The sequence below is a fragment of the Misgurnus anguillicaudatus genome, chromosome 12 (genome assembly GCF_027580225.2).
Source record: "Misgurnus anguillicaudatus chromosome 12, ASM2758022v2, whole genome shotgun sequence".
NCBI lineage: Eukaryota > Metazoa > Chordata > Actinopteri > Cypriniformes > Cobitidae > Misgurnus > Misgurnus anguillicaudatus.
In genome coordinates this window covers 35883982-35956070 of record NC_073348.2, presented here as the reverse complement: position 1 = coordinate 35956070, position 72089 = coordinate 35883982, and the positions used below count along the sequence as shown (strand labels likewise).

Below are 72089 nucleotides of genomic sequence, written 5' to 3'. Positions count from 1 at the left end.
CATGTCTTGCCAATCATATGAGACATGTTCAGTTAATCAACAGTCAATTATGCACATACAAATAACTCATTATAACTAATTCAATGAATTATTTTTTATAAGGCATTTTTTAGAATGCTATCATTGTGCCAGAGAAGTAAGTGTGCATGTTTGCACTGAAATTGCATTCAACTGTAATGTTGATTCTGATGGATTTAAGACAAAAGGTTTTAAGACAAGGAGTACTTATGTTGTTGTTGTTTTTTAAGTATACGCATTTACACATTTAGTAACCTATTTAGTAACCTATTTACACATTTAGTAACCTACAATTTATATATCTGGCCTGCAGTTTCCATAAACATTTACAAAGTACCTTGTAATGCACTGTAAGTTACATTATACATTATTATCATTATGTGTTTTGCCTTAGTTCAAACTGAGCAGTCCCAGCATTATGGATGTAACCATTTGTAGTCAAAACTTGAAATAATAATTAACAGAGAATGCCTTGATTAACCAAGCATATATTAAAAATTTACCAATTTAAAAGTTATATTTCCTGAAACCCCTGATGATAGAGTTCAGACATCAGAAAAATATCAGTCTATCTAAAGTATAGTTTTTCGGAGACATAATTTATAAAACACAATTCTGTGTAATTTTGTGTAAAAGGAACAAACCAAATGGAACTATACCCAGCAAATGAAGAAGGGATGGATCTTCAAAGAACATTTCACGTTTATTTCATGTTTATAGTTTATTTCAATTTTTGTATGTGCGTTTATGACAAAGAAGCAATGTTATGAATGTGACAATTCTGAAATTGGAAAAATGCTTTAAAAACATTAACAGAGACTTTGCTTGTGTAATAAAAACACTAAATATGGACATCTGAGATTTCAGTATGGTCAAAAGCTTTGCGATAAAATCTTTACTTTTCATAATGAGGTTGACATTTGTATGGAAGTGCCCATTCCATGACCTTATATATAGATAATGCAATGTTCTACCTTATTAGTAATATGACGAACCACTCTTTTAGACCCTGCCAAATGTAAGCGTAATATCTTGTGTTGAGCCCTACCATTGACTGATTTGAACAATGCTAGTAAATCCTGAACTGTAGTTTTTTATTTTGAACAAGACCAATAGAAGTTATGCTGGTTTAAATATTTTGGATAGATTTAGGATGTGTTTAACTGACGTTTTAAACCAGGGATAAAATATAGCATACATGAGTGGATTCAGACCTGAATTAATATACACCATCCATAATATAAAATAGGCTATAACAGAAGTCATGCTTGTGTTTGGTGTTAGAGATAAACTAAAATAAGGAATCCAGCAAAACAGATGAACCGTCACAATGATTCCTAGTGTCCGAGCGGCTTTGCTCTCAGATTTCCTCCTCACTGAACCTTCAGTTAGATGTTTTCCACTCCTCATCAGAGAGTTTATAACTTTCACCTGCTGATATGCGACATAAAAGATTCTCAAATATAAAGTTATAATGACGGTACAAGGAAACAGGAAAGACAGGAACAGGTCAGTGATTGTCCAGGCAAAAGTAATGATAATTGTACATTCTCCATAACACGTGTATTTTCTTTGTGAGTTAGTTATAATAACTGAAATGTTATAAGCTAAAGACCAGAACCAGGAAACACAGATAATAATTATTGTTCTTGTCATTGTTATTTTATGTGGGTACATTAAAGGTTGACACACAGCCACATAACGGTCAACAGCTATTAAAACTAAATTACTCAGAGATGTAATAAGGAGTAATCCCATTATTAATAAAAACAGTCTACAGATAGTGTCTCCAAAGTACCAACATGTTTCAATCAACCTAATCGCCTCCAAAGGCATGACAATAAGTCCAATGAGTAGATCAGACACAGCCAGAGAGAGAATGAGCATGTTGGTTGGAGTGTGAAGCTTCTTGAAGTGAGAGACGGAGATGATCACCAGCAGATTCATAAACACAGTCCATAATGACAGCAATGAAAAAAACACATACATGATATTGTATTCATGTGTGGAGCGTTTTGTCTTGATGCATGATGAGTTAATGGCAGGAAAGCAATATTGAGTCTCATGATCTTCTGTCTCATAGGCCATGAGTAAAGTCTCCTCCAGTTAAAAAATGATCTGATCTGATCTCCTTACTGTTCTCTTATTTATGCATTGTCAGGATCAGACTGACTCAACCCATTCACCTCCCACTCTGATGCAACACTGTGGATATTATTTTTTACTTTTTTTAAAAAACATTTTCCTTTTTAGATGTAAATGATCAGCTCAGATATAAAACCCTCTATGTGTGTTTTCTTAGTTGGTTCTGCCTACAAATGAGTATTTCTGAATGGCCTGAGACAGGGATTAAGTGAATTTGAAACGAAAGTTCTTGATGAACATATAATACGTACAGAGAGCATTCGTTTATGTCATTATCTTATTTTTGATGGAGGTGGTGTTTAACAGGTTCTGCATCTGAGCTCCTCAAATCTACTCAAAGCCGATACTCCCTATACGCAAGGTATGCAAGCAGTACAGGTTAGAGGTCTACACGGTAGTGTTGGGCGATATGCCCCATTTTGAGATCGTCCTATCGTCAGCCTGCGGGGCAGTAGTTTATTCATTTTTTTATTTGTTAATTTTTTACTGATTATAATAAGTCACTTGATTGGTGGACAAAAAAGAACAAAAGCAACACCATTATGACCGCAACCTTCTTAAAACTGATGCCATTAATGCGAGCGCGTCATTATAACCCTAACCATGATTACTTAATAACTGTAAAAACATGCATCTGCGCGCACATACGAACAATTCAATGCATTTGTTTAGTGCTGTTGCAGAAGGCTACGGGTGTCAAGCAGTGGTGCTCTCAGAGCTGCCTTTTTAAACGCATCGGTCCAGCGGAACGCAATCATATTTTAAACACAATCATATTTTAAACACGAGGGACGTGTTGCTACAATTCATTGAAAATGCATATCATAAACAGGATTAATACTTAGTGATCTGACTTCAGACAGAGCGCAGCTCTCTGCACGTATGTGAGAGTGAGAGAGGCGCCAATATGCAGCAGGTCATATTTTAAACAAAAAAGTAAAGTTTGCCTTAGCTCGCATGAAACGCATTAAATTGAACAAATACATAAGGATTACTACTTTATGTTTAGACTTCGGACACGAGTGCGTGTGCACGTGAGACAGAGAGAAGCGCAGCTGGATTTAGTGCTAGAAGGAGACGTGTGCAGGTACGTGCAAGGAGAAATTCTCTCTTTACAAGCTCTCCGCGTAAAGTGAAGCCCACAAACCCTCATGCGAGGAAAAGCATGCAATGTGGATGTTAATGTAAAACTATGATATTAATAATAACCATTCGCCAACTATCGTCATGACTATCGCCATGAAAGCCTGCCATTGGCGATATGTCTGAAGATCGTCAATACACGATACTATCGTCTATCGGCACAACCCTACTACACGGGTCCAAAAATTCCTACCCGAACCCGATCAGACCCGTAAATGTGCTACACTAAACCGACCCGGACACGTCTGTTGTTTTGAAAGCTGGACCCGGAACCGACCCGGACCAGTCTATTATTTAAAAGCTGGACCTGGATCCGACCGGGACCCGTCTATTATTTAAAATCTGGACCCGAACCCATCCGGGAAGACACAGACCCGACCGGCAAATATTCTTTAGCTAAATGTTATTTAATAAGTCAATAAACAAGTAGCGAAAGTTAAACTTTTTTTCTTACCCATAGAAGTTAGTCTTCTCCCTCCTTGTACCTGACTGTGTGATGCACAATCCTTATTTTCAAGAAAGTTCCATCCATGTTATTCCTCTCTTGACGATTGAAATGTTTAATGCTTATTCCAGCTTTAAAAGTCCACTTTAAAGTCATGGTGATTAATAACGCAGTTTTACATTTGTTGTGTATCGGGTCAACTTGCTTAATAATGTTTGCCCATTTGGATTATAATAACAATTGCTCGTTCAGTGCCATGGCTGCTTTCGTTAGCTTTACTTCTTTGCTATCATCCTCTGTGCTCTTTGAGCAGAGTCGCGAAAACTTTAGATATAACAGCAAGATGGTCAATTTATAATATTATTATAAAAATTAGAGAAGTCAGTGCAAAATTCGCGGTACGGCGGAATAGGTCCCGCCTTCTAAATAAAAGAGCCAATTGTCAAAAGTAAAGTCATTGCGTCTCACTGCAGAAGCTCCTGACTGGTAGCCAGAGAAACATTACAAGAGCGCATGCGTGTTAGCTGCCTGGTTGGAGCAACCAAATATAAACTTTTTAACGCAATTTTAGCGTCATAGAAAAAATGGATGCGACAGTTTATCTAAGTTTTTGTTGCTGTTTCTGAAATATTTTATTTAAATGTGAGTGTGTGTTCTCCGAGCCCGATCGACCTCGGGTTTTACCCACAATGTTAAACAGACCCAGGACCCGAAGTAATAGATTGAGACCCGACCCGGACCCGGTTGATCATTTAAAATATAGACCCGAACCCATACGGGTCCTGGGTCGGGTCCCGGGTCTTCGGGCCTCGGGTCTTCCATGTAGACCTCTAGTACAGGTGCCTAAACGGTGCCTAAAACAATACTTTGAAAAAAAGTAGTGATGCACCGATGTATCGGCCGCCAATATTTATCGGCCGATTTTTGATGAATTTGAAATTATTGGCATATCGGCAATAGCACGAGAAAGGCAGATACCGATTGTTTATTAATTAACTGCATAAAGAAATCCATTATATGTAAAAAATGAGTTGATGTTGTTAATAAAATAAATGCTGAATAGCAAAAACCACTTTTAAAGGTTGTCATGCTGTCTTATTATATTTGTTTTAGCTTAATTTGTGCCTCTCTTATTATGTTGGTCAGTTGAATGTTAATTAGATCCAATCCATGTTCAGTAAAAATAATTTGATGCAGAAATAAACTAGCTAATAGACCAACTGTATAGTATTGTATACAAGTGTTTAATATCGGTATCGGCCAGAAGTTGTCTGTTTAAATCGGTATCGGCCCAAAAAAATCCTATCGGTGCATCCCTAAAAAAAGGGTCACAAAACAATGGAAAGATGGAAGTCCAGCATAAAATACAACAAAAATTCTTCTGTGCTTTGTAATTTTTTTCATAATTTGTTTAATGATTTGCCTAAAGTGGCATCACCTTTAACTCGTTCCCCGCCAGCGTTTTTTAAAAAAGTTGCCAGCCAGCGCCAGCATTTTTCATGATTTTCACAAAAGTTTAATGCCTTCCAGAAAATGTTCTTCTTTAAATATATAAACAAACAATATATCAGATGAAAGAACAGACATGTGCTTTCAAACATAAAAAAAAAATCATCCTACTTTCATTAGTTCTCTTGTAATCATCTCTCAAACATGGGTAGGTTTCTTCAAAAACACCCAATTTTGAGCAAAAGGCTGAGATAATTAAATTTTTGCAAAGTACTTTTGATAGAGATCAGATGCAGAGCGATCTTTAAAACATACACGGAGTTCTTTCTCTTTCACGTGAGGCACTACTTCCGGGTTGTATAAGTTGCGGAAGTGCGCCACCTGGGGATAATAGCGGTATTGCGGAAAGATGGAAAATCTTGTCATTGGTGGGGAAGCGTTTTCTCTTAATTGACAAGATATCTTGTCAATGGCGGCGAAAGAGTTAAAGCCCTGCATTCTTGATTTATTTATTATATTTCTGCATGAATTTTTATATATTGCCCGACACTAAAGAGAGGTAGTGACAATTGTTTATGTGTATTTCTTTATGTGTGAGTAGATGTGAGTATGTGTACTTGGTTGTTTTTTAAAATGTGCTATGAATCTAAATTGAAGTTGTTTGGACAAGCGTACCAGCATTGATGTTAAGCCCTGCATTATACTTTTTATCTCTATATGTGTTTCCTTCGATCCAAGCAATCCCAGCATTATGGATGTAACAACTTAAAACTTGAAATCTAAATTCACAGAGAATGCCTTTATTACCAATATATTAAACCATCTGTTTATGTTTTTCTAAACCACTGATGAAAGAGTCCAGACATCAGAAAAATATCAGCCTATACTTATGTTTTCTATTTTAGTTGAGACGATGAACCAGATTCAATAATGAAAAAAGGGTGGCTTTTCAAAGAACATTTAATATGTATTTAATTTAAATATTGTATGTGCATTAATGAGGAAGAAGCAACTTAATGTGACAATTTTGAAATCTGTACTTATCTCTGGGAAAAATGCTTTAAAAACTTGCAGAGACTTTGCATGGTTAATTAAATGACCAAATATTGACATCTCAGATTTCAGTCTGGTTAAAATTTTTACTTTTATAATAATGTTGACATTTGCATGGAAGTGTCCATTCCATGACTTTATATAAAGCTAATGTAATGCTCTACCACTGAACTATACATTAATTAGAAATATGACAAACCACGCTTTTAAGCCCTTCCAAATGTAAGCGTAATATCTTGTGTTGAACCCGTTGACCGATTTGAACAATGCAAGTAAATCCAGAACCTTAATTATTGTTATAATAAACAAGACGAGTAGAAGTTATTCTGGTTTAAATATTTTGGATAGATTAAGGATGTGTTTAACTGACGTTCTAAACCAGGGGTAAAATATAGCATATATGAGAGGATTCAGACCTGAATTAATATACATTATCCATAACATAAAATAGGCTATAGCAGAAGTCATGCTTGTGATTGGTGTTAGAGATAAACTAAATAAGGGAATCCAGCAAAACAGATAAACCGTCACAATGATTCCTAATGTCAGAGCGGCTTTGCTCTCAGATTTCCTCCTCACTGAACCTTCTGTTAGATGTTTTTCACTCCTCATCAGAGAGTTTATAACTTTCACTTGCTGATGTGTGACATAAAAGATTCTCAAATATAAAGTTATAATGAAGGTACAAGGAAACAGGAAAGACAGGAACAGGTCAGCGATTGTCCAGGCAACAGTAATCAAAGTTATACATTCTCCATAACATGTGTATTTTCTTTGTGAGGTAGTTATAACAACTGAAATGTTATAAGCAGAAGACCAGAACCAGGAAACACAGATAATATTTATTGTTCTAGTCATTGTTATTTTCTGTGGGTACAGCAGAGGGTGACACACAGCCACATAACGGTCAACAGCTATTAAAACTAAATTACTCAGAGATGTAGAGAGGAGCAATCCTATGGTTATTAAAAACAGTGTACAGATAGTCTCTCCAAAGTACCAACATGTTTCAATCAACCTAATCGCCTCCAAGGGCATGACAATAAGTCCTACGAGCAGGTCGGATACAGCCAGAGAGAGAATGAGCATGTTGGTTGGAGTGTGAAGCTTCTTGAAGTGAGAGATGGAGATGATCACCAGCAGATTTAGAAACACAGTCCATACTGACAGCAATGAAAAAAACACATACATGATATTGTATTCATGTGTTGAGCGTTTTGTCTTGATGCATGATGAGTTAATGGCAGGAAAGCAGTATTGAGTCTCAGGATCTTTGGTCTTAAAGGCCATGAGTAGAGTCTCCTCCTGTTAAGAGTTTGTTTGGATCTTCTTACTGTTCTGTCATTTATACAGTATCTGAATCAGACTTACCCACCCATTCACCTCTCATTCTGATGCAACAATTTTTTTCGAAAGACATTTTTTTGTGATGCTTGTAAATAATTAGCTCAGATGCAAAATCCTGTAATTCATTTGTCATATTTTCATGTAAATTGGCTTTTTTTATCATACTCTTAATAGATTCTGCCAAAAAAAAACTAAATAGTATCTGAATGGCCTAAGCATGGAATTGCAAATTTGAAAGAAAAGTATTTGTTGAACGTATAATACTGTAAGGATTTATAACAAATAGCGAACCCAAATGCAGACAGAACTAAAATGAATAATTTATTAAACAAAACAGGGAAAACAAAACCCACGAGGGGGCAAAACAAGACAGGATAACGCAACACTAAACTAACATGACACTAAACATAAACCAACAATAAACTACAAAACAAACTAGACTAAACACTCTTAATACTCACAGATGCATGACTCATGAACACGACAAGGATAGTAACAAGACGAACGCGCACAGAACATCAAACACAAGGACAATAAATAGGGAGAACTAATGAGATACACAGCTGAAATCAATGACAAGTAAGCGGGTAAAAAGTGACGAGACCTGGGAAATGCGTGGTCAGAATAATTCAATACTAAAACCACATATTTCCCACATAAAACATGGTACTGCCAGGACCCCGAACACAAAGACTAGATGTAATAAAACACATGATTTCATACGTGTCCTGACAAATACAAGTTGCCATTTAGCATGTTTTGCATCTGAGCTCCTCAAATCTACCTTTCGTTCTCGAACTGTGGTGTATGCAGCATGACCCTGGAGTTAACATATTATTAAACCTATTCATTTTACATGTTTTTTTTGTCTAATTACAATTTTTAGAAATCTTTGTTCGTTTTTGTGACTCATGCACAACCTACACATATTCATTGATAACATTTTAACACTTGCACTCTAATTGCAATAGGGACACCACAAAAATTTTCCTGAAACAGCAAGTAGAGTTAACGGTTTACAGTACGTAATAGAAGTACTTTTACTGTTATCTCATTTGTAGTTAGTAAAATGTACAGATATGGGTCCTGTTAACACCTTTCCCTCTATCTAGAGTTTTGCAACAAATGTGACCACCTTCGTACATTATTAACTGGTGTAAAACCAACACAGATAAAATACTGTAGGCTGATACAATAACTAGATGATTTCAAACTGCTGCAATGTCTTGCTTATTCAATTAAAGTAAAAACAGTTGTTCAGTAAAAATAGTAATGCAAGGTCGCAAGATGGCTGGAGCCTCTTTCATTAGCCTCTTTCACACAATAATTCTGGTATATTACCATGAATTTACCAGAATGAATTTACTAGTAAATACAAAAATGTGCTGGTCACACACGCAGTGACGTTCCATCTTTTTACCAGTAAGACATGATTTACACATCAGTACCAAAATACCAGTAAATTCGGTTAGAAAGTTACCTGTGGCGCTGCGAATCTACGTCTTTCATATTCACGGTCTGTATTTTGTTGTTTTTTCGTCTGTGGTTTTCACGCCTCGTGACCAAACAACATTGCATTAGGCGATGTAAAACCGAAACTTCTCCTTAAACAACAAGATTTAGGCTGTTTTAAACAACTTTGGTGAAGAAATGTAGACGTAAACATCAGGTGTGCTTGACTTTCAAGCAGCGTGCGTATGGAAACATCCGTAAACAGTGTTGGGGTAAATGCGTCATCTGTATTTAAACGTTATGTTGGACCGAAGCTGTCAGCACGGTCTGAGGTTGTCCGTTCTAAATGCCGGTAATCTATATTTTTTGTTCACACATAGGGCTTACCAGTAAATTACTGGTTTTCTTACAACCTCTCTTACTGGTAAATTGGCAGCACTGATTTACTGGAAAGGTTCTGCTCACACATGACCTGTTAACAGCAATTTACCAATAAATTACCAGTAAAGACTGCATGCGTGAAAGGGACTAGTGACATACTGCTATGTTATAATCCTGTCTTTATGTCACTGTTTTTTTTCCAGCTTTTTGTGAGAGGATCATGACAGGCCCACATGTTTTGTCTGAAAACATGTGGCATTGGTTTTGTTTTTAATCAGGCCATGTGCTTTCGCTGTCTCGTTTCCTGACTAGGGTTGGGAACCGAGAACAGGTTCTTATTCAGAACCGGTTCTGTTTTTTAAAAGGAACCAGAACCGCACATGATTCTTAAGTTTCGGTTCTAAAAGCGGTTCCAATGCGATGCACGGGCAAAGCGCTGGGAGCGGTCAATTGTCTTACCTCATGAATATTAATTACATTGAGCCACTGTTTACAAAGAAAACACTCGCGTTGCTGAGGTAAGCTTTGTATACTTATTGTTAAACAGTCAAAAGTGTGGATTCTAGGGCTGTTGACGGTACAGTGCGAACCGCGGTGGCGTGCATTTCACAAACTATAAAAAATATAAAGTAGCTACAGTCTCACCCAGCGAGATATCTTTAAGTTCACGTTAACGCAAACGGCCAGTTAGTGCGCTATAAACTGATATCCGTGATGACCCACTGGCTTGGGGGCGGAACAATGAGGTAAGATGTTCTCTCTTGGTCAAGGTTGCGAAAAAGTATCAATTTGCACTACCAGTACAGCATCAGAATGCGTTTCCAGCGTTGTGCAGACATTATTATAACCCCAAAAGGTTCCTCACTTGAATCGTGTGTTGTTTCATGGATGAAAGTGATACAATAAACATGCACATAGGCACCGATCCTGTGGTTGCTCGGGGCTCAAGCACCCACTGAAATGGCCAAGCACATTATGCTCAATTGCTTCACATTTTGCATCTAAAACCACGCGGAAAACGTGATCGCGCCGCTTTCTTACTCTTTAAAGCACGTGGACGCTCCAAAGCGTCTTTCGTTGCGAAGTAACCTAAGTATTGCTTGACGTTGTGACGAGCAGCCACCTGCGGATAAGATTTAGCGCATATGAACACACATGTTGTTAAAAAAACGTATCTGATCCTCGTTTACATTTTTATATTTCATAATATATGTTTGCATTAAATATAAGCTTATATGCATCAATGCACATACAAAAATTATTACTTGTACAGCAGCCTTTGCAGGATATAGGACAAAACTAGCATACAGTGGCAAGAACAAGTATGCAAACCCCTAGGAATGAACTGGTTTTCTACAGTGATTTGCCATAAAATGTTATCTGATCCTCATCTAGGTCACAACAATAAACAAACACGATGTGCATAAGCTCACAAGACATAAATAATTCCAGTTTCTTGTGTCTTTTTTGGAAACACCAGTGCTGGAGGAAAATGTAAGTGAGCCCATGGACTGATTACTTATTGAAAGCTTTTTTTGTCAGAAGCTGGCAAACTGGAGTCCAATTAATAAAATTAGTTGAAATGTGTGCTTTAGTGCAACTTTGATTAATATTAAGACACTCACACATTTTAAGATTGCTGTCCTTAAGAAGCATCAGCTCTTCTGAACCATGCTCTTATAAAGATATCTGGTCAAGAGATGTTGCACTTCATAAGGCTGAAAAGGGATACAAAATAATCTCAAAATGTTTAGACCTCCATCAGTCTACACTTAGACAAATCGTCTATAAATGGAGACAGTTAAATACTGTAGCTACCCTTCCTAGAAGTGGGCGCACAGTCAAGATGACTCCTAAGACACCATGCAGAATACTCAATGAAGTAAAGAAGAACCCACGAGTAACAGCTAAAGGCTTGAAGACATCATTGGACATCTGTTCCTGAGTCTACCAAGTCTTGTTTGAAGTTGTAGCGGACAAGCGTTAATGTGGAGCCCTGCATTAAACATTATTATCAGTATGTGTATTCCCTTCGGACTGAGCAATATAGCATTATGGATGTGACATTTTATAACTTGAAATATAAAATTACAGAGAATGCCTTTATTACCAATATATTGAACCATATGGTTATGTTTTCCTAAATCCCTGTTAATAGAGTCCAGACATCAGACACCGTCTCTACTCATGTTTTCTATTTTAGATGAGGCATGAACCAGATGCAGTTATACCCAACAAATGAAGAAAGGATGCCTCTTCAAAGAACATCTAATGTTTATTTTATTTGAATTTTGTATGCGTATTAACGAAGAAGAAGCAACGTTATGGACATGACAATTCTGAAATTTGTACTTAACTCTGGATAAAATGCTTTAAAAACTTCAACAGAGACTTAGCATGGATAATTAAACCACCAAAAATTGACATCTTAAATATCAGTATGGTTAAAAACTTTTCATAATAAGGTTGACATTTGCATGGAAGTGCTCAAACACATCTTACACATTGCTAATGTAATTCTCTTCGATTGATCTACACATTCATTAGTAATATGGCAAACCACTCTTTTAAGCCGTGCCAAATGTAAGCGTAATATCTTGTGTTGAACTCCATTGACCTATTGAACAATGCTATTAAATCCAGAACCTTAATTATTATTATAATAAACAAAACCAGTAGAAGTTATGCTGGCTTAAATATTTTGAATAGACTAAGGATGTGTTTAACTGACGTTCTAAACCAGGGGTAAAATATAGCATAGATGATAGGATTCAGAGCTGAATTAATATACATCATCCATAATATAAAATAGGCTATAACAGAAGTCATTCTTGTGTTTGGTGTTAGAGATAAAATAAATAAGGGGATCCAGCAAAACAGATAAACCGTCACAATGATTCCTAATGTCAGAGCGGCTTTGCTCTCAGATTTCCTCCTCACTGAACCTTCTGTTAGATGTTTTCCACTCCTCATCAGAGAGTTTATAACTTTCACTTGATGAAATGCGACATAGAAGATTCTCAAATATAAAGTTATAATGATGGTACAAGGAAACAGGAAATAAAGGAACAGGTAAGCGATTTTCCAGGCAACAGTAATCAAAGTTATACATTCTCCATAACACATGTATTTTCTTTGTGAGGTAGTTATAACAACTGAAATGTTATAAGCTGAAGAGTAGAACCAGGAAACACAGATAATAGTTATTGTTCTAGTCATTGTTATTTTCTGTGGGTACAGCAGAGGGTGACACACAGCCACATAACGGTCAACAGCTATTAAAACTAAATTACTCAGAGATGTAGAGAGGAGCAATCCCATGACTAATAAAAACAGTCTACAGAAAATGTCTCCGAAGTACCAACATGTTTCAATCAACCTAATCGCCTCCAAGGGCATGCCAATAAGTCCTACGAGCAGGTCAGACACAGCCAGAGAGAGAATGAGCATGTTGGTTGGAGTGTGAAGCTTCTTGACGTGACAGATGGAGATAATCACCAGCAGATTCATAAACACAGTCCATACTGACAGCACTGAAAAAAACACATACATGATATTGTATTCATGTGTTGAGCGTTTTGTCTTGATGCATGATGAGTTGATGGAAGGAAAGCAGTATCGAGTCTCATGATCTTCTGTCTCATAGGCCATGAGTAAAGTCTCCTCCTGTTAAGATTTTGATTAGATCTCTTTACTGTTCTGTCATTTATACAGTATCTGAATCAGACTAACCCACCCATTCACCTCCCACTCTGATGCAACATTGTTTTTCAGTTGACATTTACATTTTTTTATGTTTGTAAATAATTAGCTCAGATGCAAAATCCTGTAGTTAATTTGTCATATTTTCTTGTAAATTAGCTTAATAGATTTTGCAAAAAAACCTAAATATTATCTTAACGGCCTAAGCACGGAATTGCAAATTTGAAAGAAAAGTATTTGTTGAATGTATAATACGAGTGGCCATTTAGCATGTTTTGCATCTGAGCTCCTCAAATCTACCTTTCGTTCTCAAACTGTGGTGTATGCAGCATGACTCTGGAATTAACATATTAATTAGATGGCCAAGATGGCGGTGCGTATACATCGCGAGGCTCGTGTCTCCACAAGCCTGTGCATGGATCTAACTCCATCATTAAGTTTGCAGATGACACCACAGTGATTGGCCTTATCAGAGACAACGAAGAGACTGCCTACAGGGAGGAGGTACAGCACCTGCCCACATGGTGTGCTGAAAACAACCTGCTACTTAACACCAGCAAGACGAAGGAGCTCATTGTGGACTTCAGAAAGAACAAAGGAAGCATGCATGACCCCTTCCACATTAACGGGATGGTTGTTGAACGTGTCCGCAGCTTCAAGTTCTTGGGAACCACCATCTCAGAGGACCTGTCCTGGACCACAAACAGCTCCAGCCTGGTAAAGAAGGCTCACCAGTGCTTATTCTTCCTCAGGACACTGAAGAAGAACCAGCTGTCTTCAGCCATCCTTGTGAACTTTTACCGGTGTGCGATTGAGAGCATCCTGACCAGTTGCATCACAGTCTGGTATGGGAGCTGCTCTGTGGCTGACCGCAAGGCACTGCAGAGGGTGGTGAAAATCACCCAACGCATCACAGGGTCACCACTTCCTGCTATCGAGGACATCCAGAGAAAACGCTGTCTAGGTAGAGCTTGCAGCATTCTTAAGGACTCCTCTCACCCTGACCATAACTGTTTAACCTCCTGCCCTCCGGGAGGTGCTTCAGGAGCCTACAGACAAGGAACAGCAGATTCAGGAACAGCTTTTTTCCTACAGGTGTCTTCTAACTAAACTCTGCCCTCTGACACCCACCAGCAACCCCCACACCATCCGCACAGACTCCTCACCCCTCCTCATCACTTCATCTTGATTTATTTATTTATTTACAAACAAGCAAAAAAGTAAACTTGTTATTACTTGCACTACTGTCTGTTCATCCAGATTACTGATATATCCATTTGCACATTGAAACATTTTCTATGCACTTCACTGTCCATTCCACAAGTTTAAATAATGTTCATATGCCCATAGTATACATATACACTTTTACTTAATCCATCTGTATAGTATGTACATTTATCTGTATATCATGCTGATAGTATTTAAAATCTGTAATTTATGTCCATAATACTGCCTTATTTGTATATTTATGTACATTTGTAACATATTGAAGATCTTATATATTCTGTACTTACTGTTTATTGCACTTCTGCTTAGATGCTAACTGCATTTCGTTGCCCTGTACCTCACATCTGCAATGACAATAAAGTTGAATCTAATCTAATTAAACCTATTCATTTTACATGTTTTGTTTTTATGTTTTTTTGTTTTATTACAATTTTTATAAATCTTTGTTTATTTGTGTGATTATGAGGTGGTATATGTGATCGCCTGCGTTGCGATTATGATATGGTACATGTGATTTTGTGATCGTGATTTATGAGACAGTACACGTGATTTTTAGCAATGGGATTACGAGGTGGTATGTGTTTCCCTATTTATGTGATTATGAGGTGGCTCATGTGATTTCTTAACTATGTGATCATGTGGCTGATGCCCTTGTGTTTTGTAAAATAAAGCCAATAGTAGACGGTGCTGGCATCACCATCTTGGCTGCAGGTCACCACACATCACTCGCGGATAACCGAAAATGGGTAAAGAGGCGGGACTGGGATGAAGCTTAGGTGGCTTGTTGCTGAAACCACGCCCGCCTAGCTCAACTCTAGTGACAGCAGTGACTGTTTACCATCACTCAAATGGCCACTCCATTAATTATGCAGAACTTTAAGACTTAATATAATCTAAACGGATGAGTTACAAAAATATTACCGCTCCCCCTCACAGTTGTCATGAAGGGCAAATTAGCTATACAGTTTTATCCTAGTCACCTAATTGTCCATCCTGGTTATGATGTGTAATCCTGTGGTCATTTAGGCCAGGTGTATGTGTGCCATTCAGAAGTGGACTTGTGTTACAGGTCGGGACGGACCATAGGTATCGTGAGTCACGCCCCTTCCTACGTTCCACCTTGAGGAGGTCCCAAGAATACCCCAACGGCCAGACAACACAAGGACAGGTAAGTACTGTTAAAACAATCTTTATTTAATTTACTTAAAAGGTAAGTGGGGAAGTGGGGAGGTAAAATCCAATCTCTCAGTCCGGAGAGTAACAGGTCGGAGCTGTCGAGGCCCTGTCACAACGAGCACACCGGTGAGTCTTTCTTATAGCCTTTTCTTCCTAGTTGTATCGTGATTCCCAGGTCCTAACTTGTCGCTTTTCTGTGTTACAGAGCAGTCCTTAGCCATTCCTTGGCCTCCTGAAGCAAGAGCAATGAAGCATTGAGTGTCACAGCGTCAAAGGTATGTACCTTACGCAGGTCCGACTGAGTATGACCGCTATAATTTCCCCAGGCAACCGGGTTTCCTCTTCTGTACAGGGCTGGTTACGGGCCTTTCCGCAGGAGGTATCCCAGACAGCTAGCGGTAGTTCTTACTGCAAACACACACACACAGGGTTATTGTACTAGGAAGTGGATCTTGCTTACAGGTAGGCACCCGCAGGTAAGTGGTTCTTCGAGCTTGGTACACAGGAGACGTATTCGGATGACGGCTTCCTGTAGTGGGGGGCTTTCAGGTAGGTATCCACAGGTAAGTACTTTCAGTATGTAATATTCAGGCAACGGCGCTATATGGTGGGGGCTTTCGGGTAGGTTTCCGCAGGTAAGTGACTTGCGGTATCTAATGTTCAGTGACGGTGCTCTATGGTGGGGGCTTACAGGTAGGTATCCACAGGTAAGTACTTTCAGTATGTAATATTCAGGCAACGGCGCTATATGGTGTGGGCTTTCAAGGTAAGTTTCCGCAGGTAAGCGACTTTTGGTACGTCACGTTCAGGCAATATCTCTCTATGGTGGACACTTACAGGTAGGTATCCATAGGTACGTAACTTTCAGTACGTGACGTTCAGGCAATATCACTCTATGGCGGGGGCTTACAGGTAGTTGCTCTCAGTATGTAGTACACAGGAGGCGACTTCGGACGACGACTCTCTACGATGGGGGCTTACAGGTAGGTATCAACAGGTAAGTGATTTTCAGTACATAGTACACAAAGGCGGTTTTGGGCGATGACTCTCTACGGTGGGGGCTTACAGATAGGTATCGACAGGTAAGTGATTTTCAGTACATAGCACACAAAGCCGGTTTCCAACTCACTGCTTTGTCTGAATATGAACAACGGGTTCTCAGCTTCGTACAGAGTGGGGGGGGGGGCAATGAAGAGACGACACTCACCAAGAGCGCCTTCCCTCTTCGAGTCTCTTTCTCACGCCGATGTCGAGACCTTCTACATCACTCTGCCCGGTTCACAGTAAGAGGAAGTTCAAGAATACTCACGGCCAACTAACAGCACCACTCCAGGTGGGTCTGTGTCGACAGCGGGTAAAACTGGCCTGTATCTTGATGAACTGGGGTCGTGACGCTTCCCTCTCCTCTCCTCTAATTCCACAGAGTAGGAGATCTAGACAGGGGCGCACTTTCCTGAAGAACTCCACAGTAGTCAATGCACACACACCATTCACTTCAAATCACAGATCTTTCTTTCTCACACTATCGTGTACGTTGCAGATTGTGCTCACCTCGTTACTTCCAGCGGGCGAGGGGTCAGAAGTTGAGAACGGAGAATAATGAAAAGGTGGCTCCTGCCGACGTAGCGTTCGTCTTTTCTCCTCAGGGTCTCCCCCTTCGGCCTCGGAGTAAGTGCAGAGAACGGGGACACGGCACAGCACTGCAATGCTCCAGTGTACACGCTTCAAAGACAAATTCTCACAAAGCACTTCACTCACTCAGTGGTTTTAAGGTCTGCACCGTACTTCTCCGACCGAAGACTCCTTCCTTCGGGGAACTCCAGAACACAGTACAGCAGGTAGGCCACAGTAGGCGTCACGGCCGCTTCCAGCTGCTTTCCCCTAATGGGGTTGTACTCGGCTCACCCACCGGTCCTTCCTACAGTGGGGCCGCTTTCACACAGCTTCACAACTTCAAAAAGGTCTCTAATACTCCGTATACAGGTAAGACATAAGGATCTGAATTAAGCATACAATGTACTCACAATGTCGAAGAACTTAATCTCACTTTCCTCTTTCTGTGGCAGCTACTCACACGGGTCCTGGCCGGACCAAGATGGCGTCTGTTGAACCCCGTGTCTTCCAACAGTATTCCTGGTAAGTAGTTTTCACTTCCTACAATCAGCACACATCGTCATAACATCTTCATTATCCACACTTCTACATCCAAACCTGTATTTAATTTGCCCCTTTTCCTTCTGTCACTTTACAACTCCAAAGTTCCACACGTCCTCCAACGCAATCTCCTTCTTCGCTTCGCCCCAAACGAACAGTTCGCCCCGCAGACTCAGCCGGAAAACAACAACTACTTCCTGTATTCTTGATGCCCTTTATATATTCCTCTTCCCGACCCGATGGTCCAATCATAGATCGCAACATTCGTGAACACACCTGTGAGTAATCCTGCCCAAATTTCGGTCTTGCGGGGTTCCCGGAAGTGGCGGGTGTTTAAAGAATAGCGTCCGGGCGGAACTGATCTTCGCTCACTTTTTGTTCCGCCCTTTCACAGAGTCACTCCGTGACACTTGCACACAGTGCTGATGTATGATAAAGGATGAAAATTCTGTCATAATTTACTCACTCTCATGTTGTTACAAACCTGTATTGTTCTTATGACCATAAAGGAAGATGTATTAAGGAATGTTTTAAACCCTGCCCCCCGATGCTATTGTGTATCGGTTATCTCACAGGCTGATGATAGGACAATCTCACAATGGGGCATATTGCACTAGACACTAGAAGAGGTAATGACTTTATGTGAGTAGATGTGATTAGTCCCTGAACTTGTGAAACACTTTGGTCAACTTCGGGTGTTTTTTTAAATGTGCTATAAAAATAAAAGTAAAGTTGTAGTGGACAAGCGTTAATGTGGAGCCCTGCATTATACATTATTATCAGTATGTGTATTCCCTTCGGACTAAGCAATATAACATTATGGATATGACATTGTATAACTTGAAATCGTCTCTGTTACGTATGTAACCCTCGTTCCCTAAAGGAACGGAGACGTGACGTCGTAGTGACTGACTTAAAGGGAAATAAATTTACAGAGATTGCCTTTATTAACAATATATTAAAAGATATGGTTATGTTTTTCTAAATCCCTTTTAATAGAGTCCAGACATCAGAAAAATATCAGTCTCTACTCATGTTTTCTACTTTAGATGAGGCATGAACCAGGTGCAATAATACCCAACAAATGAAGAAAGGATGTCTCTTTAAAGAACATTTCATGTTTATTTTATTTGAATTTTGTATGCGCATGAATGATGAAGGAGGAACGTTATGGACGTGACAATTCTGAAATTTGTACTTAACTCTGGATAAAATGCTTTAAAAACTTTAACAGAGACATAGCATGAATAATTAAACCACCAAAAATTGACATCTTAAATATCAGTATGGTTAAAAACTTTGGGTAAAATATTTACTTTTCATAAGGTTGACATTTGCATGAAAGTACCCAAACATTAACTTACACATTGCTAATGTAATTCTCTTCCATTGAACTATACATTTATTAGTAATATGGCAAACCACTCTTTTAAGCCCTGCCAAATGTAAGCGTAATATCTTGATTGATCGATTTGAACAATACTAGTAAATCTAGAACCTTAATAATTTTTATAATAAACAAAACCAGTAGAAGTTATGCTGGCATAAATATTTTGGATAGATTTAGGATGTGTTTAACTGACGTTCTAAACCAGGGGTAAAATATAGCATAGATGAGAGGATTCAGACCTGAATTAATATACATCATCCATAATATAAAATAGGCTATAGCAGAAGTAATTTTTGTGTTTGGTGTAAGAGTTAAGATAAATAAGGAATCCAGCAAAACAGATAAACCGTCACAATGATTCCTAATGTCAGAGCGGCTTTGCTCTCAGATTTCCTCCTCACTGAACCTTCTGTTAGATGTTTTCCACTCCTCATCAGAGAGTTTATAACTTTCACTTGTTTATATGCGACATAGAAGATTCTCAAATATAAACTTATAATGATGGTACAAGGAAACAGGAAAGACAGGAACAGGTAAGCAATTTTCCAGGCAACAGTAATTAAATTTATACATTCTCCATAACATATGTATTTTCTTTGTGAGGTATTGATAAGGACTGAAATGTTATAAGCTGAAGAGCAGAACCAGGAAACACAGATAGTAGTTATTGTTCTAGTCATTGTTATTTTCTGTGCGTACAGCAAAGGGTGACACACAGCCACATAACGGTCAACAGCTATTAAAACTAAATTACTCAGAGATGCAGAGAGGAGCAATCCTATGGTAATTAAAAACAGTGTACAGATAGTGTCTCCAAAGTACCAACATGTTTCAATCAACCTAATCGCCTCCAAGGGCATGACAATAAGTCCTACGAGCAGGTCGGCCACAGCCAGAGAGAGAATGAGCATGTTGGTTGGAGTGTGAAGCTTCTTGAAGTGATAGATGGAGATGATCACCAGAAGATTCATAAACACAGTCCATACTGACATCACTGAAAAAAACACATACATGATATTGTATTCATGTGTGGAGCGTTTTGTCTTGATGCATGATGAGTTAATGGCAGGAAAGCAGTATTGAGTCTTATGTTCTTCTGTCTTATAGGCCATGAGTAAAGTCTCCTCCTGTTAAAAAAATGAAATGATCTCCTTACTGTTCACCCATTTATACAGAATCTGAATCAGACTGACTCAACCCATTCACCTCCCACTTTGATGCAACATTGTTTTTCAATAGACATTTACATTTTCTTTTTTAGATGTTTGTAAATGATGAGCTCAGATGCAAAACCCTGTATTGCATTTTACATGTTTTTTTTGTAAATTAGCTTTTTTATCAGACTCTGAATAGATTCTGCCAAAAAAACTAAACTTTTCTGAACGGCCTGAGCCTGGAATCGCAAATTTGAAACAAAATAATCTGTTGAACGTATAATACAAGTTGGCATTTTGCATCTGAGCTCCTCAAACTGTGATGTATACACCCCCGGTGGTATCCAGCATGACCCTGGAGTTAACATATAAAAAAATAGATTTCGTAATAATTTTAATCATTTACAGTATGGTTTTGTTTTTTGTCATATTTCAATTTTAAAGAAGCTTTGTTTATCTTTAAAGGAAACACCACAGTTTTACAATATTTTACTATGTTCTTACCTCAACTTAAACAAATTAATACATCCCTATCTTTTTTCAGTGCGTGGTTATTATATTTGTTGGTACTTCCTAACCTCAAAATAGCTGGTAGAAATCTGAAAAAAGATAAACCAAATCTCGGGTCTTAGGAGTATATATATTAAAATGCTGAATTTTTCATCATATATCAATTTGTGTGAATACTATGTTTTTAGAAATAATTATTTTTTATAAGCACGTTATCTACAGCATAGCTGTGTCTGAGAGAAACAGATTATCTCAGACATGTTGTTTTATTGATCAATTATGCATTCACAGTTAAAAAACACAGCTAAAACAGATCATTAAAGTTTAGAACACTGCCTAAATGTAAGTCCCAAGTCATGCAACATAGATATTTCTCACAGCAGAATGAATAAAGCTGTTTTCTACAGGTACCTTACTTTCAATACTCTTTTTGCCTCAGTCGTAGTGAAAAGGTGTCTGGTTTTGTAACTCAATCTAGATTAATGCATCTGTTAATCCTCTGGGGTCCGACCATTTTAGGACACTGGCAGAGGTTCTGACATGGTCTTACATTTGGTCTTTTTTCAGTTGCTGTAACATAATAATGGCAAGTGTCTTATAACAAACTCAGCACAAACTGGGCTACAATATTATATGAGCTACATGTATGTACATGTTTGTATTTTTTGAGAGAAAAATGCATGTGCGTGGCTTTAGAAAAAAAGTGGCGTTTACATTTTTAAGTCACTGATATAAGTCCACAAAACCCATACTAAACATGTTTTCCCAAGACTTTTCTAAACAGAATCAAGTAGTCTAGAGTTTTCTCTTTAAAACGTTGTGAAAATCAATCTGCCTATTCATTCACATAAAACAATATATTGATTTAGAAATTGTAAGACACTTTTTGTTTAGAAGGGCAGTATGCGAGAAGGATTGATGGACAGCTGAAAAACAAAAGACGCATAATGAGCTGCATAATGGGCCTTTAGGCAGGAATGTGAGAGGGAACTACAGTAAAGAATGTAGAGGACAAAAGGAATATATACATGTTTGTTTGTGGTTTATTAAGAAGTTAACAATATAATCAAAATAGAAATGACGGCCAGTGGGATATTTTCAGTTTATTTGGAAACAAACTCTATTCAAAAACTTAACTTGTATAAACTAAGAAACTGATACACAACAGAGCTGCTCATGTTACCATATAACTTAATGTCCAAAAAGTGTGAATATGATTTTCCACTTCATAGTTTTGTACTGATAAGAGGGATGCAGACCTGTAAGAGAGTTATAAACAGCTGTTAGCATAAATTGTCCAAAGAAATACCACATAACTGATGGGTAAATATCACTGACAGCACTACATTCAGATAAACTATCATGTAGATAAACTAAATTCAGAACATCTCAGATACACATCGTCTAGCTTCTGTTGTTTTAATGCGTTTGCGCGTATGAACTTTAAAAACACATCGCATATGGCTTCTATGTGCGTGAGCTCGCATCTCCGCGTAAACACTGCAGCGCTCATAAAAACGGTGTTGCTTGTAAAGCGCATTGTATGGAATTGCGTTGCATGTAAACAATATATAGAATCATAATACAGCACACACTTAAAAGATCCTGCAGTGCAGCCTTACTCAAAGTTGCCATGAAGGATACGAAAGTGAATTTCTGTGTTAAACACTGTACGGCATGTAACAGTTATCCACCATTTCGTGACTTCACGCCTCCTCGTTTGTAAACAATGCAAAAATGTTTCAATCCAAAGCGTGCAGTCTGCTGAGGTCCCTTAGGCTGAACTGCACAAGCCATAAGCATATTACATGATAGCAAATATAAATGAGGATAAATGTCTTACAGTTACTTCAGGAATATATCCTCCTCCAGTGTGTCTTTCATTGTTCTTCTTCTTAGGTAATGTTAAATATAAAAGCTTCTCTTCATTAATGTCCAGACATAAATGAAGATATTCCTCACGTGTGTGTATAAAGTTTATCATCTAAACATGTGGTAAAAGCTTTAAATCTGATAAAACTTTACACTTTGTTTGTCATTGTTTGAACTGTTCGTCTGTTCATTACCATGTGAACAGCGGGTACCGCCTCTGGGCGTGACTGCATTAGAGATAATGTAGTCAGCCAGGAAAAACTGCACTGTCTTTTCTTCAATGCAGATTATATAAACAGGCAATATATGTTTTTGATTATAATTAGCTTGTTTATAAGTAGACATTTCAGGCTTTCTTTGGATATGTGTATCATGTTTGTGTGGCGAGTATTCACGGAGTTTCAACTGATTTTTCTAACGTGTTTTAAGAGACAGCTGGCGGAGACAGAAATGTCTAAATGCACACCCTGTTTATTTTCTTTATTTTACAAAAACACAAAGATCTGTTGTTATTTTGAATGTACACAAATGAAAGAAGACACTTCACTTTTTTAAATGATGTCAAACACGTAAGTGTTTGAGTATATAAAGTGATGGAGTATATAAAGTTGATTCTGCCATGATAAGGAGAAAACACGTCAAAACGTGGCGCCGCGTTTTTGGACCCCAGGGGGTTAAATGCCTTATTGTTAATTGCAGAAGCTAGCTCATTTACTTAAAGTTATTATGTGTTATTTAATAAATGTACACACAAGGGCACTGTTAACTCTTTTGCTGCTTTTGATTGCCAAGTATTTAAACCCACCCTTATTGGAATTTGACCTCTGCAGTCAATCTGGTTCGTGAGCACTTCGGTCATTTATTGATTGCATTATGAAACATGATTAATTTAATATTTATATACAAACAATAATTTTTAAATAAGTAAAATTTCTATATCAAGAGTTTTGTTGCAAAACGAGATAACTAAAGTTTTTTTTATTTTTCAGAAATCTTGTTTTTTGGTTGTGCATTCCAATTAATAACAATTCAACGGCAGTTTTGAAATAAATGTTAAAAACAGAGTTATCTCGTTTTGCCACGAAACTCTTCATATATTTTTTTTTACTAATGTTAGCTACCAATTAAATATATTTGTGATTAGGGTATGTAAGGTCAGGTAAAAGGTTGCTAAAGAGAAAGCAAACAAATAATTATTAAACTTGTCACAGTGAAAATCAAAGTCTGCTTTTAAACAGGATTCTTCATTGAAACACACAATATAGGCTTAAATGGTGAAAACGATACTGTTTTCCTTTAAAATAAGATAACACATGCAATATACTGTGGACTAAGCATCATAAAGCAGCAATTTTTCATTGTGCCCACATTAAGAAATGTAACTGTAGCTTGTGTTGACTATAGTTTGCATATGTTTTCTGGCACTGTATCATTTAAACCCATCTTTAAAAAAAAGTTAATCCATAAAAATAATCTGTGGTATAAAATCATTTTTGGTGTATTTATTTGTAAATGAATGTAAAATAAATCATAAAGGATTAAGTGTTCACATGTGTAATTCTTCTGCAGTCTATCTTTCAGTAAGGCTTATGGTTTAGATTAGCTTTATGCACATGCATATAAAACTAATTTTTCCATTTATAGGACATGACAAAATGCATATACAATAGAAATAACTGAAAATTGTCCTGACACACCAAAGTTTTGGGGTGTCATTGTGTGAGGTCTACTGAGACAGTGTGCAGATACTGTAAATGTGCAATCTCAACATTGGCAAATGCGACGAAAATGTCAGAGAAGTACCACATCTCTGGATTGCTTAAGAAAATAGCAGAATAAAAGAATGAAAAGTAGGCTTAAAAAGGTACATGAGTGTAATGGATACCCTATTTATTAAACTAAAATCAACCCTCCTTACAAAAATTATGACTGATTATCTGTAAAAATGTCTACGAGAGAGGATGCTGGTTGAAATATTTTAAGAGTTATAATGTGTTTAAATGACATTTTAAACCAGGGGTAGAATAAAGCATATATTAGAGGATTTACAGCAGAGTTTATATATAAAATCCATAATAAAACTAATGTGGTAGAAACCATTTCTGTGTTTTCTGATAGAGACAAAATGAAGTATGGAATCCAGCCAAGCAGATAAACTGTGACAATAAGTCCTAATGTCAGAGCTGCTTTGCCCTCAGATTTTCTTTTCAGTGAACCTTTCATTACATGTTTTCCACCCTTCAACAGAGAGTTTATAACTTTCACTTGCTGATGTGCGACATAGAAAATCCTCAAATATAAAGTTATAATTACAGTACAAGGAAACAGCAGGGACATGATCAGATCAGTGACTCTCCATGCATAGCTAACTGTAAAAGTACACTTACCATAACACATATCCATTTTTTGGAAATCATAATGTGTACTACTGCTCACAAGGGCAGTATTATAAGCTGTAGAGCAAAACCAGCAGATACAGATGCTCAATATGGTTTTAGCAGTAGTTATTTTCTGAGGGTACAGTAAAGGGTGACACACAGCCACATAGCGATCAACAGCAATTAAAATTAAATGACTAAGGGATGCTGAGGGGAGAAGTCCAATAACCACTAAATACAATCCACATAAATGGTCTCCAAAGTACCAACACGTCTCAATCAGTTTGATAGCATCCAAAGGCATGATAATAAGTCCAATGAGCAGGTCGACCACAGCCAGAGAGAGAATGAGCATGTTGGTTGGAGTGTGAAGCTTCTTGAAGTGAGAGATGGAGATGATCACCAGCAGATTCATAATCACAGTCCATGCTGACAGCAATGAAAAAAACACATACATGATATTGTATTCATGTGTGGCACGAATTGTCTTAATGCATGATGAGTTGAAGGCAGGAAAGCAGTATTGAGTCTCATGATCTTCTGTCTCATAGGCCATGAGTTCTTCAGTTTTGGAATTGTTTCTGTCTGGTTTTAGTCCTTTATAGTTATAGGGTCAGGCTTCCCAGCCCACACCACCCACTTCTCTGATACATGATGACGTGTTTTAAATTTTCTATGTGATTTATTTTGTGCTGTCTGGAAAAAAATTAAATTCTTTTCCTTTTTTTAAGAATGTTTCCCATAATTTTCAGAAGAGCGAGGTACCGTAAAGGTACAAATTTAGAAGACAGCATGCAGTTTCAGCTTTGGTTTTGGAGCATTGTAGTGATCGATCAATACTGATTTTTTTTTTTTTATGCTTATGTGGCCAATAACCGATATGTTGAACCGATTTTTAATTACTGTTATACTTCTGTTTGACACAAGTAGAACACTATTCAACTGAACAAACCCATATAATAATAACAATCACCCCCTTTATGCATACAAAGTAATAGAGGGGTCTGAAAGAGTGAAGAAAATATTAATTTAATGATTATTATCAGGAAAGTAACAAACAAAACCGCTTATATGTCATTGAATTTCTAAACTGGTATTTTATGTCACAATAATTAATATTTTGTTGGTATAGCTTATGAAATGGCTGTTGACAAAGTGCTGTTTATATATGCATTTACTCATGCGTTAACTGTATCAAACTGCGACAGCTCCCGGAGGTAATAAATAATTAATTAATATCCACAGACATTTATTAAGATGTTTATCATGAAATAATGTTTATCTGTAAATGTTAATATAACTTAGGGTAAATTGTGTTAAAAGTTAGCTACATGTGGTGGTTGTGCTTCAACCCGGTAAGTAAACAGCAATATAAATGTGATTTTATGAGGATAATTGTCACACACACACATGGAAATGCAGGCAGTCAAATGGTAAGTTTAACTAAGTTTATTGAAACACAGTTGTAATCAAATGGATAATGGTAAGCAGTATGATTGAGTTCTTCAGATGGGAACTTAGCTATGAATAATAGTGTCTCTGTGGTTGTAGATGAGTGGCGAGGATCCGAAGATGAAGATAAGGAATGGAACGAGGGGGCCGATGGCAACTAGGGAATGACAGGTAAGTCTTCGAGGTGAGTAGAGAGGTTTAGTCGTATCATCACTGACAAGACCAGACAAGGAGTGGCAGTGGGTGAACAGAATATAAAGGGTGAGTTAGAGCAAGTGGGTGGAGTGAATGAGGATGATGATGAAGGTGATGCAGTACCCCTCCTCCCGAGGCAGCTCTTGACAGCGATGGAAAGGGGAGAGTGCAGCGAGGACGGGATGGTCGGAGTGGAACTGAGTGAGAAGCGAGGTGTCCAAGATATCCTCACGGGGAACCCAAGAACGTTCCTTTGGACCGTAGTCCTTCCAGTTAACCAGATATTCTAGTCGGGGACCTCGTCGTCAGGAGTCCAAGATGATATGGACCCGGTAAATGGATTCGTCTTCTTCAGGAATGGGAGAAGGAGGTACGACTTCGGAGTTGGAGTCTGTGGGAGGAAGAGAAACTGGATCAGTGTAAGGCTTAAGGAGTGAAACGTGAAAGGATGGAGGGATTTTGTACTGAGGTGGTAAGTTGAGCCGGTAAGTGACTTTTTTCAGCTGCCTCTGGATGGTGAATGGGCCTAAGCAAAGGGACTCAGCTTACAACAAGGCTTGCGGAGGCATATGTCCCTGGTGGATAGCCATACCTTCTGACCGAGTTGGTATAGTAGAGTGTCAGAACGACTGTGATTGGCTTGTTCTTGGTGCCTCCGCACAGCCTGTTGGAGTTGTACGTAGGCCGAGTCCCAAACACCCTCGCTCTGATGGAACCAATGGGCGACAGCTGGAACCACTGAGGGCTCACCTGACCAGGGGTTGCTATCCCAGGAGACACTGAAAGGGAGTGAGGCCGATGGTAGATTGGTGTAGGGAGTTCTGGGCATATTCAGCCCAGGGGAGAAAGCGGCTCCAGCTGTCCTGGTGGCAGTTGGTGCGTAGGTATCGTCCAATCTCCTGGATGTTATGCTAAGCCTGGCCGTTGGTTTGAGGGTGGGATCCTGACTCACAGTTACTCCTAGGGGGTTTGAAGGAGGCGCACCACACCTTTTATATGAACTGAGGTCCCCGATTCAGAAACTATCCTCAGGAATACCAATATTTCAAAAAACATGATTGAAGAGGGCCAGAGCAGCCTCAAATGTGGTAGGGAGTTTGGGCAGAGGAATTAGTTTGCATCCCTTGGAGAATCAGTCAACAATGACTAGAATGCAGGTATTATTTTGGGATTTGGGCAGGTCTGTCTCAAAGTCAAAGCCTAGGTGTGACCAGGGCCGCTGAGGTATGGGAAGAGGGACCAATTTCCTGATGGCGCAGACTGAGCAACCCTTGACATACCGTGAAACATCCTGAGAGAGGGAAAGCCACCAATACAGATGACTAAGGATCAAGTAGTTTATTATCTGCTGTTTACTTCACTACTCTTAAATGCTACACCACATAAATAAACATTGTCATGGTTTATTTATGATTTAATAAAATGCAAGATTCATTATATTTTAAAATATAAACTTAACATATTTTATCAATAGTCAAAAGTCTAGCATGGGCTTAATTGGTACCTTTTAATAAGCCCACATCACAATTGATTTAACAATATTTTTAAAAGTATGATTTCAATAAATGTATTTAGTGACCGGGACATTGCTACCAAAAAAGTTCATTTGGTCTCCCATCCCTGATAAGAATTCATCTTCTTGCTGAGAACAATGATAAACATTAGCAGACATCTCTTTTATACTGTATTGGTGCTACACAGTGTGTAATTTGTAGGCCTATTTAAATATAGTTGTTATTAAGGTATGTAAGGCAGGGTAAAAGGTTAGTAAGGTAAAAGCACATAAAAACCTGTTAAACACTTTAACAGTGAATATAATCAAAGTTTGTAATTAAACAGGATTCCTCATTGAAACACAAAAGATGAGCCTAACTGGTGAATCCGCAAGGCAAGAGGAAAAGAGGTCGTCCCAGAATAACCTGGAGAAGGGAGCTGGAGGCAGACATCAAAAAGAGTGGTCAAAATTGGGGACAGTTGGAAAGACTGGCCAAGGACCGAGACGCCTGGAGAGACTTTGTTTGTGGCCTATGTCCCAGACGAGACGACAGGCTATGATGATGATGATGATAACTGGTGAAAAGGATACTGTTTTTCTTTTAATATACAAGATGTTTACAAACGCATGCAATATATTGTGGACTAGGCATCATAAAGTAGTAATTTTCATTGTGCCCACATCAAGAAATGTTAAAGGTTAATGTAGCTTGTGTTTGCTATAGTTTGCATGTGTTTTGTGGCACTGTACCATTTAAACCCATTTTTTTTATATTTATGAAAATAAACTGCTGGATAAAATTATTTATGGTTTATTTATTTGTAAAGTAATGTAAAATAAATCACAAAACATTTAGTGGTCACATGCCTAATTCTTTTGCAGTCTATCTTTCAGTAAGGCCTGGTTTGACCTTTAGATTATCTTTGTGCACAATCTAAAATGATAAAGAACTATAACAAAAAAAAATAAATACATGTATCTCTTACTTGACACATTATCAATGCATACAAAAAATGACTGAAAATTGTGACTGACTGAAATGTGTTCATTTCTGAAGGGCCCTGATACACCAAAGTTTTTGGGTGTCTTTGTGTGAGATCTACTGAGACAGTGTGCACATAAATGTAATTGGCATGCAACGAAAATGTCAGGGAAGTTACATGTTATAAAATTAAACTAAAACAAAAATTATGACTGATAATCTGTAAAAATGTCTACGAGAGAGGATGCTTGTTGAAATATTTTAAGAGTTATGATGAGTTTAACTGACATTTTAAACCAGGGGTAGAATAAAGCATAGATTATAGGATTTACAGCAGAGCTTATATATACAATCCATAATAAAACAAATGCGATAGAAATATTTCTGTGTTTTCTGATAGAGACAAAATGAAGTATGGAATATAGCAAAGCAGATAAACTGTGACAATAAGTCCTAATGTCAGAGCCGCTTTGCCCTCAGATTTTCTCTTCAGTGAACCTTTCATTACATGTTTTCCACCCTTAAACAGAGAGTTTATAACTTTCACTTGCTTATGTGCAACATAGAAAATCCTCATATATAAAGTTATGATTACAGTACAAGGAAAAAGCAAGGACATGATCAGATCAGTGACTCTCCATGCATAGCTTATTGTTAAAGTACACTTTCCATAACACATATCCATTTTGGTTAAGTCAGATTGTTTACTGCTGCTCTCAAGGGCAATATTATAAGCTGTAGAACAAAACCAGCAGATACAGATGCTCATTATGGTTTTAGCCGTAGTTATTGTTCGCGGGTAATGCAAAGGGTGACACACAGCCACATAGCGATCAACAGCGATTAAAATTAAATGACTAAGTGATGCTGAGGGGAGCAGTCCAATGACCACTAAATAAAATTCACACAAATTATCTCCAAAGTACCAACACGTCTCAATCAGTTTGATGGCCTCCAAGGGCAAGATAATAAGTCCAATGAGCAGGTCAGCCACTGCCAGAGGGAGAATGAGCATGTTGGTTGGAGTGTGAAGCTTCTTGAAGTGAGAGATGGAGATGATCACCAGCAGATTCAGAAACACAGTCCATAATGACAGCACTGAAAAAAACACATACATGATATTGTATTCATGTGTGGCACGTATTGTCCTGATGCATGATGAGTTAATGGCAGGAAAGCAGTATTGAGTCTCATGATCTTCTGTCTTATACGCCATGAGTTCTTCTGTTTGGGATTTGTTTCTGTCTGGTTTTAGTCCTTTATAGTTATAGGATCAGGCTTCCCAGCCCACACTACCACCCACTCTTCTGATACATGATGACGTGTTTTGTATTTCCTTTGTGGTTTATTTTATGCTTTCTGAAAAAAGTAAATTTTCTGCCTTTTTAAAAAAAATCTCTCATATTGTTCAGAACATTGAGGTGCTGTAAAAGTGCAAATTTAGAAGTCAGAATGTAGATTCAGCTTTGGTTATACAGCATTGATTGATACATACATTACAGAAAGGGTTTCAAACAAACTTTTTTTTTACTAAGAGCATTGTAGCCCCTGACTGAATTTTAGGAGCACAAGCTGAAAATGTAGGGGCACACCTTGAATTAGCCACTTAAAGCAATTATTCGCATTTTTCCCAAAATTCATTTCCTCTATATGCATTTGTTGCACATATTATTTATTATAATGCACAATTGATCAAACTTTCAGATTATTAAGTTATAAACTAACTAAGCATACAACCTCTGTGACTAATTCTAGGCATAATATTAACAAAAATATCATATCAGAGCATATCAGCAAAATATACAGTAGATTTTTTATTGACTTAACCTGTGCTGATGGGTCAGTAGCTAATAAATACAATTTGGCATGCACGATAGTGGGGGAAACTTGCATTGCAATGTTAGGTTTTTCTGTGATTTACTGTATATTGCAATATGAGAAATACTGGATGACTTCACCAGATGACTTATAAAAACTCAATTTTTGTATAGCTCACTTGATTTCTCACAGACATCTGTAATTTTCTTCTTCTGTGTAAAACCTTTCTTATATAGCGTGCCACTGGAAAAGGGGTCCAAAATAGTGTTTCTTTTGAAAAACATGCTCTGTATGTTATGCAATGTGACTTTGTGATATATGTCGAACGTCAAGAGACCAAACCGGAAAACTGGGTTGATCACTTCCGATTATCAGCATGTGCTCTAACTTGTTATTGTTCTTCATAGGATTATTTGTGTTATGTTCTTTTTTCTTTTTTTTATCTGAATGTATGTCAGAAGAAAATGCCTTTGTCAAAAGCTATATTGTATCAAAAAAGTTAATACATTTTCTTTGACTTTTTTTTAAAGATGTTAACAAGCATACCCAATGGACATCAGTTATTCTCATCTTTGATAGCTCCTGAAAGCTTCATGTATGAAAACAGCACCATGTCAAAGTAGAGCAGAACCGGAAGCAATATACTATGGTTAACAGAAACACGGAAGTAAGTTGCGCACACACCCAATTGAAGATTAACTATATATAAAACTATATATTGTGCAGCCCACTAGCATAGCCAGGATTCACAATATAGGTGGGCCCAGAGAAAATAAGGTGGGCCTAGCCTAAATGCATCTATTATCAAAACATACCAACACACAACTATGTCACAGGTCGGGGTGGACCCAGATGTTAATAAGGTCACGCCCCTTTTTCCACCTCGAGGAGGTTTCCAAAGCCACCCCAATGACCAGACACACAAGGTAAGAGTAATATTAAAATACACTTTATTTAATTTATTTAAAAAATAAATAGGGGAGGGGAAAAGGGGAACTTAAAATAACAGCCTCTTCAGGTTCTCTTTCCCTTCACAGGCTGCGGGCTCTCCACTTGGGACAACATACAATGAGTACGGTACAGACAGAATTCTTCTCGTTTCATTTGCTTTCTCTCTCTCTCCACAGGCTGCGGGCTCTCCGCTGGATACAACGTACAATAAGTACGGGATGAACACAGTTTCTCCTCGTGTCATTCACTCTCTCTCTCTCTCTTTCTCTACAGGCGGTGGGACAACTGATCTCCTCGATATGCCAGATGGGGTTACACGGTTCCAATGTGGCGTCGGGGGCGGACCCTCTCAACGATCTCGGCAGTTACAGAGGGGGAAACGTCGTACTGTCTCACCGGGCCGAGCGCTGCCCTCTCCTCGCCACTCGGCGATCGAACACCGGACAGGGGCGCCCCTTTGAAGAGACCTTGGGACAGACGGGATTTGCTACACCTCCCTCCCTCTGCAACGGTAAGTATTATACAGGTGAAGGTATCAACAACAGTAACCCTTGGTCGTACTCACACAACCGTTAGTACTCCAGCTCTTCACCGCCACTCCTTAATCCACTCGGATGTCAAGAAAGGAACCGTTCTGGGCACCACACTGTTACTATACGCCTGGAGCGTGCTCACAACATATACTGAATGGTCACACTGGGACCGGCGGCCTCTTTGTTCTCCCTCGGCGAGGCGTACGAGGGCGGGGGTTTTCTCTGACAAGACACACAGCAATGCACAGCACCACGTCGAAAGTGAAAGTTCCACAGCACAAAGACTCACCCACCGCACTCAAGTGTACACTTAGGACACCCGCCTTCCTCCACTCCGCTGGGGTTTGCTCGGCGATGATTAACACGGCCCAGTCTGTGGATGGGTCGCTATGAGTCGCCCCAGCCAATATTCCTTCGGCTCACCCACCACACTAGCTTAGGGGTAGGGCCGTCCTCTTTTCCTTGGAGGTATTTGCTATAAAGACAGGTTAGTATGAAGTGCTTCTTCAATCTCAATATCTATACTCACAACTACTGTAAGCTTCGTTCTGATATCATCCTTCTTGGTTCACACAGGCAAATCGACTCCAGCCATACAAACGGGACGTCTCTTCTCCCAACAGGGTTACACAGCAAATTCCTACGCCACAATATCTGTAATGCATGTACACACTCACGCTAACTCCGTTTTCTCTTCTTTGTTTTGTTTCAGTTTCCAGCACTCTCCGTTCGTTCTCCAACCCTTAAGGTTTACGAAGTCTACACAGCCACGCCAGCTTCAGCCTGAGAGAGATAAACAGCCCACAACAAGTACACCGGACAAGTACAGCAACTGCACATCAACACTGCACACCAACAACGCTTTGGGGTGCTCCTTTAATCGATCCACAGCATGCCTTTCTTTCGCCTCCTGTGGCTCTGTCCTCTTTCCGCTCGCTTCCCAGCGCAGCCCGGATCAACAGAGCCTTCGGGCTCTTCAAAAGGTGCGTGTCTTTACTCTGCCCTTGGCAAAGGAGCTTTTCCCGTGTCAATCGCCCTTTCTTGTATTTCCTGCAGAGCTATTTATTGTGTGTCATCCTCACCCAGCCTCCAATCACAATCTGCTTCTTTTGATTTGTTTCACCTGTGGCTCGTAAGGTCCCGATTGCGTTGCCCTGGAAACCAGCAAGTGAAAGAGTGTGTCGTCGAATGGGGCCTGGGCGGAAACCATCTTCGGGCGGAACCAATCTCTGCCGCTACAATAGTCACCCTGTGACAACTACACCTGCTTCAATAAATCACAGTTTCATTAGAACAAAAGCATGTATGTCATCATAAGCCTAGCATTAGCATGGCGGCCACAGTACACACACGCAAAACTACACAACTACATAACTTTAGTAAGCTACTCTGTTTATTTAACATACCTATAGTACTATATACATACTTTTATCATTTACACATTTCTCGTCTTTTATCCAGTTTTCCCGACATGGGCACATTCTGTCTCAGAGATTTTTTCTCTCATTTTAGAAGTTAAACCAACTGTTTCTCTATCTTTCATCTCTACAACATCTACATCTTGTTTTCTACCTGTTATCTTCATATTTAAATGCATGTAGTCAGTCTGATCTAAAATTAATTTCTTAATTTAATCAGAGGAATAAGGCAGGATTTTAATCACAGTAATATAAATTTGTCCTCTTGGTTATTTACTCCTATACTGTCAGGATCAAGATAAAAATAACCTTCTGAGAAATCAATTACAGTAAACTCTGAAGATCAATTAAATTTGTTATACTGTGTTGTTCAAAATGTGTCAAAATTCATCTAATCCACCAAAGCATCATTAAAAGTGTGAAACAAAATCACATGTAAGTAGATTGACAGACTGATGCAATAGTGGCTCTTCATGAAGGCCAGTGTCATGTCTTGCCCGTTCATGTGAGAAATGTTCAGTTAGCCAATAGTCAATAATGCAGATAAAATAATTGGAAATAATTAATCAACTACTCTGTGTTTATAAAAGAGGATCAATGCAAAAGTCATTCTGCACTTTCTTTGAGATCACCGAAAGGCACTGTATGGTCACGCGCTTCACATTTATTCTGCACCAGTGAAGCAGATTTATGCTTTATATGTATGTTAAACATTTACAAATTCATAAGTGAATGATCAGAAGTAATTGGGACAAAAGTTTCATCATCACTCCACTACAGCAAGTACGAGCAGATATAAACACATCACAAAAACTTAAAATCTCTAGCTGCAACAAATGCTAAATACAGTTTTAAAATATATTTAATTACACAACAGTATCCATATACATATAATCAAGTATCCAAGCCATGTGAATCATCATGTAATGTCCTTTCCACGTGTTTCGAATTATAAACTCAACATCCACGGCTCATGAGAAATAATTATCCATCTGAATAGGGCTTATAAAAGACATTTTCATGGAATGGTATCAATGGGTCACATTCACTAAGCATGTGTACGCACATTTCACGCACAAATTTGAGCGTACGCATGCTTAGTTAAACAAACAAAAAAAAGTTCATACAAAAAGTTGTTCTTACATTTTTGGATTCATTTAGAAGAAATTTTAGTGTGAAAGTTTTTGTTAAATCATGATTTGTTTGTTAAAAGGTCCTTACGCACATTTCATGCACAAATTCATGCATATGCATGCTAAGTGAATGAAACCCATTGTGCCTGTAGTAATTGTGCATGTATGCTTGTTTTATTTATAACTGCAGTGTTGATTCTGATGTATTTAATATAAAAAATCTTACTTATGTTATGAGTACTTATGTTGTTTTTTATTACCTTTACAGATTTAACCTATAATTTCTATGTTTCGCCTGCAGTTTCCATAAGCATTTACACAGTTGGCAGATGTTTTTATCCAAAGGAACTTACAGTGCAGAACAAGCTACATTATACATTATTATCAGTATGTGTGTTGCCTTAGTTCGAACCAAGCAATCCTACTATTATGGATGTGACATTTGTATTCAAAAGTTGAAATATACATTTACAGAGAATGCATTTATTATATATTGAACCATCAGTTTTTTTCTAAAGCTTTGTGGAAGTGACAAAAAACGGAAATACGCTTTTGGGAGACATGTTACTTTGTGGGAATTCGGTGAATTCAAAGAGAGCAGATGCAATTATACCCAGCAAATGAAGAAAGGATTGCCTTTTATTTTATTTTGTACGTGCATTAATGAGAAAAAAAGCAACATTATGCACATGACCATTCTAAAATTTACACTTACTTATCTATGGAAAATATTTTTAAAAAATCTTTTAAGATGAGATGTTTCATGTGTAATAAAACCAACAATATTGGCATCTGAAATTTCAGTATGGTTGAAAACTTTGTTTTTATAATAAGGTTGACATTTGCATGGGAGTGCCCAACTCTCTATGCATTACTAATACAATGCTCTACCACTGAACTCTTTTAAGCCCGTGCCAAATGTAAGCGTAATATCTTGATTTGAACTCCACTGACCGATTGAACAATGATAGTAAATCCAGACACTTTATTATTATTATTATTATTATTATTATTATTATTATTATTATTATTATTATTATTATAAACAGAACCAGTAGAAGTTATGCTGGCTTAAATATTTTGGATAGATTTAGGATGTGTTTAACTGACGTTCTAAACCACGGGTAAAATATAGCATAGATGAGTGGATTCAGAGCTGAATTAATATACACCATCCATAACATAAAATAGGCTATAACAGAAGTCAGTCTTGTGTTTGGAGTTAGAGTTAAGATATAATAGGGAATCCAGCAAAACAGATAAACTGTCACAATGATTCCTAATGTCAGAGCGGCTTTACTCTCAGATTTCCTCCTCACTGAACCTTCTGTTAGATGTTTTCCACTCCTCATCAGAGAGTTTATAACTTTCACTTGTTGATGTGCGACATAAAAGATTCTCAAATATAAAGTTATAATGAGAGAACAAGGAAGCAGGAAAAACAGGAACAGGTCGATGACTGTCCAGGCAAAAACTATGATAACTGTACATTCTCCATAACACGTGTATTTACTTTGTGATGTAGTTATAATAACTGAAATGTTATAAGCTGAAGAGTAGAACCAGGAAGCACAGATAATAATTATTGTTCTAGTTGTTGTTATTTTCTGTGGGTACAGCAGAGGGTGACACACAGCCACATAACGGTCAACAGCTATTAAAACTAAATTACTCAGAGATGTATTGAGGAGCAATCCTACAATAAATAAAAACAATCTACAGATAGTGTCTTTGAAGTACCAACATGTTTCAATCAACCTAATTGCCTCCAAGGGCATGATAATAAGTCCTACGAGCAGGTCGGTCACAGCCAGAGAGAAAATGAGCATGTTGGTTGGAGTGTGAAGCTTCTTGAAGTGAGAGATGGAGATGATCACCAGCAGATTTAGAAACACAGTCCATACTGACAGCAATGAAAAAAACACATACATGATATTGTATTCATGTCTGGAGCGTTTTGTCTTGATGCATGAAGAGTTAATGGCAGGAAAGCAGTATTGAGTCTCATGATCTTCTGTCTCATAGGCCATGAGTAAAGTCTCATCATGTTAAGAGTTTGATCTGATCTCTTTACTGTTGTTTCATTTATACAGTATCTGAATCAGACCGACCAACCCATTCACCACCCACTCTGATGCAACATTGTTTTTCACTGGATATTTTTTTTTTTAATTTTCCTTTTTAGATGTTTGTAAATGATGAGCTCAGATAAATTAGCTTTTTTAATATATGAATTCTGCAAACAAAACAGTATTTCTGAATGGCCTGAGGCCGGGATTACTTGAATTTGAACCAGAAATATAATGCGTGCTGAGAGCATCTGGTTAATATTATTATCTAATTTTTGACCAAGTTTAGCAGGTTTTGCATCTATCTGCCATTTTTCACTATAAGAAACATAATGCATACTAGTTCTCAAACTCAGATTTTCTCAGCTCCAGTCTGGCTGCCTGCCTGTTTTTCCATGTTTTTTCCATTTATCATCCATCTGGACTCCATTTCCCATAATCCTCCACATCCCCTTACCTGCCTATTGTCTGATACCCTCCTCACTTGTCATCCGTTACCCTCATCAGCTCCCCTATATTCTGTCTGTTTTTCCTATTGTTTTCCAGTCTCGTTTATGTTTATAATGTTTATTGTGTTATTCCTAGCGGTACATTTTTTTTAAGTTTATGGTTTTTAGATATTGCTCGTCTCTTTTATCTCCTTTGTCCTTCACCACATTGAACGTGACAGAAGACCGTACCTGAACATGTTATCTTCATAGCATCACCTGCTCTTCCACCTCCACCAAGATTGTCGGACTATGGAGATGTATGTGGAGTATTTTTACAACTTTGCCCATCAGGTAAGTTGGGGCGATGCCATGCTCAATCTTGGTTTTCAGGGGGGACTTGATGATTTTTTGTTTCTTCTTTTGTCACCAGATCATGATAGATTGCCCCTAGTCAATGTCCTTAATTTTGTCCTCCAATTGAATGGCTGTAATTTGGAGGTTAATATTTCTAATGAGGACATATTAATTAATCATCCATTCCTATTTTGAAAACCAGAGCAGTACTCCAACTCAGCCAAAATCTGTTCTTGATACCTCTACAAATCCTGATTTCGTGATTATCCCACCTGAGTTCTTTGTGAAATGTATTTACTTTAGACCATTGGTCTCAGCTCGCTGGGTGAATGTATTATATTCATTTATGCTTACCCTTTGCTACCTTGCCAGTGAGCTCTGAGGGCTAGATAGCCGGACCGTCATGCGGATTATGATCCCTTTTACAGGCCCGGGGTGGGTAATCGGGAGAACCGGGAGAATTCCCGTTGGGCCACTTCACTTTTGGGCCGGTCGAGTTTTTTTTTTTTTGCATTTGTCACGTTAGTGAGTCTATCTTCTCTTAAATTACACTTCACACGTTTCGCGTTGACAGCGCGCAGCCTCTGCATGGGTTGTACCATGTGAGGGAGTTTTCCCCTCCCCTCCCATAGAGTTGGTTCGGTCCATAGCACGTCCCAGAAAACTTTTGTCCCGTAGGCTGGGCCGGCCCTACCATAACAATTATAGTAGGAGGACGTAAAAACAGGTTGAAGAAAAAATCCATTGGAGGAGGATGCTGCCAAATGTGCCAAACTTACAGATTTATTTTCAAGAGGACAAACAAAAGTGACAACAACAGGTAACGTAAGGAGAAATAAGCCTAGTAATGATTAGCATTAGCAACGTAATTATTCGGCTAATGCCGTTTTCAAACTATTTACAAGACAATTTTTTTTTTGTTAAAATATTAGCCTTTTGTGTATACATGGCGATTCATAGACTTTGCAAATATTATGCAAGCAGCTTCTGAGCAGTAGATAAGCCAGTTCCTCGCTGAAAATGAGGAGGCCATGAGAAAACAATATGAATTAAAGTTATTTAACCCTCAGGTTGTGTTCAGAACCCTATAACACCTTTTGTGTTCCCAGTCAAAAATATCCAGCCGAATAAAAGCTTATAAATCACTTGTTATGCTATATATTTACCCAATATTGGATTCATTTTTTTTGTCAAATTGTTTTCTTTTTTAATTAGGACTGGGTTTTATATTTCTATTTGCATCTGATTAATCATAGGCCTCATAGCATTAGCAACGCTAATAATTTATCAACCTTTCCTTGTGGAATAGACTCCAAAAAGGGCTGGATTATTTTTGACCCATAATGGGTAAATATTGGACAGAACACGCTGCTGGGTTAAAATTGACCCAATGCTGGGTTGTTTTAACCCAACTGTTGCGTTTATAATCCATGGTTGCATAACAACAACCCAACATTGGGTTATTTTTAACCCAGCATGTGTTTTGTCCAATATTTACCTATTATTGGTCAAAAATATCACAGCCTTTTTTAGAGTGTAGACTAGAGGAATATTTTTGTTAACTTCTCAAGTTAAATATTATTTAACTTTTACCTTATTTGTTTAACCATGATATTAATAAAAACTATAAGAGCTGAACTGTTGCTTTATTTGCCCAATTTGAAAAAAGTGCTAATTTGGAATAACACTATGGAAAAAGTGGGCCGGTCTTGGGCCTGAAACTCCCGGGCTGAAAAGTGGCCCCACTCCGGCCCTGCCCTTATATGTGGGTGGTTCCTCACTGTATATGGGCCTGGTTGGCTACCATCTTGTTCAGATTTAGCTTATTATTGTACTTTGTACTAATTCTTTGTAATATCCGCTGAGGCAGAATCTTTTCGCTGCTAGCGGGGCATTATGTGATACAATCTTCCAGATCGTCAGCTTCTGAAGAAAGGTCTTCCGTTACTATTGTAACCAGTGTTGGGAACGTTACTTTAAAAAATAATTAATTATAGTTACTAGTTACTTCTCACAAATAGTAACAGAGTTAATAACTGCATAACATCATTATAATAGTAACTAATAACCATGGAAAGTAACTATTGCGTTACTCAAAAAAAGTTCAAATATTTCAAATAACTTGGATGCCCCAATATTAAATCTGTTTAATGAATGAAATGGACCCTAAGGGTGACCACTATTTTAGTGATAGCATGTGACGATGTGAGGTGCTTTATTAGATCAGAATTACTTGCAATAGACATGGGCAAAAGTTCACCTCACTGATGAAAAAAGTAGTGCTTATTATACTTGTTTAAGACCGCTACCTTTGACATCGTTGTACTTGCCATCATTCTGTCATTGAGGGTGTGTGCGACTCGTACGGACTGCAGCCCGAAAACCAGGCTGCCTATACTGCACCTGCTGCTTGTTGAGAGGAGAGAACAATGCATGCTTTCACGTCAATCTCCAACCACGCCAGAAAAGATTGCTAGATTTGCCCTAATCGCTTTTTCAGTTTTTTTTTTTAAGTTGCTAAAGGGGTCTAGAAAGTTGCTAAATCTGGCTACAAAGTCACCAAGTTGGCAACAATGCCCAGACTTTTTTCCAGTGTTGAGACTGCTCGGACTGACTGTGCATGCTTGTATATGAACTTTGCCTCTGATTGGCTAACGATGAAAATTAAGCCAATCATCTTCATCAGCTATGTGGTTATCCCACTCCCTCTAAGACACATATACCAATCATCATCAGTTATGTGTCTCCCACCCCCAACACACACAGAGTAGAGAAAAACATTGCCTGTCTGGCTGAGAGAGCCTTCTTGGGTGAAAATCGCTCCAATGAGATCAATTAAAGTAACATGCAACATTTTAATGTAAGTAATGGTAACGGCGTTATAACGGGGGAAATAGTAATTTATTTGAATATTCGCTACTGAAAAATCCTAGCCTTGGTTTCCTGAGAGAAAGGAACGAGACATTGCGTAAGCTACTGCACTTTCAGCTGAGAATGGCTGCATTCTTGTTCGGTCATATATATTCTGAGGTTGTGCAGCTCAGACCTATAATATTAGGCACTTATTATAGCGGAGGCGGCTTCACCCCTTTCTGCAGTCTTGAGGGTCATTGGGCAGTGCAAGTTTCAACTGTGATACGTCCATGATAATTAATTGCAAAAATGCCCCGATTGTCAGTTAATTATGGCTTTGTTTAGTAAATGCTGCTCCATCTGAAAGCAGGTAATAGAAATGTACTTGTAATCAAGGAACTGGCTTTACTGATGAGATGTGCATGACAATCGCATGCGATTATCATGCAGCCCTAGCGTCAGCTTCCAATGTCTCATTCACTCACAAGGCCAAAATCAAGACTCGTTTGGACTGTCAGGCCAATAGTGCGGCAACGCTTCAGTAAACCCTGCCCTACCTGGATCTAACGTCACACAATCCCGGCATTTTAGCGTGTAAACATACTTAAACATTATATGATGTGTGGTATTCATATATATACAATATATATATATATATATATACATATATATATATATATATATATATATATATATATATATATATATATAACTTCATTTGCAACTCAAAATCAAAATATGTTAGAAATGATTAGAGAATGTGCTCAAGTGTGAATACACACAAGTATTTAAAAATACTGTTACGGGGTTACTTTTACGATGATAATATTTACCATTTTGTTGTATCTTAGCATATGTTTCATTTATAATATAGTAAGCTGACAAGCACCCTTAGTCATAGTGGGGTACTACTTTATACACAAATGAAGTCTATATCAGTGCACAAACTGATTAATTTTAAGACATGCATATTTTAAGACTACATATTTTTACATTTTTTTTTCTGACAGTGTAGTGTCAGCTTTGGTTATACAGCATTGATTGATATATACAGGTATTGTGAATTTTATTTGGTTCAGTGTATTTTCTGCACATTAATGCATGAATATTATCGAACTGTTCACACAAAAGTTGAAAGCTCATTCAATTTAACATTTAGACAGAAACCATAGATTTGTTTGATCTTTTATGCCAGAGATAAAAATTTAGCAAACCTTTGTCTGGAACATAGTGGCTCATTTTCTATGTCTAATCTCAATTTTTTTATGTTTGATAAGATGTCCAAAAAATATATATATATAAAAAAAATATGTAAAAATTTTTTAATTAGCCAACAGTCAATTATGCACATAAAAATAATTCAATAAAAATAATTAATCCACTTAGTTACTAATCAAGCCAAACATTTTTAGACATTTTTATACAGTAGTTAATGTGTGCATGTTTCATCTATAACGGCAATGTTGATTCTTATGTATTTAAGGCTCAACATTGTATATTGTTTTCTTTACGCATCTTTACACATGTAGCCTATCATTTATTTATTTGGCCTGCAGTTTCCATAAACATTTACACAGTTGGCAGACGCTTTCATCCAAAGCGATTTACAGTGCATTACAAGGTGCATCATTATCAGTATGTGTGTTCCCTCAGTTTGAACAAAGCAATCCCAGCATTATGAATGTGACATTTCTAGTTAAAACTTGAAATATAAATTTACATTAAAATAGCAGTTATGCTGGTTTAAATATTTTGGATAGATTTAGGATGTGTTTAACTGACGTTCTAAACCAGGGGTAAAATATAGCATAGATGAGACGATTCAGAGCTGAATTAATATACAACATCCATAACATAAAATAGGCTATAACAGAAGTCATGTTTGTGTTTGGTGTTAGAGATAAACTAAAATAAGGAATCCAGCAAAACAGATAAACCGTCACAATGATTCCTAATGTCAGAGCAGCTTTGCTCTCAGATTTCCTCCTCACTGAACCTTCTGTTAGATGTTTTCCACTCTTCATCAGAGAGTTTATAACTTTCACTTGTTGATATGCGACATAAAAGACTCTCAAATATAAAGTTATAATGATGGTACAAGGAAGCAGGAAAGACACGAACATATCAGCGATTGACCAGGCAAATGTAGTGATAACTGTACAGTCTCCATAACATGTGTATTTTGTTTGTGAGGTAGTTATAAGAACTGAAATGTTATAAGCTGAAGAGTAGAACCAGGAAACAAAGATCATAATTATTGTTCTAGTCGTCGTTATTTTCTGTGGGTACAGCAAAGGGTTACACACAGCCACATAACGGTCAACAGCTATTAACACTAAATTACCCAGAGATGTAGTGATGAGCAATCCTACAATTAATATAAACAGTCTACAGACAGTGTCTCCAAAGTACCAACACGTTTCAATCAACCTAATTGCCTCCAAGGGCATGCCAATAAGTCCTACGAGCAGGTCGGCCACAGCAAGAGAGAGAATGAGCATGTTGGTTGGAGTATGAAGCTTCTTGAAGTGAGAGATGGAGATGATCACCAGCAGATTCAGAAACACAGTCCATACTGACAGCAGTGAAAAAAACACATACATGATATTGTATTCATGTGTTGAGCGTTTTGTCTTGATGCATGATGAGTTAATGACAGGAAAGCAGTATTGAGTCTCATTATCTTCTATCTCACAGGCCATGAGTAAGGTCTCCGCCTGATAGTTTGATCTGACCTCCTTACTGTTCTGTCATTTATACAGTATCTGAATCAGATGACTCAACCCATTCACCACCCACTCTGATGCAACAATGTTTTTCAATGGATATTATTTAGACTTTTTTACATTTTTACTTTTTAGATGCTTTTTAAAAAATGAGCTTTGATGCAACACTCTAACAACTCATGACAACGCGTTTATGGCAGTGGGAGGTGGCTTTTTGAACACCTTGTGTTTTTGCTGCCTACCGCACCATGCGTTTTTGATGTAGCGCTCGGAGTGCCTGAAGTTGAAAAAGTCAACTCTGAGCGGAAAAGCACCCAACTTCATTCACGGTTTTTCATTGTCCAATTGAATGCAGGGAGAGACGGGCCTTACATTATGCTGATAGAAGTTTACAGTTGCTTGGAACGGGACCAACGAATTGGGAATCCCTAGCAAACTGCTGCCCCTTCCAGTGCCCTGCATGCAGAGAAGGCTGGCTACTGCTTTTGTATATAACTCAATATAACTCACTTAGTAACCTAAGACAAAACTGGGAAACGGGGGACACTGCTGAAGCCACATCCTCCTCTTACAGGTTCCTGGTGACAGTAAATGATATGGAATAACTGCAGTAGGTTTTGCTGCATATTGAGGTCTCTGGAGTGGCTTAAATAGGTTACACCAGTATGGAGATCACAGAGTTCTGCTCTGCTGGAGGGGAAATGTAGACTTGGGTAACTCTGCAGACTTTACACATATGGGACCCCGTAGGCCGAATGCGTTGGAGTAAGAACCAAATTCTACACATGAGCCGGGGCTCTCAGTGCTTCTACCTGTTAGATGTAAAAACATGTGAGGAAACTGGCTCTACAAGAACACCATAGAACCTAATAAATGTGTTAGGTGTTGGCCAGCCTGCAGCTCTACAAATGTCTGTCAGCAAGGCGCTGCAAGCCAATGCCCAGGAGGGCGCTATACTTCTGGTAGAGGGCACCCGTAACCTGAGCAGGCACGGCATGCCCTGTAGTTGATATGCCAGGGCAATGGTGTTCACAATCCAGTGTGACATCATCTGCTTGGTGACAGCTTTTCCCTTTTGCTGGCCTCAGTAACAGACGAAAAGTTGTTCTGAGGTTCTAAAGCTTTGTGTTCAGTCCATGTACAGTCGCAGAGCATAAACAGGATGCAACAAAGCTTAGGCTGGATGTCTCCACCAGGGGCAGCTCGTGCAGGTTCACCAACTGATCCTTAAAAGTGGTGGTGGAAATCTTGGGCTTGTAGCCGGGCTGGGGTCTCAGTGTTACACTGGAGTCAGCAAGCCCGAATTAATCATAGACAGAGGAATGTTTGCAGGCCCTCTAATCTCTTTATCAAGGCCAATGCAGTCAGGCTTAGAGTTTTCACTGAAAGAATTTGGTCCGACCTGACTGCAGTGGCTTGAAGGGGGCGTCCTGGAAAATTAAAGCAGCATGGACAGATCCCAAGAGGGTATTGAGCAGAGGTGTGGACTCGAGTCATGTGACTTGGACTCGAGTCAGACTCGAGTCATGAATTTGACGACTTCAGACTCGACTCGACAAAATGTACAAAGACTTGCAACTCGACTTGGACTCGTGAACATCAATGACTCGTGACTTCACTTGGACTTGCGCCTTATGACTCGAGAAGACTTGCTACTTCACACGAAAACCTGGGGATTTTTTTTCACACGGCCGCGCCGCTCTCAGTGTATCTGCATCTGTGAAAAAAATGTGCACAACCTGCATACAGAGAGCATGCGCGCTGCCTGCACGACAGCCAATCACTGTAGTCCCACGTTGGTTTGGGTGTTGGGACCGTACCAGCAGTACAACTCAGCAGTGGTGTAGTCTACGTGATACGCAGGTACACGCCTTATACCCACTAGGAATTGTCAAGGAATTCCGTATACCCACTAAAAATAGTGCGAGGATGCGTAACAGCATGGTTTTGTAACATTTCAAACTTTTAGTCATAGTGAAGCACTGACCAGCATGCTACACTTGCTACGATATATTTGGTGTGTTTGACTTCCTGCCGACTGCGCGATCCGATCGGCATATGAAATTACTATAGCGGCACGAAAGTGACTGGGGAGCAGACCGATGTGGCAGCAAAGTACCGCGAGAGCGATTCCAGTTATCACGTGGAGAAATCTGCTTTGAATCGCTCTCGCGCTACTTTGACATCACCAAGAGGTCTGCTTAGCGCCAAATGAGCTCGAACCTGCAGTGTAGCTGCTCTCGCGACACTGTAAACAAACATGTGGAGGAACGAGTGGAGCAGTGCACAACATAAAATCCGAAGAGTTAACAACGCACATGTGAGTAAACAACATTTAAATCATCAGTCCAGTTTATTACTTTATCTGGAGGTAAGGCTCCAAATGCAATAAAATAAGCCCGTGTTTATGTCCTGATGGTTTTTAGCTGCCTTCAGCATGTTTGCTTGTGCTTCACAGTGTTAAACTTTCCTTCTCTGTGTTAATTTATATATCTACGTTCAAGATGTATATGATCTTAAACGTCTGTTTGATTTGGGTGTCTAATATTAGGCAATATGATAATCTTGTAACAATAATTAAGTAAAAGCCTATTTTAATTTTTAGACAATGCTTGTATTATATGCAAATAAGCTTTTTTATGTCAAAGACTATGCAAATTAGAGTTAATTCATGGTCATCTTAAATGTGTATTAAATAAAAACATTTACATCATTAAATTACACATGGTAATGTTATCAATAGTTGTCAGATAATAGCTATTGAAAGAGTGGACTTTTTTCTCCTTCAATGCATGTGTTAGCCATGGTTTGAAGATTGTAAACAGTTTATTTAATTTTAATTAACAGTTGAGTAGCTTTTGGCCCTGAGTTAGATGTTAATTAACACTAAACTAGTCTAAAAATCAGTCCAGTTTCCCCAGCTGTAAATGCAAATTGGCTATTAAAGTCTTTTTTTCTTTTATAATAAACTGACATGTTCATACACATTCAGTTTATGAGTAAACTTTCAGAATGCTCTCAGTTACATGAATATCTATACTGTATGCATCTGTGAGTGTAGTGGTGGGGTGTCGCGCTGGGACGAGTGAGCATAAGGGTCAAAGCAAAAACAAAAATCTAGACTACACCACTGCAGCTAAGTCACTACATTGACATGGCAGAAGGACAGTATGCCCTTTTGTTCTGGGCATTGAACAGTAAGACTCTTCCTTCACTCTTTCAAGTAGCGATCCGAGTCTTGGCAGTGCCTGTTTCTAGTTCTCCAGTGAAGCGAGTTTTCAGCCACGGTGGCATCATTCTGCGTCCCTATCGCGCACAAATGACTGACAGACTTTTGGCCAATTTGATCTTTTCGAATGCAATGCAGTATAGGGGCCTCCCTCCACCTGTCGCGCATTTTATTTCTGTGGTAAGAGGACTTGAAATGACTCGAAAGTAAAATGGTAGGACTTTGGACTCGACTTGAGACTTGTTGGCTTTGACTTGTGACTCGACTCGGGACTTGCCTCGTCTTTGACTCGACTTGACTCGGGACTCGAAAGCAAAGACTTGAGACTTACTTGTGACTTGTATAACAATGACTTTGTCCCACCTCTGGTATTGCGAAAGGACAAGTGAATTTAACCTCCTTTCCCCCTAAGGAACCTGATGACCAGGATGTGCTACCTTCTATAGGGTCATGGTGGGCAAAGATAGCAGCAACATACATTTTAATGGTGGAGGGGGACAGCCTCCACCCCAAGAGGTGCTGTAGAAAAGAGAGCACAACACTGATCAGGCATTTTTTGGCAAAGAGGTTTCACTCTATGCCATAAGCATGTCTCATGGTTTGTGCTTACGCTGAAGTGATAACGGGCACTACCTGCTGGGTTTAGCCACTAAGAACTTCTACGTCCTGTCCAAGAACCACACATGGAGATTCCACAGGTCTGGATATGCCATATGGTCCCTCCTTTTTTGAGAAAGAAGGTCCTTCCTCAGGGGAATTCGCCAGGGAGGGCTGTCATGAGGAGGACAAGCTCTGTGAACCAGGTCCTGAAAGACTAGTAGGGCACCATTAGGACCTGCTTCCTGTCTTCCCTGACAAGCAGGCTAACTGGGGGAAAGGAATATTTGTGAAGACCCTAAGGTCAGCTGTTTACCAAGTCATATATGCCAAGAGTTCCCTTGTTCAGAGTTGAAAATAGTTGCTAGTGAGAGGTCTCTAGAAATGCAAAGAGATCTGCTTGTGCTTTACTGAATTATCTCGTGAAGAGTTGGACCATTTAGGAGTGGAATCGCCACTTGCTGGACGCGCTGCCCGTACAAGCTCATTGGCTGCAGGGTTGAGTGTGTCCTGGATGTGAATAGCTTGAAGTGACCTCAGATGCTTCTGACTCCACAAAAGGAAATGGTGCACGAGTTGTGACATGCAGCAAAAGCTTAGACCACCTTGTCGGTTGATGTACACAACGGTGGCAGTGTTGTGTATGGACTAGAACACCTTTGACCCGTAACTCCCTTTTGAGTTGGTCGAGTGCAAGATACACTGTCCACAAACTGAGGCAACGGATATGCCAGTGCAGCTCGGGTTCCGTCCAAACTCCTTAAACTGCATGCCTGTTGTATGTTGTCATGTATTTCATTATGCTGGTGTTATGTGTTCCCGCATGTGTTGTGCACATGTGCAGTGTGTCTGTAGTGCTTGCTACTGCTAAAAACAGTAAAGAGATATGTTGTTACAAGACGGTGTCTGTGTACTATGTATTTAAACGTGTGTCATTCACTCCACAAAGTAAACTGGCGATGAGGATAAACGCAATATTGTGTTACTGTGACACTGCCGAGTGAAATAGAAAAGAAAAGGGTACAACGTCAGTGACGATCGGTGGAAAGGAAAATCATCAAACAGTGAGTGAAAAGTGCATTAACTTGTAAAGATGGCTGGATTAGTGGGACAAATCAGACCATTTGATGAAAATACGGAGCAATGGAGCTTGTACACAGAGCGGTTTGACTTTTTTTATCAAGGCTAATGGAATTAAAGACAAAGTTCTCATACCGACCTTTCTGAGTGTAATGGGCAGTAAAACATACAATCTACTGCATAGCCTGGTCCAGCCCAATAAGCCTGGTGATTGCTTGTTCAGGGACATTCTAACATTGCTCAAAGAACATTTTGCACCAAAACCCCTCATTATTGCTGAAAGATTTCACTTTCGTAAACACAACCAGTTAGAGTGAGAATAAATCACGCAGTTTTTTGCTGTTCTGAAACGTTTCTCTGAACAGTTCGGAGTTCGGAGCAACGTTGAACGACACTATAAGAGACGGATTTGTGTGCAGACTGCGCAGTGAAACCATTCAGAAACGTCTTTTATGCTAAAGTAATTTGACACTGGAGCGAGGGATGGAAATCAGTGTTTCCATAGAAATGGCTGCCAAAGAAGCACAAGAGTTAAACACTTTTACCCAAGTGAACAAAGTATATAGGGAAAAAATGAAAAAAGGCAGCAAGAGAACTTGTTATCAGTGTGGAAAGAGTGGGCATCTGCCACAAGAATGTCGCTCTGCTGCTAATTGATGATCTTTTTTCTGGTTTAGCAGGCTGTAAAAATTTCAGCAAAATAGACTTATGTCAAGCTTACATTCAAATGCATGTTGATCCTGTTTCCCAGGATCTGCTGACTATTGTAATGCACAAAGACCTATACAGGTACCAGAGGCTCCCATTTGGCATAACTTCGGCTCCAGCTTTGTTCCAGCGGGCCATGGACCAGATCTTAAGTGGCTTAAATGGAGTGCAATGCTATCTTGATGACATGATTATCACAGAAAAAGACTATGAAGATCATCTCAGAAACCTGAATGCCACACTGCAGAGACTGAATATGAGTGAATACGGTCTGCGGGTAAAAAAAGATGGTGCTTCACAAAGCACCATCATAGGTAAAGGCTGTCATCAAAGCACAATCTCCAAAGAGTGTTAGCCAGCATCGCTCATTTTTAGGTCTTTTGACATACTATGCAAAGTTTGTGCCAAATCTTGAGAGTAAACTACAGCCCCTACATGAGCTGTTGAGTAAGTCCAAACAATGGGTATGGACTGAAAAATGTGAGAAGGCATTCAAAGATGAGAAGTGCACATTACCCCAATCGGAGGTATTCACACATTTCAATCCATCACTGCCAGTACAGTTGGCATGCAATGCCTCACTGTATGGTGTTGGCGCTGTACTTTCCCATGTGATGCCGTCCGGTGATGAGAGACCAATTGCGTTTGCGTCAAGGACCCTAAAGAAAGCAGAGAGAAATTACGGCCAAATCGAACAAGAAGCCTTGGCACCAGTACCTTTTTGGGTGAAAATATACCCTACTTACAGACCACAAACCACTTACCTCAATTTTTTGTCCGAAATCTGGCATCCCCCCATTGGCCGCAAGTCACATGCAGCGTTGGGCTCTTTTGCTGTCAGCTCACCAATATGACATCAGGTATAGGAAATCAGAGCAGTACTGCAATGCGAATGGTTTGTCCAGATTGCTCCTGCCAGATACACCTCCAGAACATTCACAAGCTGAAATCTTCTACTTCAAACAAGTGCGTAATGCACCGGGCACGGCTGCACAAGTGAAATTCTTCACAAGAAATGACCCAGTCTTGTCTAAAGTTATGGACTGAATTTCACATGGTAAGAGAGGAAAGATGTCCAACCATCTTAGACCTTATATGAATCAAACAAAAGTAGCTGACGGTACAATCTGGCTGCTTACTGTGGGGTTATGGCGTTATTATACCCCCACCACTGAGAAAACCCTTGCTTAAGGAAGTGTTTCGCAATCCTGGTACTCGAGGCCCCCCTCCCAGAATATTTTACATCTCTCCTTTTTAACACACCCGATTTAACTAATCAGCTTGTCAGGGAGACATGTTTACCATTTTGAAAGGAGGCTGATTAGTTGAATCAGGTGTTTTAAATAAGGAGACATCTAAAACTTTCTGGGAGGGGGCCTCGAGGACCAGGATTGAAAAACATTGGTTTAAGGAACTGCATACCAGCCACTCTGGAGTAGTGAGGATGAAAGAAAATACATACAGCTACTTCTGGTGGCCTGGGTTAGATGCTGAGTTTAGATGCTGAAGAAGAAGCCAAAATTTGTCCAAACTGCAAAAAATGCTTCAGACAGCCCCCCTACATCCATGGGAGTGTCCAGAGAAGCCATGGCAAAGACTGCATATTCTTTGTGTGATGGTCGATGCTCACAGTAAATGGCCTGAAGTTTCCATCATGAAGAACACCACTTCAGAGAAAACTATTGAGGAGCTCAGATCTGTTTTCAGTTGTTTTGGGTTGCCACAGCAGATTGTAAGAGATAACGGTCCCCAACTGATGTCTGAAGAGTTCCAGTCTTTCTTAAACTTGAATGGTATTCAGCACATCAGCTGGCTACTAATGGCCTTGCAGAGCAGTTTGTGCAGACTCTGAAGAAAACCATAAAAGCATCTAAGGGCAAGGGCTCTTTGAACCAAAGACTAAATGCTTTTCTTTTGGCATATAGAAACACACCTCATGCCATCACAGTCTCTCCAGCTACGGCATTGCTAAAACGATAACTCCGAAGCCTTCTGGGGTTATTGAGGCCTGTGAAAACTAAACAGACTGTACTGTTCCAACAGCAAAAGCAGATAGAGAGGAGGTGCAAGGCAAAATTTAGGAGCTTTAACAGAGGTGACAATGTCCTTGTTCGTAACTATGCAAAGGGCACCAAATGGGTACCTGCCACAGTGATCCTGTAAACAGGCCCTATTTCCTATGCAGTCAAAATGAAGGACAATGTGACCTGGAAGAGACATGTCAATCAGATGTTGTCTGCAGCAGTCTCCAGTGATGATCAGTTTAAAACCCAGATTTACCTACCAAAAACATCCTTAAATTCTGTCCAGGAAGTAATACCTGAAATGTCTCCTACACACCTTACCAGCAAACCAGTGGTAATGGATACGTATACTGGAATCGTCCCTTTTGAAGACACATCTCCTGTCCCAGAAACTGTTATAGAGACTCCATTGAAAGCACCAAGGGTGCCTGTGTCTCCACGTTATCCCACAAGAATGCGGAAAGCACAGCAGAGGTTAGATCTTTAGTTTAGTGGCTAACCCACGGTGTTGGGGCAGAATAATCCCCAGGCCTGAAAATTTTCTCAAGTAGTAGGAAAATGTTAAATAAGAATAAAAATATTTTTTGTTGTTCAAAGTAAAAGGGGAGGAATATGTTATGTATTTCATCATGTTGGTGTTACCCCTTTAAGGACCTTATGTGTTCTTGCATGTGTTGTGCGTATGCGCAGTGTGTCTGTAGTGCTTGCTACTGCTAAAAACAGTAAAGAGATATGTTGCTACATGACGGTGTCCGTGTACTACGTATTTAAAAACGTGTCATTCACTCCACAACATAACATACATGGCACCCCATCACATACTGGAGGCATCTGTAAATATCACAGCATGCCTGGAAACCTGTTCTAAGGCCACAGGACGAGGGTTTGGCGGCAGGGCGGTGTGATTTCCACACAGTGCTTGTCACTGTGCCATGCCTGTGTTGGGACTTGACCGTAAAGCCAATGCTGAAGTAGTCTCATATGAAGCAGCACGAGTGGTGTCAGCACCGCTGCCATATGCCCCAGGAGCCTCTGAAATGATTTCCGTGGGACTACTGTCCTCCGTTCTAACAAATTCAAGCAGCTCAACATTGACTGTATACGTTCCTCTGTTCAACCAAATCCAAAACCATATCAAGATAAGTGATCCTCTGCACAGGAGAGTTTTCTCTTTTCCTATTTGAACAGAAGGCCCTATCAGGTGGGCCTCCTCCAGGGGCCTCTTTAAGAGGAAAAACTCGGTAACACTTTATTTCGATAGTCCACTTTAGACATTTTACTAATTATAAGTAACTTTGCAACTACTTATCAACTACTTATCAACTACTAATCTTTAGAGAATTAGTAAACTGTCTGCTTAAAATCTACTAACACTTGACTGCAATGATATCTCAACAGACATTCAACTGTCTAGAAGTATCTTTGCATATGCATGTCAACTTATCCCACTAACCCAAACCTCTTCCCTAACCCTAACCCTTACAGTCTACTAATACTCTAATGACAGTTAGTTGACGTATAGTTGCAAAATATTGAAAGTTGGTTGACATGTAGTTGCAAAGTTATTTATAGTTAGTAGAATGTCTAAAGTGGACTATCAAATTAAAGTGCAACCAAAAACTCTTTACTGTTGAAGCATACAGCGGAGATGGAACCACAAACACTTGAAACCAAAAAGAAGGGAGAACATTGGGACCTACACTAATGCATTGACACCAACAACTTAGTCAGAGGTTCTTCCAGACACAAGAAGCCCTTCTGTTCAGAAAACAACTGCTTTGCTCCGAAGCAGAAAGCTGCATGTGCTGCATGTGTGTTCTTTTTTACTCACCATCGGCAGAGGTGGTTATTAGCAGGTTTTGAATCTACCCAGAGCCGATCCTTCCTATTTGCAGGGTACAGAAGCTATGTAGGGCCCTGAACCACTAGGCACTATGACATCTAGGTGCCGTAAGTGCCATTGAAAGCATAACAAGCTGTCTGATCTCACAATACTTAAATTTAATTTGTTATTCAAACACGCTTAATGACATGCTTCTTGATATATGGATATGGTTTCCGAACAAAGCTATCTGTCCGGCCCAGAAAAAAAAAACGGTATAAAGGTGAAGAAAAAAGATTAAGAAAAATGTAATGTTTTAACCAACCATGCAATTAATTACACTCTAGTCCAAATCTCCAGATTGTGTGTTTTGTTAGAAATGCCAGTACGCATCAATCAAAATCTTTCTTATGCCTTTCAAAAACAATGCACATTACATCTAAAATTTGAATGTATAGAATTGTTGATGTATTTTGTTTACCACTGGAGTAAACTTCAAAGCTATTGATCATGCCTTACTTTTTTAGCAAATTCGAAAATGTGTTGTTTGTTATAGTTTTTCCTGACAGCTATTTTGGTTTTATATTTTATTCATAATTTTATACATCTCTTAAAGAATACATTTGGCAATTGACCTAGGGCCAGATTTACTTAACGGGGCAAATTAGCGCAAAAGCGCAACTCCAAAAGCGCCGATGGGAGTGGTAATATCTGTGGGTTATTTACTAAAAAGGCGCAAATTAAATAACACAGGTGCAACAGCTGATTTCCATAATGAATTTCCATAATGGAATTCCATTCCACAATGCGATCTACCAAGAGCAGCGCAAATTAGTTCATTGCCTTATTATTGCCTTATGCATGTTTTCAGCCTGATATAAAATTAATTTCTTAATTTCATGAAAGCAGTGAGCCTGTATTTTGGTCTCAATACTAAAATTGGCCTCCTAGAAAGAAAGGTAATGTGGACTGATTTGTCTCTTAACAGTATGTTTGCTCATTTGACCTCTTGGTTATTTACAACTATACTGACAGGATCAAGACAGAAATTAACCATCTCAGACATCAACTATAATAAACCCTGAAGGCCAATTATATTTGTTATGCTTTGCTATTCAAAGTGTGTGCAGGGTCTTGAGGGCCCTTTTAACACCTACATGCTGCATCTAATCCACTAAAGCTTCATTAAAAGTGTGAAACAAACTCGTATGCAAGTATATTGACAGACTGATGTAATAGTTGCTCTTCATGCAGGTCAGTGTCATGTCTTGCATGTTCATGTGAGAAATTTTGAGTTAGCCAACAGAGAATTATGCACATAAAATAATGAATCAACTTAGTTACTAATCAAGCGTGCATTTTTGTACTTATATTGTTTTTATTAATATACACCGCACATGCAGCCTATAATTTATATATTTGGCCTGCAGTTTCCATAAACATGTACACAGTTGGCAGATGCTTTTATCTACGTTTGCATGGGTAATTAAACCAACAAATATGACATCTGAGATTTCAGTATGGATAACTTTGGTTGTCACATGATGGTGACATTTGCATGGAAGTGTCCAACTGATAATGCAATTTCTTACCGCTGAACTATACATTTATTAATAATATGGCAAACCACTCTTTTAAGCCCTGCGGAGTTTAAGCATAATATCTTCTTGTAAACCTCACTGAACAGTTTGAACAATGCTAGTAATTCCAGAATTTAAATACTATTATAATGAACAAGACCAATAGCAGTTATGCCAGTTTTAATATTTTGGATAGATTGAGGATATGTTTAACCGACGTTCTAAACCAGGGGTAAAATATAGCATAGATGAGAGGATTTAGACCTGAATTTATATACACCATCCATAATATAAAGTAGGCTATAGCAGAAGTCATGCTTGTGTTTGGTGTTAGGGTTAAGCTATAATAGGGAATCCAGCAAAACAGATAAACCGTCACAATGATTCCTAATGTCAGAGCGGCTTTGCTCTCAGATTTCCTCCTCACTGAACCTTCTGTTAGATGTTTTCCACTCCTCATCAGAGAGTTTATAACTTTCACTTGATGATGTGCCACATAGAAGATTCTCAAATATAAAGTTATAATGACAGAACAAGGAAACAGGAAAGATACAAACAGGTCATTGATTGTCATGGCAAAAGTAGTCATAATTGTACATTCTCCATAACATGTGTATCTACTTTGTGAGGTAGTTAAAACAGCTGAGATGGTATAAACTGAAGAGCAGAACCAGGAAACACAGATAGTAATTATTGTTCTAATTGTTGTTATTTTCTGTGGGTACATTAAAGGTTGACACACAGCAACATAACGGTCAACAGCTATTAAAACTAAATTACACAGAGATGCAGAGAGGAGCAATCCCATGATTATTAAAAACAGTCTACAGATAGTGTATCCAAAGTACCAACATGTTTCAATCAACCTAATCGCCTCCAAGGGCATGATAATAAGTCCTACGAGCAGGTCGGTCACAGCCAGAGAGAGAATGAGCATGTTGGTTGGAGTGTGAAGCTTCTTGTAGTGAGAGATGGAGATGATCACCAGCAGATTCATAAACACAGTCCATACTGACAGCAATGAAAAAAACACATACATTATATTGTATCCATTTGTGGAGCGTTTTGTCTTGATGCACGATGTGTTTATGGCTGGAAAGCAGTATTGAGTCTCAAGATCTTCTGTCTCATATGCCATGAGTAAAGTCTCCTCCTGTTAAGAGTTTGATCTCTTTACTGTTCTGTCATTTATACAGTATCTGAATCAGACTGACCAACCCATTCACCACCCACTCTGTTTTTCATGGATATTATTTTGCCATTTTCCTTTTTTAGATGTTTGTAAATGAGCTCAGATGCAAAACCATCTAAGTGATTTTTTTAGCAGACTCTTGATAGATTCTGCCAACAAACTGTTATTTCTGAATGGTCTGAGGCTAAAAAGAATAATAAAAGTCCTAAATCAGGATGTTTTAAATCAGGTTCCTAAGGGACCGGGGTTCTTAACCATCTGTAAACTAAATCTCCTCAGGAGGACACACCTTAATGTTTATATTTTCAGCAGATACCCAATAATGTGAGCCCGAAGGCTGGGAGGAAGGTTTAGTGTGAAAGAACTTGTGATTTGGGGATCAAAAGGGGTTGAAAGCATGTAAACAATCCCACCTGAGGGTCAAATGCAGATTACAATTAAATTAATCTTTACTCGTTTTTAAGACATGCATTGCCTACATTTATTCATTCATAATGTTTTAGTTTTTGCGCTCAAATGTACTACAATAAGGACACCTTCATTTTTTTCGTGGCAGAAGTTGAACATTTCTCAACCTTATAAGTGGCAATGCATGTGTCAGCCAATCAGATTGTCTTATGCAAATAACCTAGTGCAGAGCCAGCCAATTGCGTTTATGCAAGACCGGAGAACAGATGAGCATTTGTTGCGGCCACTGTGATTTTGCAAGCAGGGTTTTGCAACAATGGTGACCTTCTTTGTAGTGTAAAACAAACACAGGTAAACATACAGTAGGCTGATACAATAACTTTATGATTGCAAACTGATGCAATGTCTTGCTCATACAATTTATGTAAAAAAGTAATGTAGGTCGCAAGATGGCTGGAGCCTCCAATGAGTCAGTGACAAACTGCTCTGCTTTGTACTCTAGTTTACTTCATGTCAAAGGAAGTGTATGAAAAATACATTTAATAAACGTTAAATGATTCAGTGCAGTTTAACATCAGATTAGTGTATAGCAAGATCTGGATGTAAGGATCCTCGCAACCATACCTTGTCGGCGGGGTTTATTGTGGTGGTCCTGTAGTGCTCTCTTGGTGTTTTCCGTTTACCCTGGCTATTTTCCCCACACTTTTGTTCTGTTATTAGTTTCTGTAATACAATTCCCCTTTTGACTAAGCTTTTTGTGTTGTCCCCTTTATGTTATGGCTGTGTTTGTAACACAGGTGCAAATTTTCACTAGATGTTGTAAACCAAATCATAGATGTCCATACATTTTGTTGTGTAATAATGTAAAGCGACACAGGGAAAAAGTATTGAACACATTTAATGCTTAATTTAATACTTTGTTCAAGAGCCTTTGTTTGCAATAAAAGCTTCAAGATGCCTCATTTATGGAGAAACTTGTTCCATGCATTGCTGTAACGTCCATACTGCCACACCACCAGAGGGAGCCCTCTCCAGAGTACTGACATGGTGCCGCCCTCTGCTTCTCTGATCATTTCCTGTTTGTACCTACTTAAGCAAAAAGCTGACTTAGCCCTAACGCGAAGATTCGACTGATGTGAATGTACCACTAGGTAAAGGAGAAGTTAAGTCAATTATCAAGAAATATATTAAAAGGAAATGGCAGGAAATATGGGATAATGACATGAAGGGTAGACATTTGTATAAAATTAGGAAATATGTAGAGACTAATAAGAGCATAAGGGGAAGAAATAGGAAGGAAGAGGTTATGTTAACAAGATTAAGACTTGGTCATTCAGGATTAAATGCAACATTAGCTTAAGTAGGAGTGCATGAGAGTGGTTTATGTGAGTTTTGTAAGGAAAAAGAAACTGTAGAACATGTAATATGTCATTGTAGGAAATATATTCAGAAGAGAAAAAAATTAATGGAGTATCTTAATAATAATGGACAAAAGGATTTAAATTTGGGGTATATATTAGGAGTGGAATTTAATAGAGATAGCTTAGGATATAAGGTGTTAATGGAATTTATATATAGTATAGGAATAAAGGATTTAAAATTGTTTAAGGGCAGTTTGATTTGACCGGGTTCTGTGTATGGGCTGGAGGAGCTGGAGACGCAGTGTCAGCTTATACCGGAATTCTGTTTTTTTTTTATTATTTATGCACATGAAATGAGGAAATGGATAATACGAAAGAGTAGGCGGGGGTATGTGCTTAGTTCACCAGTCCGCCAGAAAACGAAAGAAGAAGAAGCCCTAACGCGAAGTATTGCCAGTTTACCTGCCTACCGAGTGTTTATTCTGAGTGTTTATCTGTCTGCCTGTTTATGACCTTTTGCCTGTTTACCTGTTTGCTGTATTTGGATTAACCTTTGAACCTGTTTGTCTGGATTGGACTGCTTACTGTTATTGACCTGCCTGCCTGTCTCTGTTTACTCTCTGGCATTACGTTTTGAATTTGTTTGCTAGTTTGCTAGGATAGCTTCGTCATCCTTTCAGTTGCCCAGGATTTTGACCCTTTTCTTTTATTCTTCCACACAAACTAAAATCTTGAAGATTCAGCGAGCCTCTTCTATAAACTCTGATATTCAATTAGAATGAAGTCATATGATTTGCTGGCCCATTCTTGCAGCTTTAAGTTCTTTCTTTGAAACCAAATGAGAGTTTCTTTGGCTTTTTGTTTGGGATAGGGTTTACCCATCATGAGATATTTCTAGCATGACGTCTTGCTAATGAGACACTATTTTTTAGGCCCTCAATTGGGACTGAACCAGCTGTTATTATTTGCACTGATGAGGGGATATGATTAGGGTTTTAGCAAACCTTTCATTTTCTAATCTTAATGTTTAGTGATTATGTCTTATACATACAGTCAATCTGAGAGCAATGAGGCATGATTTTGATCTCCATAATAAAAATTGTCCTTATAGAAAGAAATGTAATCTGGACGGATTCATCCTAGACGCAGTAACAATATCTTTGCTCTTGGTTATTTTTCCTATACTGACAGTATCAAGACGAACCATCAAAATGAACTATCTGAGAAATCAATTACAGTATACTAAACTCTAAAGGCCAGTTATATTTGTTAGGCTTTGCTATTCAAAATGTGTGCAGGCTTCAGAATCATCTTAACACCTATATGCTGCATCTAATACACCAAAACATCATTAAAAGTGTGAAACAAAATCAAATGCAAGTAGATTGACAGACTGATGCAGTAGTTGCTATTCATGTAGGTCAATATCATGTCTTGCATGTTTATGTGAGAAATGTTCAGTTAGCCAACAGTCCTTTATGCACAAAAATAATTAATCAACTTAGTTACTAGCTAATTAAGACATTTTATAGAATGGTATCATTGTGCATGAGTAGTAAGTGTGCATGTTTGCTTGTTTCATCTATAACTGTAATGTTGATTCTGATGGATTTAAGACTAAAAATATACGTATTTATGTTGATTCTTTTATTTGTACAGGTATACACCTTTACACATGTAGCCTATAAGTTTCCATAAACATTTACACAGTTTATCCAGAGCAACTTACAGTGCATTATAATTTACATTATTATCAGTATGTGTTGCCTTATTTTAATGTGAGCATTTGCACATTATGAATATGACATTTAGAAGACCAGTATAAGTTATGCTGGTTTACATATTGTGGATAGATTTAAGATGTGTTTCACTGACATTTTAAACCAGGGGTAAAATATTGCATAGATGAGAGGATTCAGAGCTGAATTAATATACAACATCCATAACATAACATAGGCTATAACAGAAGTCATGCTTGTGATTGGTGTTAGAGATAAACTATAATAGGGAATCCAGCAAAACAGATAAACCGTCACAATGATTCCTAATGTCAAAGCGGCTTTGCTCTCAGATTTCCTCCTCACTGAACCAGTGGCGAAGCCAGAAATGTTTAAGTGGGTGGGCCTTTATAAAACAGGGTGGGCAAAGCATAGAATGTACATAAACTGGGGGCGTGCACAACAAAGTTTTTACGCCGGTGGTGGGCGTATGTTTTTTTCCAAATGGAAGCATGGCGTTTTTCAAAACAGCCAGCAGCTGTCCATTTATTGAAAAAGCTCAGCTCGTCAATGTAAGTTCTCACACGGCCGTTTAATCACAGTGGACGAAGGGCGGGACAAATATCACAACAACCAACCGGCTCACAGCTCAAGTATTACAGCAACCAAAGCGCGCGGCTGAAAAAACAGCTGGTATTTGGCGTCCTCCAGGCGTTTTTACCCGCATTTAAAAACGTTGGTGTGCACGCTGCCTAAGCCAAAATTATAAAACAAACTTATAAATAACCAACAGCAGCTTGTCTACAGTATATGGGCAGGTGGGGCTGTGCCTGTTTTATACAGTCTATGGGCAGTGCCACACCAAATTATTAATCCACTTGAAAACACAGAACTCAATATAAACTGAATTAGTAAAGGAATTAGTTTTTACGTTACGTGAACATAGTTCCGAACCATGATTTGTCATTCCTCGTCAGCAAAATGCATGACATGAAAGCGTCATAGGATACGACAGATTCAACAGGTAACGTTAGTGAATTGATTTTACTAAAGAACTCGTTTGAGAGATTGTTATTTAATGAGAAAATGGCCATCAAACAACATGGCGCAATACAAAATTGCATGTGTTGTCATTTAAGTGTACATTTTATTCCAACAACAGTAAATAATACAGCATATGACACAAGACAGAGTCTGCCCCCTTAAATAGTTGACTGGAGTAATACTCCTGTCTATAAACTGTAAATAATAATGACACCCCTATAAACATTACGAAAATGTCTGAACTCACCTTTAGATGTCCTACTGTTTTAGTCTGTGACGGGGCTTAAGGATGGAGAAAGTCTCGATCATAATAACAAAGTCCAATATCTTTAATCATAATATGTCCCTTCGCGCAAAGAAAAGCAGAAATACATTTCCCAGACGAGCATTTATCATCGATGGGCGTAACATTATATGTTTTTTATACAGTATGTGGTGAAGAACAGTCTTTGACACAGCATGACGTCATTATCAAAGTAATAAGTGCTCGTTTCATTTTGACGACGTTTGAAAAGATGTCCTCAGTAATCCAACATTTCCATGAGTGATGTATAGTCTCTATCTGTGTCTGATACCGGTCGCTATCCACTATATAGTGCACTATATCGGGTGTCGGCCATTTTGTAGTGGTGTCCTAAACCTGAGTGAACAACTTCATTCCCTACATTCATTCACTACTTTTTACCCACAATGCACTCTGATTTTGAGGGTACATTCGATGTACACTCGTTCACTCATATTTCCCATGATGCAACGGGAGACGAACGCGTAACTTGAATCAGCTGAAGGATACTGACAGTAAACACCAAACATTTTCTTGTTGTCAGTTATTTTCTACTTTTTGAAAATAAACAAATGAAAATAATTGCGTTATCTTTTATTTAAAATTGAATACACATTTTTATTAAAAAATAAATAAACAACAGTAAATAAATATTATAAGCAGTTGTTTTCTCTTTATTATCAACTAATACAATAAACATGACAAATGTGAAAAACAGTAAGAAATTAAACTTTACCATTTCACAGCACAATCAATAAAGCCACACAGGTGTTTATGATGAATCTCTGCGACAGCTCTTTGACGCATGATATTTGCGTCAGTGTCCGAAATCGCTCACTCATTTTCATTTGCTTCTTCCCCATATAGTGGACTCAATTGTCATCCCCTATATAGGGAATAAAGAATAAGTGAACGAGGGAGTGGTTTTAGACACAGCTACTGTCTCCAAAAGTAAACTGACAACAGCAGATGTCATCGTGGAAAGGCTGTTAAACGCGATGATTTGCGACTCTCTCGCTATTCTCAAATTCAGTTCAATCGCGCGTAGGCGGAACTAACAATGACTGACAAATCATATTCAACGTTTCATGTTGACAAGCGTGTGCACCAATAGGGTAAAAGAAAACTGCGAAACTGCCTGAACATGCAAACTTGCACTTATATTTTATATTTTAATTATATTTATAATTTTATTACATATATGAAATTATAGTGTGATAAGACGTGTATTCGTAGTACTATTATTTATTTTTGTTAAATTAATTACACATTTGTCTGGAAAATGGCCTTCTGATTGGATGGGCCACAACTCAATGTGGGCGGGCCCAGGCCCGGCCAGGCACACCCGTAGCTTCGCCACTGCACTGAACCTTCTGTTAGATGTTTTCCACTCCTCATCAGAGAGTTTATAACTTTCACTTGATGATGTGCGACATAAAATATTCTCAAATATAAAGTTATAATGACAGAACAAGGAAGCAGGAAAGACAGGAACAGGTCAGTAATTTTCCAGACAAAAGTAACCATAAATGTGCATTCTCCATAACATGTAAATCTACTTTGTGAGATAGTTAAAGCTGAAATGTTATAAGGTGAAGAGCAGAACCAGGAAACACAGATCATAATTATTGTTCTAGTCATTGTTATTTTCTGTGGGTACAGCAGAGGTTGACACACAGCCACATAACGGTCAACAGCTATTAACACTAAATTACTCAGAGATGTACAGACGAGCAATCCCATGATTATTAAAAACAGTCTACAGATAGTCTCTCCAAAGTACCAACATGTCTCAATAAACCTAATTGCCTCCAAGGGCATGACAATAAGTCCTATAAGCAGGTCGGCCACAGCCAGAGAGAGAATGAGCATGTTGGTTGGAGTGTGAAGCTTCTTGAAGTGAGAGATGGAGATGATCACAAGCAGATTCAGAAACACAGTCCATACTGACAGCACTGAAAAAAACACATACATGATATTGTATTCATTTGTGGAGCGTTTTGTCTTGGTGCATGATGAGTTAATGGCAGGAAAGCAGTATTGAGTCTCATGATCTTCTGTCTCATAGGCCATGAGTAAAGTCTCCTCTTGATAGGAGTTTGATCTGATCTCCTTATTGTTCTCTTATTTATACATTGTCAGGATCAGACTGACTCAACCATTTACCACCCACTCTGATGCAACATTGTTTTTCAGTGGATATTGTTTTGCCTTTTTAGATGCAAAACCCTCTAAGTAGGACTTTATACTGTTATACATACTGTATATAGTCATGTTGGCGTGAATGCATAATTTTGTTGGTGCGAATGTTGTTTTTTATTAGGCTACCTGCCTGGTACATGAGTTCGTATCTGGGTATACTTTAATGTTTGCTGTGCTTTCAGTATATCCAAGGGTGCATACGCACAGGTGGATGTGTTCGTCACCTACCTGTATGCTGTACAAATGATTACCAGGTAGCCAGGCCAGAGTCCTGCACGGGTCCATTTTTGGAGACCCGCTCCCGCCCATACCCGCAAAGTTCAGCACCAGATCCGACCCGTCACCCATGATAATATAAAAATGAAATCCACACCCGCCCGGACCCGTTAATATTTGTTTCGTTACCCGACTTGTACCCGCACACGCATAAATCACACACGCTAAAATCATTACAATTAAAGTGCTTTCTTTTTTTATCTCGTACCTCTCTCAACATCACAACAGCGTCATGGATAGGCTAATGAAACAGGCTAAAGTGGGCTTTGTTTTGCGCCATTTAAGTAGCCTACCATCTGCACAAATGGAACCTGATAACTATACACAAATACAAATAGACCTATTAATAAAAAAGACCAAGAAAAAAACAACCTACCTACACAACCCCTGCTGTTCTCCTAAGTCTCGTCTCGAAATGCTTTTTAAGAAGACGTTCAGCTTCCGGCTATCAACAGCAAAACTTTATGCAACTCCTGCAATGCTCGCTCCAACTAGGCTACGAGAAGAATCAACAAAGGTCGCGCACTGTCGCGGTGGTGACGTGATGGGTCAAATGTCATATGTTGTGCGTGTATTGGTACTTAGGGCGTGCACACCATAGCTTTTACGCCCGCGGCCGGCGCATGTTTTCAATTGATTCCAATGGAAACTCGCCATTTTTCAAATAAGCCGGTGTTCAGCAGTTTTTCCGCGCTCAGCGCTGAGCGTCGAGAAATTCAACTTTGGGTAAAATGCTCCGCTCATCAATGTCAGCGGCCGTCCAATCACAGTGGAGAAGGGGCGGGACAAGTATCACAACAACCAACCGGCTCACTGCTCAAGTATCACAGCTAAAACCTCGGCTGAAAAAACAGCTGGCATTCGGTGTCCTCCAGGCGTTTTCAGTCGTGTAAGTTTTGGTGTGCACATACAAATTTTGCACATATTTTCATTTGCGCTACTACCCACCCGCACGGAGTTAATTATCCGCCCGCGGCCCCACCCCTGAATTTTAGGAATGTCACAATCCACCCGTTTGAGACACTTTTATGCAGGTATCCAGTGCTTTAAGTGGGCCGGAACGCCCCGGTACTCAGTACCGCCACTTCTAAAAATAGCTCTTGAGCGTACCACCACATCTACGTGCGCCCAGAACGTGCTTTTAGCGTACCGGAACGCTCATCTGTTTAAAAATCAGAGGTTTAATTTAATCATTTGGCTGCGCTGCCGCTTTTCAGAGCGCCCTTAATGTACGCTTCCTAATTTGTTCCACCGAGAGCAGAGACTACATTACCCATACACCCTTGCGTTTACAAGTTAAAAGCGCATGCGTCCTTCAGTCAGTGTCAACGTGCTCTGGAGAGGTGTGTGTTTGTGTGTGAAACGCGCAACCACAGCTGCTCGGTTAAAATGAAAATACAATGAACACGTAATATGCCCTCCTTGTTTTAGACTCTGAGTAGTAAAAGAACACCTTCAGAATCAGAGGACTCGCTGACATCCCACCAAGCCAGAATGATAGCTGCAGGTCAGACGCAAGCCTTGTAGGTACGTGATAATCTCCGCTGTCGCGGCTTTCAGTTTGGTTCCCCTCGACGCAACTTCGGATTTCCTCAGGCGATGTGCAGAAAACATTCTTGAAATTGTAATATACATTTAGTTTAATTGCTAAACTAAAAGTAAACGAAATTTCAATTAATTTGAAAGACTTGCACAGTAGTTTTACCACCCGCAAAATGGAAAACTATGGGACAATATAAATGACTTTAATTAGAGTTTCAAATGGCCAGTATTTTGTTATTCTTGACCCCATAGACATGGTCTTGGTGTCATTTTAAAGTTTTTTTTCAAGCTTTTTCTATCTGAACCACTAGTTTTAGCATTTAACCATGCTGAAAATTTTACTCACATATCTTTTTGCACATTTTATTTATGTTCAAAAACTCTTTCTACAGTAGCTCTTTCTAATGGTATTTTTTCAAAATCCTTTTGCACATTTTATTTATGTTCAGTAGCTATTTCTAGCTCAAGCAAATCCACAAATTTATAAAAGGATTAATTATTTTTTACAAGGTCGTCTGTTGACTGCTAAATATAAAACCCCTTCAATATAGGAGTCGAGTCAGCAAAAAAAAAAAAAAATAGAGTACCGGCACCTCTTTTGGGCCACTTAAAGCACTGCAGGTATCCGACCCGTTGCAGGACTCTGAGCAAGGGCACCACTGTTTCTGTCATTTACAGGACATTTACAAATTTATAAAATATGAGGAAAAGTTGTGGTTCCACCATTGCAAACACAGTTTAGCACAAACAACAAAAAACAATTATCAGATTTGCAAGGGTCTCTGGGAACAAAATGCAAGGGTCTCTGGGAGCTCCTTTTAATAACAGATATTGCCATGTCAGTCTTCTACTATAAACAAATGTTTGCAACACTTGCCCTGCCTTTGGGGACTTCTGATTGGTCCACTATTGTAAAATGTCATTGACGAGCCGCACGTAAGTTCAAACTGAGAATCGATACACCACTTCGCTTCACATGAACGCGCAAAACCGAGGGGTAAGACAGAGAAATGAGATGGTCTCTTACTCTCTAACCACTAGGTCCTAATGCTTGGACACACTAATTGGTGAATCTCTGTTTAACTCCCGTCTGTGTGAGCTTTCAAGAACCTCTTTTTATACATCTCTTGATGTCATAACTATGTCTTGACATTTTTTATTTTATATATTGTATAGGGCTGTATAAAATGCTGTGTAGAGAGTGTAGTGATCCTATGTAGTGAAATTTGATTCTATGATCATTCTTATAACATTTTTAGACATAGGTAAAAAGGGTGACATTCTTGGACCAACAATTTCCACACATGTGTGCTGTCCTGCTGTGACAAAGTGACTATGGTCATGACTATGGTCATCGTGAGGTCAAGAGACGGTGTGCTCATACTATGGTCATGATGTGAGGTGACGACGATGTGAGGTCACAGCACACTCATTGTGCGGTCATATCATTGGTCACAGTGTAAGGTCATGATACACTCTGTGAGCGCTCTTATAATGGTCATGATGTGAGGTCATGGTACACTCACAGTGAGCTCATACAGTACCATGATCACATGTGAGGGCATGACACACTCATTGTGCACTCATACCATGAACCCGTTCACAATGAGCTAGGGCTGGGCAACATATTGGATGAGATTGTTATGCACATCATGTCAGTAAGGCCAGGTCAGTGATTAGTAGAAAATTGCTATAACCTGTTTTCAGATGGAGTGACATTTACGCAGGTGATCAATATATTGTTTCATGTGAATAAGTAGTTAAAATGGTTTTTACATCTTTTGGCAGCAAATTTACAACTATACAAGATCCAGTAAATTGTTGTTTGTGAACAAATGTTTAGTATGTGTTCCATGGCCTAATTTCTTTGTTTTTTTATTAACCACACATGAACATAATTTACTTAAAAAATACAAACATGTACATACATCTTACTCGCATAATATTTAAGCAGAGTTTGTGCTGAATATAGTGTTATGTGATAATGAAAATACAGTTTATTTTTTGCACATGTATGCATGTGCCATAACTGTTCATACAAAAGTTGATAACTCATTCAATTTAAAATTTAGACAGAAATGATAGATAAAACAAAATTGCCAGGGATAAAAAATTGCTGACTTACAGACAATCTGCTTTAGGCAGCCAAACTTTTGAAGTCTGAAACATAATGGCTAATTTTCTATGTCTAATCTTAATTTTGAATGCTTCTTGTCGAACACATGTCAATCTGATTTAAATGAATTTCCTTAATTTCAATAAAAACTGGCTTCTTAGAAAGAAAGGGGTCTGATTAGTCCTAGATGCAATAACAATATATTTGCCCATTTGACCTCTTGGTTATTTATTCCTATACTGACAGGATCAAGACAGAAATTAACCATCTGAGAAATTAATTACAGGAATCTTTGAAGCCCAATTATATTTGTCATGCTTTGCTATTCAAAATGTGTACAGGGTCCTATTTACATCTTTATGCTGCATCTAATCCACCAAAGCATCATTAAAAGTGTTAAAATTGACAGACTGATGCAACAGTTGCTCTTCATAGAGGTCAGTTTAATGTCATGCATGTCCATGTGAGAAATGTTCAGTTATCCAACAGTCAATTATGCACATACAAATAATCATTAAAATAATTGAATTTAGTTACTAATCAAGCTTAATGAGACATTGAATAGAATGTTATAAATAGTGCCTGAGTAGTGAGTGTGCATGTTTGCTTGTTTCATCTAAACATTCAACTGCAATGTTGATTCTGATGGATTTAAGGCTAAACATCTGTTGCTTTTTGATTAGAATACAGCTTTACACATGTAGCCTATAAATTATATATTTGGCCTGCAGTTTCTATAAACATTTAAACAGTTGGCAGACGCTTTTATCCAAAGCGACTTACAGTGCAGAGCAAGGGACACTATACATTATTATCAGTATGTGTGTTTCCTTAGTTCAACCTGAGTAATCCCAGTGTAATAAATGTGACATTTGTAGTCAAAACTTAAAATATAAATTAACAGAGAATGCATTTAAAACCAATATAATAAACTAGCAAACCACTGTTTTATGCCATACCAAATGTAAGTGAATATTTTGTGTTGAACCCCATCATTGACTGATTTGACCTGCGCTAGTAAATCCAGAACCTCAATTATTATTATAATGTCCAAGACCAGTAGAAGTTATGCTGCCTTACATATTTTGGATAGATTTAGGATGTGTTTAACTGACGTTCTAAACCAGGGGTAAAATATAGCATAGATGAGAGGATTCAGACCTGAATTAATATACAAAATCCATAATATAAAATAGGCTATAATAGAAGTCATTCTTGTGTTTGGTGTTAGAGATAAACTAAAATAGGGAATCCAGCAAAACAGATAAACCGTCATAATGATTCCTAATGTCAGAGCGGCTTTACTCTCAGATTTCCTCCTTACTGAACCTTCTGTTAGATGTTTTCCACTCCTCATCAGAGAGTTTATAACTTTCACTTGATGATGTGCGACATAAAAGATTCTCAAATATAAAGTTATAATGACAGTACAAGGAAACAGGAAAGACAGGAACAAATCAGCGATTGACCAGGCGAAGGTAATGATAACAGTACATTCTCCATAACATGTGTATTTACTTTGTGAGGTAGTTAAAAAAACTGAAATGTTATAAACTGAAGAGTAGAACCAGGAAACACAGATAATAATTATTGTTCTAGTCGTTGTTATTTTCTGTGGGTACAGCAGAGGGTGACACACAGCCACGTAACGGTCAACAGCTATTAAAACTAAATTACTCAAAGATGTAATGAGGAGTAATCCCATGGTTATTATAAACAGTCTACAGATAATGTCTCCAAAGTACCAACATGTTTCAATCAATCTAAATGCCTCCAAGGGCATGACAATAAGTCCTACGAGCAGGTCCGTCACAGCCAGAGAGAGAATGAGCATGTTGGTTGGAGTGTGAAGCTTCTTGAAGTGAGAAATGGAGATGATCACCAGCAGATTCATAAACACAGTCCATACTGACAGCAATGAAAAAAACACATACATGATATTGTATTCATGTGTGGAGCGTTTTGTTTTGATGCATGATGAGTTAATGGCAGGAAAGCAGTATTGAGTCTCATGATCTTCTGTCTCATAGGCCATGAGTTAAGTCTCCTCCTGTTAAGAGTTTGATCTGATCTCCTTACTGTTCTTTCATTTATACAGTATCTGAATCAGACTGACTCAACCCATTCACCACCCACTCTGATGCAACTTTGTTTTTCAGTAGATATTATTTTGTCCTTTTTTAAATATCTTTCTATTTAGATGTTTTGTGTTAGATGTAATGAGCTCAGATTCAAACCCCTCTAAGCAGGACTCTAGACTGCGACCAAAATGGTCACAAATGCAATAATTTTTTTGATAATGTGTGACTTTACATGGTCATGTTGGTGTGAGTATATAATGTTCAGGTTGTTTTGGAACCTGGCTGTCACATGAGTCCATATTCAGGTATACGTTCTTCCTGCTTCAATCTCGCACATGCACATACAAATACAGTATTCAAAAGTGCCTACCTACATGTTCGACACACTGTACCTGTATGCTGTACAAGATCACCAGGCAGCCAGGACACTACTGCTTTAAAGATTATCTTTTAAAAAAGTTAATTTATAAGAATAATCTGTTTTACAAAATAATTTATGTTGTATTTATTCAGAGACTGAGAACTTTAACGTCATTCTACAACAAACATATTAGTTTTATGTCTTTGGCCGTGCAGGAGTTGTAATGGGAAACTCTAAAGGAGCCCCACTGGAGTAAATTTGAGTCCTGGTTTCTTCACTCAGGGCGCCAAGCTGCTGCTCCAAGGAGGAGAGACCCCTTTCGTTCTGACCTGGAGTATGGGCAGCACCCCACAATGCCTGTGCTCGCGCTAGTGGGTCAGAGCTCTCTTCACTAGGCGGGATGGCTTTGCTGCCCTCTAAAGCCATGCTGTACTACCGTTTACTTAGTTGTTAAAGTTTGCCCTGTCTGTGCTGCACACCATGCCAGTGCTGCAGAATTTCCAGGCCACGAATTGTCCAGGAAACGTTGCAAGAAACCCGATCAGAACATGGCGCCAGCTGGTGCTAAGCAGTATTCCTGATGGGAGTGCTGCGAGAAGAAGGAAACCTGCTGCAAGCGACACAGGCTTTCTACAGATGTCCCCTCGACTGTTGCAGGAAACTTCAAGAAGGCTTTAAATTCTTGTTGTGTTGCAATGTCAACAAAGTTTGTAACAACCTCACAAAAATAGCAATTTTCTCCTCCTCAATGCCCATTGGGCATTGTAAAAATATACTTTCATGACACACATCCATTTTGTGTATGTCAGAATATCTACTGCCTCTTTTTTGTGGCACATATATTGCTTGGAGCTCAAAGCAGTTTTTATAGCGTTATTGAGCTTTCTCCCTCAGATCGAGGGGCACCATTTTCTTATTCATAAAGACAACATCATGATGGCCTTGTTCATAAATCGCCAGGGCGATGTGCGCTTAAGACTCTGTTTGGGCAGGTAGAAGTGACTATTCAATTAGAAGATCACCATCTAGTCATCTTTTACTGCCCCCTCATATCAAAAGGCTTGATATGGTGCCCCAACACCTAGTTGTAAAACCTTCAAGTGTGTAGGGTGTGCAGGAATCATTAACAGTGTGCGCTGCCACAGCATTTGTTCAACACACTCAAGCAGTCACCTTACCCCTCTACCAGATGCATTTATGCCCTTATTCAATTCAATTCAATTCAATTTTATTTATATAGCGCTTTTCACAATTTGTGATTGTTTCAAAGCAGCTTTACAGTAATAGAAGCAGTGGAAAGCATAGAAAAACGACAGATAGCATAACATAATACCCGATAGCAAAAGCAGCTAAATTTGCTGCGGCTATGAATCAACATTATAAGCGTGCGTATTGCTAATGTAACGTAAAGAAGAGGGTTCTAAGTTAAGCCCAAAAGGCTGCCTCCCCGCGTTGAAAAACCCCCTAGGAGAAAAAAAAACCCAGGCACAGCCGGGGAAGTAAAAAAAAGTCTTAGGAGGGAAAAACCCTTGGGAGATATATTTATATATACATTGGCAAGAGAGAGACGCAAGAGAGAGACGCAAGAGAGAGACGCAAGAGAGTGGCAACACTGTTATCGGAGCTCCGCCGAGTTCCTCATCTAAATCTTACTTTCTTACTATCTTGTTCCTATCTATATAATATAACTTACTAGTTCATCTTAGGAATACCTTACCGTGACGATTATTCAACAGTTTCAATAAGTGAAACGATTTATCACTGGTAAACACCCAGTATTAGCATATAGCCCGGTAGCATCAGCAAACGACGAAACGCTGCTCCGTGCATTGGAGCTCCGTCGAGTTCATAATCTAAATCCTATTTTCTTACTATCTCGTTCCTATCTATATAATATAACGTACTAGTTTATCTTAGGAATACTTTACCGTGACGATTATTGAACAGTATTAATAAGTAAAACGATCTATCATTAGTAAACACCTAGTGCTAGCATATAGCCCACTAGCATAAACAAACGTGCCGGTTGAAGTTAGCACTTGCTCACTGTCTGTTTACTGTAAATCTGCCTCTTTTTTCGATCTAATGGCGGACTCATCCGATGTATGTTTTTCAGACCTTTTCTCACCAGAGCGGGAAGCTGTGGAGGAGTTGTGTCCCGGCATTAGCACCAGGCGGTACAGCGTGCCTCACATCACCCTGGCTCCAGGCACCCGGAGACGACCGAGGCACGCAACGAGCGAGCACCCATCTCGATGCAGCTTCACGGACCGTGGTCTGGCGAACGGAGACGCCATCGCCCAGCATGAAAACGGTAAGACTCCGCTTGTCATTGTAACCTGCACTACTTGCCACATGTACAGTTTAGCTTCTTCCGTCAGCATAGAGGGGTTTACATGTGCTAAGTGTATTGAAGTAGTAAGGCTGACGGAGAAGGTTGCAGAACTAGAAGCGCGCATCCGAACGCTAGTTGAGGACAGTAAGACCGCTAATGTTAATATTACAAACACTGTTTCGGGTGCGCCTAGTGTTAAGCGTAATACACTTGGCTCGGTTCCGACTTCAGAGTCAAGGCGGCTGACTAACTGGGTGACTGTCAGGCGGCCTAGTCGCATTAGGCATCCAAATCGCGTTCCTGTTTTAATATCAAACAGATTTTCTCCACTCAGCAATACACCGGCTGAGACATCTGTTAAAGGTGCCCTGGTTATTGGAGATTCTATACTCAGGAACGTTGGCATTGAGGCACCAGCCACCATAGTCGATTGTATACCGGGAGCCAGAGCGTCTGACATTAGATCCAAACTTAAAGTGCTGGCTAATGCTAACCGTAAGTTTTCTAAGATTGTTATTCACGCCGGCACGAATGACACCAGACTCCGCCAGTCGGAGATCACCAAAGATACTATTAAAGAGGTGTGTGAAATTGCAAAAACAATGTCAGACAATGTAATTTGCTCTGGTCCCCTCCCCGCCTACCGGGGGGATGAAACTTACAGTAGATTAGTGTCTCTTCATGGCTGGATGTCAAAGTGGTGCCCTCAGCATAACGTAGGGTT

At 38.8% G+C, this 72089-nt stretch overlaps 8 protein-coding genes and 2 pseudogenes across 8 annotated transcripts; all 10 read right to left on the bottom strand.

Moving 5' to 3' along the window:
• Positions 1-1137: 1137 nt before the first annotated feature.
• On the bottom strand, positions 1138-2106 carry LOC129446607 (trace amine-associated receptor 13c-like). The gene has a single exon (XM_055207799.2). The coding sequence runs from the start codon at positions 2104-2106 to the stop codon at positions 1138-1140; it is 969 nt and encodes a 322-aa protein (XP_055063774.2).
• A 4468-nt stretch (positions 2107-6574) lies between these two features.
• LOC129446616 (trace amine-associated receptor 13c-like) lies at positions 6575-7568 on the bottom strand. The gene has a single exon (XM_055207809.2). It carries the CDS (start codon positions 7541-7543, stop codon positions 6575-6577), a length of 969 nt encoding a protein of 322 aa, XP_055063784.2. The 5' UTR covers positions 7544-7568.
• An 11658-nt stretch (positions 7569-19226) lies between these two features.
• LOC141368911 (trace amine-associated receptor 13c-like) lies at positions 19227-22630 on the bottom strand (annotated as a pseudogene).
• Positions 22631-24541: 1911 nt separating this feature from the next.
• Positions 24542-25678, bottom strand: LOC129447101 (trace amine-associated receptor 13c-like). The gene has a single exon (XM_055208694.2). The coding sequence runs from the start codon at positions 25550-25552 to the stop codon at positions 24542-24544; it is 1011 nt and encodes a 336-aa protein (XP_055064669.2). The 5' UTR covers positions 25553-25678.
• A 3648-nt stretch (positions 25679-29326) lies between these two features.
• On the bottom strand, positions 29327-30336 carry LOC129446612 (trace amine-associated receptor 13c-like; annotated as a pseudogene).
• A 5698-nt stretch (positions 30337-36034) lies between these two features.
• LOC129446152 (trace amine-associated receptor 13c-like) lies at positions 36035-37003 on the bottom strand. Its single transcript, XM_055207108.2, has one exon. The coding sequence runs from the start codon at positions 37001-37003 to the stop codon at positions 36035-36037; it is 969 nt and encodes a 322-aa protein (XP_055063083.2).
• A 5410-nt stretch (positions 37004-42413) lies between these two features.
• Positions 42414-49158, bottom strand: LOC141368910 (trace amine-associated receptor 13c-like). Its single transcript, XM_073873737.1, has 5 exons — positions 49106-49158; positions 44549-44690; positions 44364-44484; positions 43993-44051; positions 42414-43355 (listed from the first exon to the last, which is right to left on the bottom strand). The coding sequence occupies exons 1-5, from the start codon at positions 49156-49158 to the stop codon at positions 42414-42416; spliced, it is 1317 nt and encodes a 438-aa protein (XP_073729838.1).
• Positions 49159-54615: 5457 nt separating this feature from the next.
• Positions 54616-55584, bottom strand: LOC129446235 (trace amine-associated receptor 13c-like). Its single transcript, XM_055207190.2, has one exon. The coding sequence runs from the start codon at positions 55582-55584 to the stop codon at positions 54616-54618; it is 969 nt and encodes a 322-aa protein (XP_055063165.2).
• Positions 55585-61715: 6131 nt separating this feature from the next.
• Positions 61716-62525, bottom strand: LOC141368909 (trace amine-associated receptor 13c-like). The gene is made up of 2 exons (XM_073873736.1): positions 62461-62525; positions 61716-62349 (listed from the first exon to the last, which is right to left on the bottom strand). The coding sequence occupies exons 1-2, from the start codon at positions 62523-62525 to the stop codon at positions 61716-61718; spliced, it is 699 nt and encodes a 232-aa protein (XP_073729837.1).
• A 5129-nt stretch (positions 62526-67654) lies between these two features.
• LOC129446236 (trace amine-associated receptor 13c-like) lies at positions 67655-68645 on the bottom strand. Its single transcript, XM_073873735.1, has one exon. It carries the CDS (start codon positions 68621-68623, stop codon positions 67655-67657), a length of 969 nt encoding a protein of 322 aa, XP_073729836.1. The 5' UTR covers positions 68624-68645.
• Between the last annotated feature and the right edge of the window lie 3444 nt (positions 68646-72089).

What these genes read in the sequence shown, in the direction of transcription:
- LOC129446607 (XM_055207799.2), bottom strand. Translation starts at nt 2,106, where the DNA reads ATGGCCTATGAGACAGAAGATCATGAGACTCAATATTGCTTTCCTGCC.
- LOC129446616 (XM_055207809.2), bottom strand. Translation starts at nt 7,543, where the DNA reads ATGGCCTTTAAGACCAAAGATCCTGAGACTCAATACTGCTTTCCTGCC.
- LOC129447101 (XM_055208694.2), bottom strand. Translation starts at nt 25,552, where the DNA reads ATGGCCTATGAGACAGAAGATCATGAGACTCAATACTGCTTTCCTGCC.
- LOC129446152 (XM_055207108.2), bottom strand. Translation starts at nt 37,003, where the DNA reads ATGGCCTATGAGACAGAAGATCATGAGACTCAATACTGCTTTCCTGCC.
- LOC141368910 (XM_073873737.1), bottom strand. Translation starts at nt 49,158, where the DNA reads ATGGCCCGCTGGAACAAAGCTGGAGCCGAAGTTATGCCAAATGGGAGC. An exon ending in ATGCCAAATGGGAGCCTCTG is followed by an intron (nt 44,691 to 49,105) that starts GTACCTGTATAG and finishes TGCTGACTCCAG; the next exon opens with TGTAACACTGAGACCCCAGC. An exon ending in CCTGTTTATGCTCTGCGACT is followed by an intron (nt 44,485 to 44,548) that starts GTACATGGACTG and finishes TACTGAGGCCAG; the next exon opens with CAAAAGGGAAAAGCTGTCAC.
- LOC129446235 (XM_055207190.2), bottom strand. Translation starts at nt 55,584, where the DNA reads ATGGCATATGAGACAGAAGATCTTGAGACTCAATACTGCTTTCCAGCC.
- LOC141368909 (XM_073873736.1), bottom strand. Translation starts at nt 62,525, where the DNA reads ATGGCCTATGAGACAGAAGATCATGAGACTCAATACTGCTTTCCTGCC. An exon ending in GCCATTAACTCATCATGCAC is followed by an intron (nt 62,350 to 62,460) that starts CAAGACAAAACG and finishes CATCTCTCACTT; the next exon opens with CAAGAAGCTTCACACTCCAA.
- LOC129446236 (XM_073873735.1), bottom strand. Translation starts at nt 68,623, where the DNA reads ATGGCCTATGAGACAGAAGATCATGAGACTCAATACTGCTTTCCTGCC.